Consider the following 72,089-nt stretch of genomic DNA (forward strand, 5'->3'; position numbering starts at 1 on the left):
GCTATAATGGGGGTGATCCAAACTCCGCCAAATGATTTGGTGAGGGACGGATGGCTTACCACGGATCATCTATGATAGCATGAGAATATGTAGCCACTCCACCCTCGCCCACTCTGTATCTAACAAGTGTGGGCCCCAACATGGACTGCCATACATCCCTGTTGGGTGGTGGGACCAGGGTGGTGGACCAAGGAGTCAAAAAGCAACCCTTTGGTCTGTTGATCTTAAAAGTGAGAGCGAAAGCATTGTCTCTCTAGTCTAGCCAATGAAGCATATCCTCTGCTCAGGGGGGTACCCATCAAATGTGAAATGCTCATCATGCATGATGACTTGAGATGTATTGAAGATCATAACCTTGGTTTTACCCAAGTTGACCTTCAAATCATGAGACTCACAAAAGGACCATAGTGCATCAAGGTGTCTCTAGAGCCCCTCTGCTGAGGAGGACAAGAGAGCCACGTCATCTGCATAAAGTAAAATCTGGATCAGCGTGCCTGCAAGAGAGCAACCTACCCCACCCTGTGCCTACATCACTATCTCAAGCTCATTAATGTAGAGGCTAGACAAGGTAGGTGATAATGGGCACCCTTTTTTGACCCCGATAGTGCTCATGATCTTGTCTGTCCATCCCGACCCTGTCTGAACACTCTGCCTGAAACTTGCTCATAAAGTGCCATGACAACCCAAATGATCTCCTGGTTGTAACCCAAATCTTGTAGGCATCGTATGAGGTGGGCTCTCAGAATGGTATCAAATGACTTGTGAAAATCCACAAAGCAACAGTAAACCCTCTACTTCCGTGCCCTCGCCTCCTCGATGATACATCTGAGTGCGAGAATATGGTCCATGGTCCCATGATCCCTTCTGAAACTAGCCTGTCCCGCTGCTCTGAGTCCTCGACACTCTGCAAATCTGTTGACCTCAGAATCAAGTACTGATGCATAGATTGACATGTCCAATCATAATGGTCCTGTACTTCTCCGGGTTCATGGGATCCCCTACCTTGTGGATGGGTGAGATAGTGTTGATGGTCCAAGTGTATGGAAACCCCAAGCAAACAGCTTCATTAAATAGCTTAGCTAAGATCACGGCTAGGAGGTTAATCTCATATGCAATGAACTCAGTGCATAGTCCCTCATGATCCTTCGCTCGGCCATTATGAAGTTTCATTACAGCATCCTTTACCCCCCCTAGTGAAGAGGGCATAGGATGTGGGGCATGGTATATGTGATAGGTTAGGGGTTGGCTAATTTGGGATATCATAGAGTGTGCGTGCATAATCAAACCACACTTGAGTGTCAGTGAGTGGTGGGGGGGACCATCCCTCTAGAAATCTTCACCAGAATTCCTTAGAGTTGTTACTAAACAGAACGTTCAGTAGTTCATCCTCATTCCAATGCATGAAATCAAGTTTCTTCCTGCGCACCAGACGATGATACTCACGTAGCATCTCTGGTTCACTCGGAAGGCTGTTTTTTGTTTTGAATCTGAGCTGACAGCGTAAAGCCTTACACTCATCATCATACCAGCTATTACAGGCACAGCCCCAGGTGGTGGTGGGTGGGTGGAGCGGTGGTGTGGGGGAAGGCATGAAGAGCAGCCTCGTGTAGTGAGCGAGTGACTAGGGCAACACAGTCCTCTAAATGGGGTATAAAGCCAATGTATGCAAGAAGTATGTACAGACGGCCAAAGTAAATAGGCGAGTGATTGCGATCAAAGTGTATATCATGGTAGGTGGAGTAAGAACTCAATGGGGTAGAAAGGGTTGTGCGGTGGGGGGTAGAATGCTAAAGAAAAGATAGGTATGGTCAACCCTTGGAGGGAGAGGTGCTACAGTAAAGTCAATGATGCAAGAAGTGAAGGCAGGGGATCCCATGATGTAGCCCACAACATAAAGCCTCCCCCATGTGGAAGCAAGTGAAGCCACCTGAAGCGGGCAATCTGTCAAGACCATTGTAGATAATAAGATCATGCATCCTGTCGAGGTCTAATAGGGCTTGCCCATAAGATGTGAGCAGTCACCGTCTGTCAGCCAAAACTCGTAGCATACCTACCTCCTCAAGATCAATGTCTGGTAGTAGAGTGGAGTCATCCCTGAAATCGAGGAGTGGTGCCTGATGAGCACCTGTCAACACATGTCCCTTTCGGTGTATTGTTTGCTATGTGGATGACATTTTTCTGACCTTCTAATGGCTTCATTTCTGTGAACCATTCCTGATGATTTGTCATGTGAGATGATGCACTGCTATCGATGTACCAAGGATCCTGTTCCACTTGGTCGACTTGATAGTTGTAATCCTCTTTAGGATTGAAATCAGTGTCTGAGTACACATGTCTGAGTACACACTGTATTAGTCTGATGCATTTCCTCACTTGCAAGAAACATATTACCATGTTCATTTGCAAAATGACTATGACTAGAATGCTCACCATGATGATTTCCTTTGCCTTAGGAATTCCCTCGATTACTGCTGTATTGACCGCCTTGGTCGTACTGCTTCTTGCGGCAATCTCTTTCATAGTGTCCAAACTTGTGACAGTAGTTGCACTGAATGTTTGACACATTGGTGGATGCATTCCCTCGTCCTTAAAATCTTCCTCGATTGGAATGATTTCCTCTTTGTTGATTCTGATGTTGATGAGGATGATGCTGATGCTGATGTTAATGGTGACTTTGATTTTGTTCCTGATGATTACCACTTTTCTTGTATGATCTACCTCTGCCTCTGCTTCTGTCTGAAGCTGTGAATGCCAGATCATTAGAATGACCTTTACATGCTTGGATGGCATGAGTCCTGAGTTCTTCACCAAGTAGGACTGGACTGAAGTTCTTCTAGTGTCAGAATTTGCCGTTGGTGAGAGTGCTCTCAATGGAAGCGGAACGGAAGAGGGAGAGAGAGAAACATAGAGCCACACAAGTTTTGGTGGGTGCAGAACACCCTAATCTTCTTTTTCATTCATTTATATATGTGTTTGAGTATTGTACATAACTGGGGTAAAGGCACAGTGACCTTTAACCCCCACAACCTCCCACTTAAAGGACAATGTGCCTTTAAGGGAGAACAACTAGGGAGCATACTATCCAATGCCCATCAATACATGACAATACTCAAACCGCTGACTAGGTAGACTCTTCGTTAGCATATCTACAGGGTTATCATCTATATGAACCTTGACAAGCTCTATGCGCTTGTCCTCAAGTACCTCCCTGATGAAATGGTACCTGACCTAAATGTGTTTGGTCTTTGCATGAAAGACTGGATTCCGTGCTAGCTGAATAGCACTCATAGAATCACTATGCAATGTCGATACACCTGTATGAATCCCCAAATCTCCCACTAGCCGATCAAGCCATATAGCCTCCTTGCAACCCTCTGTGGCTGCAACATACTCAGCCTCTGTGGTAAACAACGTAACACACTTCTGTGCATGAGACATCCACGACACTGCACCACCTGCAAAGATGAACACATAACCAGAAGTGGATCTCCTACTATCCACATGCCCTACATAGTCTGAATCTATGTACCCAAGTACACACATGTCTCCTCTAGCAAAGCAGATGCACATCTCCTTGGTACCCTTCATGTACCTCATGATGCACTTAACTACCTCCCAATGCCTCTTTCCTGGATTAGCCATATACCGGCTAACAACTCGCACTGCAAATGCAATGTCTGGTCTAGTAGCTATCATAGCATACATAAGACTCCCAACCGTTGATGCATAAGGAACCTTGGCCATCATGGCCCTCTCCTCATCTGATTTGGGACTATCTGTATGACTTAGTTTCACATATGGAGGCAATGGTACTTAAAGGACAATGTGCCTTTAAGGGAGAACAACCAGGGAGCATACTATCCAATGCCCATCAATACATGACAATACTCAAATCGCTGACTAGGTAGACTCTTCATCAACATATCTGCAGGGTTATCATCTATATGAACCTTGACAAGCTCTATGCGCTTGTCCTCAAGTACCTCCCTGATGAAATAGTACCTGACCTCAATGTGTTTGGTCTTTGCATGAAACTAATGCATCTAGCTCATAAGTATTCTTGCTAGCCAATAGCATATCATCCACATATAGTGCTAGGATTATCAGGCTATTATCCTTAGCCCTTTTAGTGTAGAGACAGCGATCAATTTCACTCCTTCTAAAACCGTGGGACCAAATGAAAGCATCAAACTTCTGATACCATTCTCTAGGTGCTTGCTTAAGACCATAGAGTCTCTTCTTTAGCTTACAAACTAAATGCTCTTTGCCCTTTTCTTCAAAGCCTTCCGACTGCACCATGTAAATTTCCTCATGCAGATCCCCATGCAAGAAAGCTATCTTGACATCCATCTGCATAAGCTCAATATCTTCTGCTGCCACTAGTCCAAGCATGCATCTAAGTGTGGTCATCTTCACAACTGGAGAGAATATCTCATCGAAGTCCACACCCTTCTCTTGCTTGAACCCTTCAGCGACCAAACGGTCCGTGTACCTAGGCACATCATCACCTGTGACCTTCATCTTGTAGACCCATTTACATGGCAATGCTTTCTTTCCATGTGGCAAAGAAACCAAGTCCCAAGTCTTATTCTTCATAAGTGAACTCATCTCTGATTGCATAGCATACTCCCACTTGCATTGATCCTCGCGCATCATAGCCTCTCTGTAGCAAGAAGGCTCCCCGCAATTAGTAAGCATCACATAGCCTACCCTTGGAACAAACCTATCAGGTGGTCTAGACACTCTAGATGATCTTCTCAAGGGCATTTTAGCTTGTTGTCCCACCTGCATATCAGCCACATTTGGCTCATCATTTCCACCAATAGATGATCCATCATCTACCCTTGATTGTATACCTGTGGGAGTACTTGGTGGTACCATTTCTTGCACATTTGGTGCTTGGACAGCTTGCTGTCTATCAACATATGCAGGTGGATTCACATCCTGGAAAGTGATTCTCCTCATTTCCACATCCCTCATGGGTGCCTTATGCATCTTCTTCTCATTGAAGACTACATCATGGCTGCGTATGATTTTCTTTGCTTCTGGATCCCAGAGACGATAGCCCATCTCTCCACTTTCACCGTAACCCAGAAAAATGCATTTCCTAGACTTAGGATCTAGCTTCTTTTGAAGCTCTTTTGGCACATGTTCATATGCCTCACACCCAAATATATGCAAATGAGAGTAAGAGGGCTTCTTGCCACTCCATGCCTCTTCAGGAATATGACCATCCAAACTCTTACAAGGTGATCTATTGATCACATGCACTGCAGTCTTCATTGCCTCAGCCCAAAAACCACCAGAAAGACTTGCATTGGAAAGCATGCATTGCAACCTTTGTTGAATGGTACGGTTCATCTTTTCTGCAACTGGATTTTGCTCTGGAGTACGAGGGGATGTGAGCTCCCTCTTAATCCCAGTGTATCATAGAAATGTTGAAAGTCATGAGAGAGACCCTCTCCACCATTGTCAATCCGTAGGCATTTAAGCGTTCTACCTGACTGATTCTCAACCAAGGCCAGCCATTTCTAAAAAACCTGGAACACATCACTCTTCTGAGCTATAGCATAAGCCCACACTTTCCTAGTTGCATCATGAATGAATGTCACATAGTATTCAACCCCACCTAATGACCGTGTAGGCATGGGACCACATACATCTGAATGCACCAAATCAATCTTTTCAAACTCTTTCTTTCCCCTTCTTTTATGGGCTGATTTAGTCTACTTCCCATAGAGATAGTGCTCACAAAATTCAAAATCAGAGAAACTCAAATGCGATACATAACCCAAATGGCATAAGAGTTTCATTCCATTCTAGCTCATGTGCCCCAACCTACAATGCCACAAAGAAGTACTTGGCTGCTGGGTGATTGCAACAACATGATCAAACACCCCTGATACATGTAAGGGATACAAAGTCCCACACTTGGCACCCCTGGCCAAAAGCACAGAGCCCTTTTGAATTTTCCAACTCCCAAAACCAAAGTTGGTCTAAAAACCAGCATTATCTAGCTGACCCGTTGAAATGAGACTCTTGGTCAGCTTAGGCACATGTCTTACATTTTTCAAAATAAATGCAGACCGAATTGCAAAAGAAAACTTTGTCACCTGCTCCCACTATGTCACATGCATAGTCATTTCCAAGAGGCACACAACCTGTCTTTCCACTGTCATAAGTGGAGAACCATTCCCTATGGGGAGTAACATGGAATGAAGCACCAGAATCCAAAATCCAATCCTAGGAATATTCATCATCTGAAGTGGTAAGCAAATCTGCAGATAAACTAGACATAAAGAGAATGTCATTGTTACTATCATGTGTGACTGCATTGATCTCCTCGATCTTCACTTTTCCTTTGTCCTCCCTTGGACTCTCTTCCTTTTGATTTGCACCCCAATTTGCATTCTTTTTCTTATCCTTTTGCTCTCTTTTTAGCTTGTAGCAATCCTTTTTCATATGGCCCTTCTTGCCACAGTGGTAACACTCAATGTTTCATGCCCTGGATTTGCTACGAGACTTCCCTCTTTCTTGGGACTTCCCCCTGAATTGTGATCTGCCCCTTTGCACATTTAAGGCTGCATCCTGCTTGTTGCCATCCATAGACTTCCGTCTAATCTCCTCAGCCAACAAGCTACCCACAACATCATCAAATTTTAGTACGCCGCCAGGTGCAGAGTTACTGACAGCTGTACAGAAGGTATCCCATGAGGATGGCAATGAACATAAGAGAAATATTGCCTTAGTCTCTACATCAAAATTCATCTTTTGAGCCTGAAGCTATCTGAAAATAATATTGAATTCATTGAAGTGAGAAGCAATGGAGACTCCTTCCTTCATTTGTAGCTCAAACAACCTCTTCATGAGGTAAACTTTATTAGAAGCAGTTTCCTTCTCATAAGTGGCACACAGTTTCTTCCACAAATCTTCCGTAGTCTGCTCATTTACTACTGTGAAATAAACTGACTCTGCAAGATGAAGTCTAATAGTAGACTTTGCTAATTCATCCATCTCACCTGCGTCCACCAGAACTGACAGATCTGCAAATGGTTGCTCCAAACTTGAGTTCCAACACTCGGGCAGAAAAACGTAAGAACCGACACAGTGAGTCAGAAATCCAATGAAATGATCCCAGATTCAAGATGAAGGTGTTTCCAAGCTCCTGAAGTGAAGTGGACACCAAAAGCAAGCAATAGTTGCCTCTACAAGTCAATACGGAGTCTCTGTCGTCGAATGAGACAAGGAAAAGCTTAAAAAACGACTTTTTCTTTGAAAACACTTAACAGGCTCTCAAAACCACTTCGCAAAACCAAAGTGACTTTCCGAAGGTTCCTTCAAGGTCTCTATGCACTTAGATGCAAGTAAAATCACCCACAAAGCTTCCTGCAGAGCTTCTCCTTCTTGCCACAGAGCTGTTGAGCTTCCAGGCATTCACACATGCTCAGCTAGATCACCCGAGCTCTAATACCAATTGAGAGTGCTCTCAACAGAAGTGGAACGGAAGAGGGAGTGAGAGAAACAGAGAGCCACACAAGTTTTGGTGGGTGCAGAACATCCTAATCTTCTTTTTCATTCATTTATATATGTGTTTGAGTATTGTACATAACCGGGGTAAAGGCATAGTGACCTTTAACCCCCACAGTTAGATGGTAATACTCTGGACTAGATTCTTGTATTCCTCTCCTAGTCCATTCAGAATGACTTGAACCATTTCTACGGGATTCATAGTCTCTCCTGCTGCTTCAAGTTGATTGTTGTAGTCTTTTATGTGGAGTATATAAGCATGACCAGTTTCACTGCTGTTGCGAAAACTCTGGTTGACCTGGTTTCTTAGGGTGAGAATCCTAGATGTGTTCTTGGACTCGTAGAGAGCTGCGAATATATCCCATGATTCTTTTGATGTCTTGACTATGTTGAGATGTCCTAGCATGACATCTTGCACATTCTACTTGATCAGATGATAGGCATACTTGTCTTTCTTATCCCATTCTGCCTGAGCTCAGGCAATGGCAGGATCTGCTACTAGTGCGAAAACTGTTTGTGTAGCTATAGATGCCATTGTAGATCCCGTTGCTGGTGCTGTGACAACAGATGGAGTAGAGCTACTGGTGGATGGATCAGCCAATGGTCTAGGTGTAGACCCATCGACATACTCCCATTTGTCATGAAGTACAAGAATGGTCTCCATTCAGTATTTCCATGTACCATAATTGGAGTTGTCTAACTTAAGCAGATGCCTCCAGATTGAGGTTGCTAGTTAACATGGTGCAAGAAATGTACTCAAAAGTGTCGTGAAAATCTTTGTATGAATCAACTGCAAATACACTGACTATGCCAAGTGAAATCTCCGAACCGTCGGTGAAGATAGAACTTCAATATATAAAATTTGATCTATATTACAAGGCTTGTGGCAATGATGTCGGGAATAGCCAAGATGCTTTACAAGGCTGAAATGATGTGCACGATGTCGTGAGATAGCCGAATAGGCTTTACAATGGTGGCATCTGTGTGTGAAATCAAGTGCTATCTGCCCACTGAACAATCTGCAATGCCTCTGTACTCTTTGAAGTCTACTCACCGAACTGATGAACGTAAGGTTTTAGGTAATGTAATGATGTAAAACCGTATGTGACTGTATGGACTGACTGTGAGTAGGTACTAGTCAGGAATTTCGGGCATGGCTTAGATTGGCAACTTGGGGAAATTCAAAGCGTCCCCTCTATGGCGATCTAGTCTACTTTGATCTAGATTTATACCAACTGTCGATCGATGAAAGAACATCAAATAATTTCTTTTCTTTTGTTCTTTTTAAGTGCTGGGTCAGATGCGTCGATGTAGAGGAAAATGTGCTTGAGGAAGTGGTTTTGTCAACGAGGCTCAAATGCGAGTGTAACTTGTGCCAAAATGTCTGTGTGATGTGACGAGCACATAGAGCACAAAAAAACGAGCGACTTTCTTTTTTGGAGCGCCCTCAAATTCTTCTTGGATCAAGAGATACGACTTGATCTAGGTGGAGGGGCTAGAGTGCAAATGGTGCTCAATGATGATGTGTCACTATGAGTCATATGTAGTGATGATGTGGCACTGTGCCTAGCAAGAGGTGTGCCAGTAAAGCCTATGTTGAGGTGGCAGGAGTGGTCACATGAAGTGACTATGGAGCACTGTGTGTGCCTGCAGAGGTTTGTGCTGACTAGACAATTGAGGTGGCATGCTGAGGTGGCACAGATGATGTCAGTAGATGATATGGCAATGATGATGTGGTAGCTGACGTAGATGTGCTAACGTGGAAACTGACATGGCTATCGGTGATGACATGGCTACCATCGTGGCAGATGATGTGGCTGATAAGGTGACGTGGTAGATAAGGATTGCCATGTGGCAGTGTCTTAACCATACCTTGGTGTGTGGTGAGCCTAACCTTGGGGATAAGACGAAGGCCATGTGTCCCTTGGATGGCATGCAACGTGTTGCAGTGAGGCTGATGAAATCTGTGGATACTGACAAAATCTGTGGGAGATTCTGGTAATTTTGTATGTCTGTGCAAGTCGTAGGCCCTTAGCAGCTTGTAGCAGAGGGGCTGGTGTTCGTTTGGTGATGGAGACGATTGAGTCGAGCTCTTGGAGCCGTCCTGTGAGCTAAAGGAGTCAATCGGAGTTGTTGTTGCATACTAGATGGCACCGTTGGAGTTTGAGGCTTCCATCGAGCTACTGGTGCGAGTCGTTGATCTGAGGCATTGGTGCTTGCAATCGCTACTAGTAGAGCGCTTGGGCGTTCATTGTAGCTACGGGCTCTTGGAGCAGGCTAGTCGACAGGTTGTGAGGCTAGCACGGTGGAGCAATGGGTCTGTAGATAGTAGGTGGCTGTTGACGATGCAAGGCTAAAGGGAATCCCGTGGCTGAGTATGTCAAGTCGTAGGCTATGGCACAGAAATAGTCTGAGCCTTTGTAGGAGCTTTGGTACGTCAGCTGGAGCCCTTTGTCAATGATGTAGCCTGTGGAGAGTGCGGGGTCAAGGCACCGATTGCCGTGATCATGGAGGCGGCTCCCAATGGCTAACTATTGAAGGCCTTGGAGGACTATAGAGCCGCTAAAGTGTCGACCAGAAGGTCATTGGCGAGGCTATGTAAGGAGCCTGTTGGAGCTAGAGTTGCAGCTATGGACTTAGTGTTGTCATACGAGAGGGAGTTTGGAGGCAGAAAAGCTCGCTGAAAAGGCCTACTATTGTTGCTTGGACGCCTTGTAGTATTGCCTTGAGGCCACTTGTTGAAGGCACTACAAGACTGATTCCTACGACTTGTCGGCTTCAGTTAGGGAGTCCGTTTCGGAGGAGCTTATGCACAGAGTGTTACTTTCAAAGGAGGTTATTTGGAGGCTCTCAAAGGAGTCTCATACTCTCCCTATCTCTATCTTTCAAAGTAGGATAGGCTCCTCTCTTTACACCTCTTTCTCTCATGGAAGAAAGAACTCTCAATGAATGGAAATGGATGGAATTTCTTTCAAAATGTACTGAATTTTTTTTCTCATAGAAGAGAAACTTGACCTCTCAATCTCTCAAACTATCACACTCTCTCAAACTCTTGCACACTAATCGCAGTGCCTCAACGGAAGGCAAGGGATCTCTGATACCATGACAAAATATGAAGAGGGGAGAGGAGAAGAGTGGAGATGAGGAGAGAGGGCACAACTACAGAGCACACCACAAATGACTAACTGTACACTAGATTTAGTTGAAAAAATAGAATATATACAAACCCATTTAGGGTTAGGGTTAGGGGATCTAACCTTTGCCTTTATAGCACTCTATAAGGTTAGTGCTATGCACACATGATAACGTGATGGTGCTATGCACACATGATCACATGATGTTGAGCATGAACTCTTAACATTAAGCACTATTCTAGATGACAATTCTATGCGAGCCATGGTTGATTACATGTTGTACAAGGTAGACTTGCACAAGCTAGAGATAGTCAATCCGACTAGAACATATGAAGAATAGTCAATCCAAGCTAAAGATAGTCAATCTGAAAAAGAGTGAAGGCTTAAAGAACAAAGCAAAGAAGAAAGATGCTAACAATGACACCGAGGAGACACCAACAAAGAAAGATAAGCTAAAAATCGAGCTAAGGAAGGCCTTAAAAGAATTGAACATTCGAGGAAAATCGGGCAACATTGAAAAAAGGTATAACAAGTGTTCTAGGGGTGGACACTTAGAAAAGGAATGAAAAACTAAGTATTGCAATACTTGTATCAAGTTTGGGCATGATGAATGTTGGTTCAATGGTAAAAACCACCAAGTGTCAGTAGTGAACCATTGATGACTAATGCCCTGCCAAAGCCACCATGTCAAGAGCAGAAGGACAAGGGTAAGAATGGCATACCTTTGGGGTCAACTAGTTGCTGGTCTACCATGCGCACTCAAAAATGTGATGGCTTATATTATTTGAACACAAGGTTATCTTATGTTCTAAGATTTACTTCCTTTGTTGGCTCTGGTACTAACTGTTTAGTAGTGATTCATGTAATAATCACTGGATTCTCAGCTAGCCCTGTTCTCCTTGAATGTCTTCAGTAAAGTTACTCAAAAAGAGATCATTTTGCGTGGCAATCTACTTGGCATTTGGCTTCTATTTGATATCTATAGCCACTTGGAAAATATCAAAATTGAAAGTTTGCATGCCCTAACAAAAATAGATGTTTGAAACATTCACCAGGATTTGAAACTTTCATGCAAAAAAATATTAAGGTTTGCCAGGATCTACAATTTTTTCCTTCAAAATTCAAAAGAAAACATGTAAAAAAGTACTATATTCTACCAATATCATGAAACTTTAAGAAATGAGGTTGAAAACTTTTGCCAAGATTTTATATTAACATATAATCATAGCTTCGATAAAAACATCCCTGACAGATTGTCTTGACAAGTAATCTACTAAACAATAAACATGAAACCTATGATGGCAAAGCTTGTAGCCCGTCATCTTGATGAGCCTCAAGTTATTCTATACATTAAATGACTCATTTCTCATGATTGAAATTATTCCTTACTAGTGTTAAGTAATGTATAGAGTACTTTAACAATTTAGTAAGCAGTCTATATGTAGGGGCTCTGCAATCCTTATTAATCCCTTCTTCTCCCCTGTGTCACCCCTTGTTCAACTCTTATTCACCCCTTGTTCACTCCTTGTTCACCCAGGGTTCACACCTTGTTCACCCCTTGTTCACCCCCCCTTGTTCATCCCACCCCTCTGTCACCTCTTGTTCAACTCTTGTTCACCCCTTGCAATTTTGCAAAGAAGGTTATTTCCTCTCATATATTGAAATGTTCAGTAGCCTTGTTCGCGTTTGGATTGTTATGTTAGGATGACCAAAAAATCCCCAATTTTAATCATGCCTTTATTTAGGGAGAGCAAAAGTTTTACAGTTCAAGAAAAAGGAAATTTCAATATCATAACAAGAAAAAGTCAAGTGAAGTAACGCATCTAGAACAACTCAAAAGATAAAGATGGAGATAAATCTAAGCTTAAAAAGCTAGAGGTAATTACTGTAAACAATTAGATCACTTCATTGGAGAATTCAAGAAGAATTGCAAATGAGAATAAGAAAAAGGATAAAACTAGTAGTAATTTGTTGCAACTATAGCTAAGGATGCAAGTTCTAAATCAAAACCTCATTTTGTGATGGATCTTAAAGACTATGTCTTTACAATAAATGACTATGTCTCTACCTCTAATGCTATTATCTATAGGGTAAATGCCCCATTTTGTGCTTTTATTCATATAGGATAGCACCTTATAATAAGCATGATCTAAACATGATTGGATGTAAATGGTTTTAAAATTTGGCCTTGCATTTCCTCTAGGAGTTGTGGAATAGATATAATATTCTAAAAAATCTCTTCCTCCATCAAACCTATGATATGTTGTAGCAAGGCAAGCTTACAAATGAGGATCTACATCAATTTAAGGGACCTAGCAAAAGAAAGAAGTGATAGTTGTAAAGCATGGATCATTCTAAGTACAACTGATGTGCAATGATCAAAATTTCACAACAAATTAACATAGTTTGCTACTTGTTTATATTCGGCAGTCGAACAACCCATCGAATATGATTTATGTCTTAATGCTCCAATTGTTCTAGGTTGAAAAACTCTGTGGATATAGCTAGACTAGCAGAGGTTCTCTAACTCTTAATCTTGAGGTCATATTGTGTGTTTTTGTGAAAAACATGGTGGCCAATTGAGTCATCAAATAAACATTGGCATATAGGACATAAACATGCATCTAGATGCTTCATGGGAAGCAGTTGATTGGCATATGGTTGGCTAGATGGGTGTCGACAGATAGCTAACCACACCTTTGCACCCATGTCACCAATCAATGCTACATGTGCATCATGGTTCTCTTATTGCAAGTGTGGGGTTAGATTTGTTGATGAAGAGGCTTGAAAATGTGCAATAAGTGGATTTGATGTTGAGGATAAAAAGTGTACGATGCAAGTATCAAAACCTATGTGTGATGTGATGAGCACATAGAGCATAAAAAGCAACTGGTTTTCCTTTTTAGAGCACCCTCAAATTCTTCTAGATCAAAAGATATGGCTTGATCAAGGTGGAGGGGAAAAAAAGATAAACAATGGTGCACTCATGGGGATCATAGGTTCCATGAGTGCTCTCAATTTTGAAGGAAGAGAATAGTTGTTATAGGTCTGATTCAGAACATTAGAACTCACTTGATGAAAATAAGGAGTCACCTCTCCTATTAGCTTAGTGTAGGCATGCCATCATGTGCCTATAGTGAGTCGTGGTTCTATTAGATCTATTCTGTATCTGATCATAGTCGTGTACTGTATTCATTTGTTGACTTATATTTGTATCCTAAAACATAATTTACATTCAAGCTTCAAATAGCAATCAGTGTGGATGGGAGCAAGGATGGGGAAGGAGATGGTGGGCTTGGGATGGGGGGCTTGGGATGGGGGGCTAGCGGGTTGGATATAGGTAGTTGTCTATAGTCTATCCTACCTTTTTGTTTTATATTATTGTAGGTAGGTGTCTATAGTCTATCCTATCTTTCCATTTTATATTATTGTAGGTAGGTGTGCAACCCTTTCATATTAAAAATACAATTTTAAACATCTTGCATAATGATGCAATTTTCTTATTAAAATTTTTTTGACCATGTGGCAATTATCGGTGGAGCCATGTAGTGGGGGTCAGCCATCTAGAAAGTCCAAGGACTTCAACCCCTTAAAAGTGGATCTAGGATATTGGAGGTCCTCTCCATCAAGGCTTCATATACTTTCAAATTGGGAAACCCACTTTCTATTTCAAATTAATCCCCTAGAACATTTGCCATGTGTAGATCTTAGGTGAGGTCCTAGTTGCCCTCTCCCTTCTCTTTGCACCTCATGCACTCACTCATGATTGCAACATTCCAACATCCCCCTAAATCATGAGTTAGCTTCTGGCATGCCATTGACTTCATCCTCGCATACTCTATGGGTTCAATTTCACCAAATTCTGGCTTCGATGTGTGAATCTCTTCCATTGCATGTTTATATTAATTCTAGATATCAAAAGGCAAAAGCTAAAGCCCCAAGTAAAGCTCCACAAAAACAAGGATAGATGGTGTAGGTGTTACAGCTTAAAGGCACTAAAAAGTAGTACACAAAAGAGGAGCTTTATCATGAGGATATCACCCATATGTGTTGCCTATCATCGACAATGTGGCAGCCCACTTTTGGTCATCATGATAATGAGGACACATGGAAATATAAAGAGGCAAAAAGTAGGGATAATGGTCAATGATTGTGCCACACATAATTTCTTAAACTACTTGCAAGCTAAGAAATTAAAGTTTCCTAAGAGTCCAAGTGCCCATAAATATGTGGTCTCTCTTGCAAAGGGTAGTAATAAGAAATGTAGATATGGACATTCAAGGCTATCAGGATGCCTTGGATTCCCAAATTATGCATCTTGATAGAATAGATGTTGTTCTGGGTCAAGCATGACTTTATAAGCTTGGAGAAAAGTTATTTAAATAACTCCATCATCCTTAAAAGAACATTACAGTCTTCTAGATCCAAAGGGAGCATGATGTACCTAATTGTCCAGTTATTTGTTTGATGGAAATTATACGACTTCTACACCAACAAGGAAGTGATGTATATATTTGTGAACTTATTTTATTGATGATTTTATTTCTTGTGCATTTGAAAGAAGTAAACTTTTACTTGATCTTGCTAAAATAAATCTTCTTTTAATGATTTAACAATTGAATTAAAATATAAATTTCCATCTAATTCGCCTAATGATTTTGAGAGAGAAGTAGATCATAAAATAGATGCATTTCTTGGATAATAAATGGATAGATCAATATTTAGCCATAGAGCCATGAATTGTTCCTCAAATTCAATTGGAGAGAGATGCTAAAAAACTACCCAACATTTTGAGCAATTTTTAAAGCATGGGCAGAACATGAATAGCGAATTTCCTAGAAAAGTTTGGTGAAAAGTATGACACTAAGCTTTGAGGCACAAAAGTTTTGATGAGCTTCTAGGAACCCCTTATAGTAGATGGAGCTATTATGTATCGACAACCCTTATAACAAAAGTCCTCTTGTTGTTGTTGTTAATTATGAGCATGATTAAGTTGTAGCCAAGCACCCGTACACACTATGATCATAAGTCCTCATAAGTGTTCTTAACTGCAAAGGAAGAGTATAGTGCTATAAAGGAAATGGTTAGATGCTCTAACCCTAACACTAAAAGGGTTTGTATATATTCTACATTTGTATATATTCTCATTATAGGCATGCCATCACATGCCTACATTGATTCCTGGGTTCATTAGATCTATTGTGCATCTCATGATAATCATGCAATGTATTCATTTGTTGACTTATATTTGTATCCTAAAATATCATTTATGTTTATAAGCTTCAAATAGCAAGATTTTAGGAGGAGGATTAGGAGGACTACAATAGCAGTACTAATGGAAGACGACGAGGACTATATTAGCAAGTTATTATGAGGAGTACTAGGAGGACTACAATAGCACTACTGATGGAGATGGCAATCAGTGTGGATGGGAGCACTAATGGAAGACGACGAGGACTATATTAGCAAGTTATTATGAGGAGTACTAGGAGGACTACAATAGCACTACTGATGGAGATGGCAATCAGTGTGGATGGGAGCAAGGATGGGGGAGGAGATGAAGGGCTAGGTGGGTTTGACATAGTTAGTTGTTTGTCCTCTATACTACATTTTTGTTGAATCCACTTGACAAGGGCCATCAATCTAGATGATTAGATATGATAACATCATGTATCTTGCCCATGTTCAAGAATGCATGCCCATATGATGTGACTGAGGCTCGCGTCTATTTGAAAAACTTGGGACATACCTACCTCATCTGGTAGTTTAGAATCATCACAAAATCCAAAAGTGATGCCTGACGTGTTTATCAATGATTTGGAAGAGTGGATGAGAATCCACAGCAAGGAATGTGTTTGGATTGCAAGATATTCTTTGCTATTGCTTATCTGCGTAGATGATGTGGTACTCTTTGTAAAGAGCAAGAAGAACTTGCAAGCACATTTGGATGCACATAGAGAATTTTGTAGACATTCGGGAATGCAAATCAATATAGATAAGACAAAACTAATGGGGAATGTCAAGGATGTCACCTTTGAAGGAGAACCCTTGAAAACAGTCAACACATATAGGACTGGAATTCACAAACAACTACAAGTGGAATGCATGTGTGGAAAGGAGAATCCCGGGAGGCTTGAAAGCTTTATATACTTTTCAAAATAAATGCAAGAGGATGCATCTGTGGAATTGGGCTTGTGCAGATAGAAATCCTTTATGTACCTAGCTTGGGCACCCCGACTCTCTAGGCCTAATGGGAAAGGGGATGAGCATTTTTTGAGCGAAATCTTTCGAGCACCTGAGAAAAGGAAAAATAAGCTTCCAACTATGTTAAAATGTGGGGAAATTGGATAAAAAGAAATTACTATTTTTCACACAAATCTTTACATAAATATGTGGATGGTTAATGGCATGGCTTTTGAAAAAACCCACATGTAGAGGGTATTTCTCTATGAAAATTCTCTTATAACCCTTCTTACAACTTTGGGGATAATATGAAAAATCATATTTCAACCTATCTTCATGAAAGGGTTTCTCTAAAGAAACTTCATTGAAGCATGCCATCCAGGGTAGTTGTTATTCCGGTATATCAGTAGTTGTTATTTCTCATGATTTCATCGACTTCTTTCCCTCCGTGTACCATCTTGTGATTTTCATTGCTTTCATCGCCTTGTGTGGTATCCTACTGGCATCTATTTTTAAACCTTTGTTGAGGTAAGCCATGAATTGACATAATGCTTCCCCTTCTAGAGGTACCATACCTATTTTAGCTAGTAGGAATGCGTATTTGTATAAGTAAAAACCTCTGAGCACATCCTATCCAAGCGTGTTTTTTAAGAGATTTCAAAAAATAGTATTTCTTTAGGAAACATGGTTTTGCTTTTTTATTTTCACTAGAACCAGATCCCTTTATCATAAAACATATAGAATAGTCACTCATTCATAGATATTATTTGTATACCTGTAATTACCTAACAAGAGAGTTGACAAATAATTTCTTTAAGAAACATTCCTCACAATATACAATATAACTAATTTTAAACTCATTTCTATCAATATGATAAGAGCTTCCTTGTATACTTTTGAGCATAAATAACAAGCTATTTATGGATATGTTTCTAAAGAAGTGAAAATTAAAATACATAAATATTAACTTGGGCTTTTATATCTACTCTCATCAAAATAAACGTAAGATTTAAGGCTATATATGCAAGATTTTGCAAAATATAACCCCAGAGATGCACTCAAGTGGCCTTTTTTTTGTCAATTTAACTGGTTTAATGACTATATTTGGACATTGGATGTGAAAGATATGTTACTTTAAAAGTGTTTTCCAAGGTAATTTTGCCAGCGAAACTACCTTGGAAGACCTTCTTCAAAGGGGTTTCATTGGCAAAACTACCAAGGGAGCTAGTAATGCAAAAACTGTTACAAAAACTATGATAAAACCCAAAGACAAAAGTGCAATTCTATAAACAAGAAATTAACTCAATGGACAGCTACAAAGTGCCAAAATACCTCGAGGAAGACATCATTATAAATGGCATCTAATCTACAAAATCAGAACTAATTCACATGATCTCAAGGTGAAAAGGGGAAGGCAAGCAAGACCAAGATCCCCAGAGAACAAAGGACTAGTAAAATCTACCCCACATGAGAGGTAGAAAATGAGCAACATGTACTCCACACATCACAAAGGGTTATGGAGATTGTAAAAATAATATAGAAAATATGTTGGATCAGCCAGCCAAAAAGCTAGGAAACTACTTGAAAGAGGTTTTGGAACACCACAACAAGACACTACAACTAGCACACTTGCTAGCCCGACAAGTCTTCAATACATAGCAAGTCTGTAATATTTTCTTTCACTAGATGTAAGGGATCGCCTAAAGATCTTGAAGCATCTCATACTAACTTTACTACAAGCATCTCTCTCTCTCTCTCTCTCTCTCTCTCTCTCTCTCTCTTTCACTAGATGTAAGGGATCGCCTAAAGATCTTGAAGCGTCTCATACTGGCTTTAATACAAGCATCTCTCTCTCTCTCTCTCTCTCTCTCTCTCTCTCTCTCTCTCTCTCTCTCTCTCTCTCTCTCTCTATCTATCTATCTATATATATATATATATATATATATATATATGTGTGTGTGTGTGTGTGTGTATGTGTGTGTGTGTGTGTGTGTGTGTGTGTGTGTGTGTGTGTGTGTGTGTGTGTGTGTGTGTGTGTGTGTGTGTGTACTTGCGGGCACGCATGTATGTATATGTGTGTGTGGAAGACAAGACAACCCCTTTTGCATAGTGAAAAGACAAAAGAGTCACGGTCAAGGATAGAAAGAGAATATTATAGAATTACGGAAGAGTTTGAGTATGTAGGTAAAGCACCTACGAAATTGCATAAAAAGTATATAAGAGCTTTGATAAGAAATGACAATAATGTTTTTGCAAAAACATTGGAGCTTGGTAAAGTCTTGATAAGGAGCTCTTTTATTGAAGAGGAGAGTCTGCATACCTGCCACCATCCAACAAGCAAACATGGTAGGAACCAGCTCAACTTAAATTGGGAAGACATGTGTCATAAACACCCCTCCCTTGTTATTAGGGTCACAATAAAATAATGGCTTAAACATAGACTTAAACAGCTCCAAGTGGACTTCAAGGGTGTAAAAAAAGGGGGCTAAAGAGAATTTGAAAAAAATGAAAAAGTATTTAAAAAGATAGTTTTAAAAATTTTAAAAAAAATTGGGGAAAAATCGAGTAAATTTAGGAAAAAATATAGGGAAGGAAGAGGAAAAAATAGGGAAGAAAATATGAGAAAATTGGTTAAAGATGCGGGGGGGGGGGGGGGGAGAGAGAGAGAGAGAGAGAGAGAGCTTTAAGAAAGAAATTGAAAAAAAATTAGGAGGAATCTGGAAAAATTATGGAGTTTTTATGAGAGAAGGAAAAGGAATTAGAAAAAATAGGAAACAAGAAAATTAAGAAATTAAGTGGATGCAAAAGAAAAAGGAAAATTGTAAGTATGTGTGTGTGTACCCACCTTTGCCCTAATAGGATACAACACACTAGGTGAGACAGTAGGTCATCACCTAGTGTGATGACCTACTATCTACCAAAAAAGGAATAGTAATGTTTTAGAAGTGTCAAATAAACAGTGGAAAAAGAGTAAGAGAAGTGCTTGACTAAGACATGCGATTTTAGAGCACTGGGACCTGTTGGTTTTGCAAGTAACCAGGGGAAAAAAGAGTTTATAAGATAGCCATAGCAGGAATGGAGTGGGCTAATCTGGGAATTGTTTGGGGTGGAAGACTTCTTAGAAAGAAGGAAAAAACAAAAGAAAGAGAATTTCTTGACGAGCAAACAATGAAGTAAGTCAAAAGGCAATGCCATGATGACTTAAATGTAATAAGTGCAACCATCTAAAGATGCTTGGGATGAGGGAGAAGGAGCCGGAAGAGGGTTGTTGAGAGCTTTTGATTGGAGCGAAACATCCCATGAATTTTTTTGAAAGGAAAATAGGACACAAGTTAGAGAAAGGAGTCAAGAAGCCAAAAAAGGCCTTAATGACTTAGTGTACTATGTGCAACTGTCCAGAGTTGCAGGGGAAAGGACATGTGTGTGGAAGACAAGACAACAACCCCTTTTGCATAGTGAAAGATAAAAGAGTCAGGGTAAAGGATAGAAAGAGAACATTATTGAATTAAGGAAGAGTGTGAGTATGTAGGTAAAGCACCTACGAAATTGCATAAGAGCTTTGATAAGAAATGACCATAATGATTTTGCAAAAAACGTTTTTGCAAAAAAATTAGAGCTTGGTGAAGTCTTGATAAGCATCTCTTTTATTGAAGAGGAGAGTTTGCATACCTACCACCATCCAATAAGCAAACATGGTAAGAACCAGCTTAACTTTAATTTGGAAGATAGGTGTCATAAACACCCCTTCCTTGTTATCAGGGTCACAATAAAATAGTGGCTTAAACACAGATTTAAACAGCTCAATGTGGACTTTAAAGGTGTAAAAAAAGGGGGCTAAAGAGAATTTGCAGGAATGGAGTGGGCTAATCTGGGAATTGTTTGGGGTGGAAGACTTCTTAGAAAGAAGGAAAAAACAAAAGAAAGAGAATTTCTTGACGAGCAAACAATGAAGTAAGTCAAAAGGCAATGCCATGATGACTTAAATGTAATAAGTGCAACCATCTAAAGATGCTTGGGATGAGGGAGAAGGAGCCGGAAGAGGGTTGTTGAGAGCTTTTGATTGGAGCGAAACATCCCATGAATTTTTTTGAAAGGAAAATAGGACACAAGTTAGAGAAAGGAGTCAAGAAGCCAAAAAAGGCCTTAATGACTTAGTGTACTATGTGCAACTGTCCAGAGTTGCAGGGGAAAGGACATGTGTGTGGAAGACAAGACAACAACCCCTTTTGCATAGTGAAAAGATAAAAGAGTCAGGGTAAAGGATAGAAAGAGAACATTATTGAATTAAGGAAGAGTGTGAGTATGTAGGTAAAGCACCTACGAAATTGCATAAGAGCTTTGATAAGAAATGACCATAATACTTTTGCAAAAAACGTTTTTGCAAAAAAATTAGAGCTTGGTGAAGTCTTGATAAGCATCTCTTTTATTGAAGAGGAGAGTTTGCATACCTACCACCATCCAATAAGCAAACATGGTAAGAACCAGCTTAACTTTAATTTGGAAGATAGGTGTCATAAACACCCCTTCCTTGTTATCAGGGTCACAATAAAATAGTGGCTTAAACACAGATTTAAACAGCTCAATGTGGACTTTAAAGGTGTAAAAAAAGGGGGCTAAAGAGAATTTGCAAAAAAGCTAAAAGGATTTTAAATTTTAGTTTTAAAAAATAAATAAAAATAATTGGGGGAAAATCAAGTGAATTTAGGAAAATTTATGGGGAAGGAAGAGGGAAAAATAGGGAAGAAAATAGGAGAAAATTGGTTAAAGCTACGAGGAGAGAGAGAGAGAGCGAGAGAGAGCGAGAGAGAGAGAGAGAGAGAGAGAGCTTTAAGAAAGAAATTGAAAAAAAAAGGGAGGAATCAAGAAAAATTAGGGAGTGTTTGTGAGATAGAAGAAAAGGAAATTAGAAAAAATAGGAAAATGAAATTAAGAAATTAAGTGAATGCAAAAGAAAAAGGAGAACTCTGTGTGTGTGTGTGTTTAGATTTAATAATCCCATCAATAAATGAACCATATAATTAATTCAATCATTTGGATAATTATAAAAAGATGCATATGAGAAAAGGATAGAAATTCTTTAAGAAAGCTAAATTGAAATAACTTTTGACGAAATTGTAATTAAAAAAATTGGTACGGAAAACAAGAGGAATGGCAATTCTTTATATTGAGTTTGCAAACCTAAGCAAAGAATCAGTACAATAGTGTAGAATCCATCAAGTAGTCCAAGCTCCAAGGTCAGGGTCTACTTACCTTGCAAAGTGTCATGGAAGAGAGAAAAGGCATGAAGGGGGAATGTTGCAAGAAGTCGAAGGAGCTGCGAAGATCTACAAGCTATAGCCATTGTGAAGAGAGGCGACACAGCAGCAAGTTGAAAGAGAGGCCAGCAGCCACAAAGAGCAGTTGGAAGCTTGTAGAGGCAAGGGAATCAAGCCAACCATCTCTGGCCAAATGGGGAGCGAGATAAGACGAGCAATGAATGAAGGGATGAGGGGTGGTCACGTGTGTGTGTGTGTGTGTGCACGCGCGCGCACGTGCGCATGGTGTGCATGTGCATGTGCATGTGCTATTGTCGACTAATGGAAAGGGAAAGGAAACATAAGGAAATACTCAAGGAGAGCAAGAGGGGATAGAAAGGACCAATCACTTGGATAATTTTAGATACAAAAATTTTACAGTTTTGATTTTTGCTCCTCATTAGAGATTTGACAAGAAAATTTTCAGCAACTCTGTGCAAAATTTTCTTGGCTATTGCAAAAATTATAGTTGTTGCTCGTTAGATACGTGCTCCATCCTCAAGACACCTACTATGATACAAATGTCACAACAACAAGACGATGGATTCTTTTTCTCACCACCCAGCCAACAAGTCCTTTGAGAGATCTCCTTATGTGAGTCTACCAATCGCTTCCTCTTTCTTCTGAGTTTCTTCTAGACTTGAGTTCTCTCTAAGTCCAATGCTCACATATGCATATGTCCTACAAAGGACCTTGTCACATTAGCCTCTCATGGACCTTCCTATGCACCCTTGTGATAGGTTTAATAAAGAAAGAATGGTAGAACACACTATAAAGGGTTGAGCCTTCCAAGTTTGTCATGGGAACAATTGTGCTCTCAATTATTTGTAGATGTTAGTGGTAATTTTTGATGAACTTTGAGGAAATTGAAGTTGAAGGTGGTGAAGTTGTTTGATATCTTAAGGGAATATTGTGAAGCTTCAAGGCCAGTGTGTAGCTTTGATTAGTCCTTTGCAGATAGACCTATGTATGGCTCTCGAGTGGGTAGCAAGGTTGTCGGTAAAATGGATTAAAAGAGGCAAAGCAATAAGATACATGGGGCTTCCTTGGGCTTCGGAGTCGCATCAAATCAAACGTTTTTCTAGTTTCATGATAAAATAAAGGAGAAATTGTGAGGGTGGTAGGGCATGTGTCTGGAATGCTCACATGTGAGAGCCCATATGAGGACAATGGGAGTGATACATGCAAGAACTTAGGGCTAAGGCTACCACTTAGATGGCCCACTATAGGGCACAAGGGCCACCATATGGAAAATGAATGGGATTGGTATATGGGTAGATTATAGATCTACAAGGACTACCACACAAGCAATCCATAAATAAGGGTAAAAGATTCCATGTGAGGCTATCATCTCTCCAAGTGGTTGTCATTATGTCACAAGTGCATTTTGGGGTTAAATCCATGAGCCCACATAGGAAAGTAATGGTCATCCTTCCACTCCTTGGCACCTAAGGAATGTGACCATAAACACCACCCTAAAATAGTGTCTTTTCCATTTTTCCTCAGCCTATGGAGAGCCACAAGTGGGTATTTGTTATCTTCATCATATGTCAAGCCACAAGTGGGTTATTTCTTGTCTTCTTTGCTTTTGTCTAAATTGACATAGTCAACTAGCGTCAAGAACCAACCAAACACTTCAAGCCATAAAAAATCGCTTTAATTAAAATAGACTCCTTGTCTCACCCTTGTCAATGTATCCTTAGAAAGAGTATGATTTTCATTTGACAAAGTTATAAAAATTGCCTTACGTATGTGTGTGTGTGGGAGGGGGGGCGTGCATGTACATGTGTTATTATCAACTAATGTCAAGGTTGCTAAATTGTATAAGGTTTCATTGCCTTCCCCTTAGATTTCAAATTGTGCTATATATAACTCAATGCAAGGTGGTGGCCAAAAAAGATAGCAAGCACCTATGGAATTGCAAATTGCCTCTTCGATAAAAAATTTGCTTTTGGCAGATTTATGCTTGGCATTATTCCATATAGAAAAAATACTAACACTAAAACTTTTCTCACTGTTGGGGTTTGGCTCTTGGTCCCTATTTTGGCATTGCCTTGACACTTGTTGACTTATATTTTCTAGGCACGTTTTCCCAATGCTTGCTTTGGCAAGCATTTCTAACTATTTGGGATACATTATTATGTCCCCCATAGACAATTATTGAACACTTTGGACACTATGGAAAGATAAAACCATAAGAATACTTAGTAAGATAAAACCATAAGAATACTTAGTGATCCACATCTAGCAAGTACCATTTCTTTAGAACATCTCTATGCAATCGATCTTTGATTGTCTGAGTGCTCATCATCTAAATTATCCTCTGTATTTGTTGTACAATGCTATCTTCTGATGTTGTAGTTGGATGTTCCATGCTTCTTGTAAAATAAATATAAATAGACTTCACCAAAAATATGTGTGTGGCGGGGGGGGTAAGCAAAGAAACACTTTCTCATTAGTAGCGAAGCTTAAGCTGCCATTTTGGACTAAAAAAAAGAAAATTGCTGACCTTCACCATTACAAAACCACCTCCAAAGGTAAATCGGACTATAACATACTCCAATAACTGTAACTTTGAATTTTGAAACCAAAAGGCAACAAAAAACAGCCCTTCAGATGCCTGCAGGGTTATGTGATATGGTATACTCAATTTTGTGAAGTCCTTGGAAGAAGAATGTCAGAGGACATCTTCAAATTGCTGGTTAGCCCTAAAATCCGCAAATAGGACAGTTACATGCCTTACATTCTGTCCTCTCTCTGTCTAGGAGCACATTTTATAATCTCATCGACTCTTAAAATCATTTCTGCAGCTTCTGTAGCAGAAAGTAAGACAGCCTGCTTCACTTTGAATGCTTCAAAGATACCAAGCTTTTCCATGTTACCAACCTGCATCAAATTTTTATAATACAACAATTTAGGGCATTACTCATTTCAAACCACGCTTTAAAATAGCATAATTGTAACCAAGGAAAAAAAAATTAATGATGACTTTTCAAGAAACTTACAGCTCCTGTAATTACGTCTATCCCCGCAGTGCTGTCCTCTTTATAATGCTCAGCTCTGAGCTGTGCAACAAGGTCAGCACTGTCAAGTCCAGCATTATCTGCAATAATTGTGGGTATGGCCCTGAGGGCTGCCGAGAAAGATTCAATGGCAAGGGATTTCTTTCCAGGAGTCTTCCTAGCCAGCTCATCCACTTGATGAGCCATAAGCATTTCAGGCCAACCTCCTCCTAAGAGAACACGGCTGTCTGCAACAGTTTGTGAAAGGACACACAAAGCATCATGCAATGATCGCTCTGCCTCATCCAACACGTGCGTACTGCAAACAAAAAAAGTACCACCAATATCTCAGAAACCCTCACCTGCCCACATCGGCATTCATGAAAGAGAGAATCTAAAACCAATCAAAATATCAGAAATAAGGACTCTATGCTTTAAATTCAAACATGCTGGCCAGGGAAAAAATGATGACGAGTCAATCTCCAAGTGTCTATGGTCTAAGACCTTAAGACCAGAGCTACAGACCTTTTAACAGCTCCTCAAATATGAATGTTCTATGAACATTAGACAGTTTTTAGACCTCAAATGATTTCCTAATTTATCCAAGAAGAGTCTTAAATCCCTCCAGTAGTCATTGCTAACTCATGCAGGCAAAGCAAATGGATTCCACGTAACATACAACCATAAAATTGGAAGATAGACAATCCCTCTAAATCATAGAATTCCATAAGGGCAGAATGAAAGAATATCATAAATAGACCTCATTTTGATCAAAAACTTGAAAATAGAATTCAAGAAAGCAAGCATCATACCATGCCATGCAATGGGAGAGAAAAGGAAGAATAGATAAGGTAAAATCCCTAAGATTTAAGACCTTGCCTTCTGAACCTCATTACAATGTACGTACTTGAGAATAGCATGAAGAAATAATCAGGACGCTAGTTCCCATGATACCAATTAACATTAAAACATTTCAACTGACTTTCAATAGACAGCTTCTAGTTTCTGGAATCATCAACATTTTCAAGACTTGTTCAGAAACCCATGGGAAAGGTCTGATACCATTATTGAATGAGACTACTTATTCTTACACGAGAAACAAGTAAGAAAATAAATTAAGCAAAAGATAAATCTATACCTGGGAGATTCAGACGAGTTTAAATGCATTTTAAAAGATAAAGTCAAGAGCTGCAAGCACATGCTTTCCTGCTTGAACATATAATACAAGTAGCCTACAAACAAAATAGTCGTGAGCTTGTAGCATACCTCGCTCCTCTCAGGACAATTGTGCAGGCCTGGCCTAATTCAACTCCTGAGAAATGTATCAATTTGTCTTCCCCAATCATTATCTCTTCAATCAGCTTGCAATGACCCAGCTTTACACTTTCAGGATTGTCAAAAGTGGATGCAATTTCACCGCCTGTGACTAAGGCTAGACGTTCTATGCCATCAAAGTCAGCATGCTCAATAGCTAAAATCCCTGCATCAGCAAAAAGCTCCTCTGGAAAATTATATATCAGCTGCCTATTCACAAAGCAGTTAATTCCATGGGCTATGATTTTCTGAACTTTGCTCCTCATTTTTTCCTTCTCTGCTGCTTCAATCTCTCCTATCTTGGACATTGAATCAACTCTCACACGAGCGCCATAGATCTTTATCTTGTCTGTGTCCATGGCTGTGTTAGCAACTAAAATATTTGCATTTTCTATACGCTTGGGCTGACCAATTCCTATCTTCTTGTCTAAAATAAACCTGCAAAAACATGTTTAAATATGGCCTCTCTGAGCTTGTTACAGAAATTAAAAAATTCCCCGTTGGGACACTAATAGAGTAAAAACACTATATATATAACCAAAAAGCTCTTACCCTTCGTCTAAAAAAGAGTCTTTAAGAGACCCCCCTGCCTTTTTTATTATCTGTATGGATTCCAGATTGCCAGTACCCTGTAGCAGCTATCACGACTATCAACACCATGTCATTTTAAAAGCCAAATGTAAAGCTCTATTGCACAATAATTACCTTGAGTCGAAGTACAGCATCAACTGCAAGGTTCGCAAAATGAATTTTATCTTGTGATAGAATCTTGGAGCTGAGTGTGGTCATTGCAATATTAAGCAAATCTGTTCGAAATTTTTCTGCAAAAACACAGATTATTAGCTCTACAGATATTGAAACAATTTTAGGAACAAAGTCACATAGGAAGTTTCCACCCCATAAAAATCAAATATGTTGCAATAAAACTTATCAGCAAAAGATGAGATAGAATAAAACTTCTGACACAAACTACCAATGATTTTGTGTGACTTGAGCTTGAAAGCTAAAACCTGTTACTTGGCACCCCAGCTATGTGTCACTACTTACATTACTATGGCAGAATGTGTTACATTTTCTAGCAGGGACGAACAAAAACAACAATGCCTGAATATGCAATGTAGCTAGACATAGGAAAGCTACCCCCCACATTAGATTGTTGCAATTGAAAAGAGTCCTGCAAAGTTTATCTGATTGGGAAGACCTTGACAGGGATGAACAAAAACAACTGGGTCTGAATGCTAGAACGCAAGAAAGCCCATCCCCCACACTCTATTGCTGCATTGTTTTTGCAGGTTTATTGCTGCATTGTTTTGGACAGAAATAACAGGAGTATTGTTATTTCTGTCCAAATAGACCACATGACAAGTATACGCCCTTTGGACAGAAATAACAGGAAGCACTAACATAAGACATCCCCCTCACTATATTGCTGCAAGGCCGAGTCCTCCCGGAAAGTATGTCTGGTTCCAAAGACTTACAAGAAGCTCTAGGAGAAATAACAGGAAGCACTAATAGGAGATCGCTTCTCAAATATTAGTACTTGTTGCTTGTAATTCTTTTAGAGGAGCAAGTTTGTGCATCTTGTAAATGACTGTCACTGGAATGTATATAGTACATGATCTCTCTCTCTCTCTCTCTCTCTCTCTCTCTCTCTCTCTCGCACAGAGGGGGAGCTGAGGAGCTGGTATACTCGACCACGCAAATGGTTTGCAACAAACTAGCCTTGAGGTTCCAGCCATTCCGCTCACCCACCATGAGGTGAACCAAGTCATCAGAGAGGATCTATTGCCGCTCCGCACATACATGACTTTGTTAGCACCTATTGAGCTTTTGGTTAAACTCGGTTGTAGAAAAGGGGGTAGGGCAGATTTGGAGGAAGGGGGATAGAATAGCAGAAGGGAGAGAGATGGGGGGAGGAGAGGGGAAAGGGGGAGAATAAGGAAGGATGAGGGGTAGAGAGAGATAGTGAGAGAGTAGGGAGGAGAGCGAGTAGGCAGCAGGAAGGAGGTGGGAGAGTAGATAGGATTAGATGTCAAACCAAAAGTGTACAAATAGGGGTGGATGGGGACTTATATAGTCCCTCCACATTTTCCACCTAAGAGGCCTCTAGAGGCCCTCTAAATTGCCCCTTTTTACCCTTCATTACAGCCATCCCTTCCCATAGAATTTTGCCCTCAAAATTTCACAGAGTGGCTGTCGAAAAGAATGCAGAAACAGCAACTACTAATCAGCTCGGTAGAAGATAGGGGTGGTCCTGGACAATGCTTTCTGGCTGCCATGAATTCTCATCCTCAGGGAGTCCCCGCCACTTGATAAGATACTCTATGTAGACCTTGTTGCAAAGTACATGGTCTCTGAAACCCACGATGCGCTTTGGAACATCAACAAAGACACATGGAAAACATCATGGATCTTGGAGATACTAGATAGCTCCAAATGATATGCTACCTCTCCAAACTTGCAGATGATCCTATAAGGACCGTAATACCTATGAACAAGCTTTGTGTTCGCATTACCTTTCAACGAGGCATAACGGTTCTTATGGAGACACAAATGCACATAATCTCCCTCTTTGAAAGACAAATATCTCCTACGTTCATCCGCATATTTCTTTTGCTTGGCTTGGGCATCCTGCATATTCTTTTTTGCCAACTACAGAAGGGCATCCATCCTCTCCAAGTCATTCCATGCTTGCTGATTTCTTAAAGCCATGTCAGCAATTGAAGAAGGCATCCCGACCTTGCATCCGTACATTGCCTCAAACGAGCTCATGCCAATGGAGAGATGCTTGGTGTTGTAGCAAAATTCAGCAAGTGCCAACCATTTATCCCAAGACTTTTAAGTATCATGACAAAAGTGCCTCAAATATTCCTCCATCCATTTGTTCACCCTTTTCGACTGTCCATCAGTTTCATGATCGTAAGCATTGCTAGGTGTGAGTAACATAGCCACTGCTGTAAATAACTCCTACCAAAAGTTACCTAACAATTTCCTGAGGGAAACCATGATGCTTAAAGACATGCTCAATGAATTGCCAAGCAACCTGTGAAGCTGAATACCGGGTCTTAGTGGGTATGAAACGGGCTCTATCCACCACAACAAAGATGCTGTCCCATCCCCTCTCTGTAGAACGCAATCCTGTGATGAAATCCATTGCTATGTGCGTCCATTGGCCCTCTAAAATTGGTAATGGCTGCAAGAGACCTACAGGTAATTCGTTGTCCGCCTTATTCTATTGGCAAGGCAAGCATTCAGCCGCATATTTAACCACATCCCTCCACAGGCCTTCTTGGGTAAAGCTATATACCTAGATGAATCCAAGAACATTCCCAAACTCATCCTCTAAAAACACAACATAGTGCAGTTTCAATCTCACGAGAGTCACTCATAAGATTGAAAACCATAAACTCCATCACGCATAGGAGGGACTAGCTACTATGACATCCCCACTGACGTCATCAGCGCCCAACAGTGGGTGTAGACTATAGTATAAAAGTATGCTCTCACACATACAAATCCACACCCACACATACTTGAGCATTCATTTATACAAAGTCTTCGTACTGAGTTTCTATCGGCACTCCGGAGGTGAAGGGCAAACTCAGCCATGATGAAGGCTAGCACTAAAGGAGAAGGCTAATCAAAAAGTAGTCCAAATCTCTTCATTCAAGCTACAACTACTTGTGAAGTCTAAACGATTTCATTTTAGTCTCTCCAAAACGAGCATCTAAATCTAAATCTAGCTGATAGGGCAACGCACCATTTAAGATAGAAAGAATTATCGCAATACCAACATGCCGCAACTTGGACGAAAACTTCACAAGGTGAAATTTGCATGTCCGCTAATACGACAGAAGCATATACCTAGATGAATCCAAGAACATTCCCAAACTCATCCTCTAAAAACACAACATAGTGTAGTTTCAATCTCACGAGAGTCACTCATAAGATTGAAAACCATAAACTCCATCACACATAGCAAGGACTAGCTACTATGACATCCCCACTGACGTCATCAGCGCCCAACAGTGGGTGTAGACTATAGTATAAAAGTGTGCTCTCACACATACAAATCCACACACCCACACATACTTGAGCATCCATTTATACAAAGTCTTCGTACTGAGTTTCTGTCAGCACTCCGGAGGTGAAGGGCAAAGCTATGCTTGATTCTTTCATATGTTTTAGTGACAACGGTATGTCCAATCATGGGAGAGGAGTGCATTTCTTGCAAAATCAGCTGTCTATATTTTGAGTCCAGCACTAAATAAATCCTATCCTGGCACCACAACCCATTATGCAATTTGAATTTCTGTGAAGACCCTGACTAGAAGGCTTCTGCAAATCTGAAATGCCATGAATCCACTCCTGATATATGGTAGAGATAGCAGACAAATTGCAACCCCACATCCTATATACGGCATTTGCAACCATATTTTCCTTTCCTTTTCTTTACTCAATGTCAAAATCATAGGATTGGACTGCAACCAACCAGGTCTTCTGCTTATCTAAGTATCCTATGATATGTTTTCACCATAATTTTACTCCCGTACAAATAGTGGTGCCATTTCTTGAAAGCATGCAAGATAGCCAACATCTCCTAATCGTAAAAATGGTAATTGAGTTCTTTGGCATCAAACTTCTTGCTTTCAAAGGCTATTGCCCCGTGTTCCTGCCTCAAAACAGCCCCCAATCCTTTGCCACTGGCATCTATCTCCACAATGAAAGAACAAACGCAAAAAATCAAGACATACCAACAAGTGGAAATTTTGTGGCTGTGGCCAATCTTTGATGCATTTCACCTTTGCAGGATCCACCTGAATGCCATGTTTGCTCACAATATGCCCCCGGTACTCAACCTCCTTTGCCATAAAAGTGCATTTGCTGGCTTCTGCATAAAGCTGATGCATCCTCAAAATTTCCAACATCTACTTCACATGCTTAATGTGCTCATGTCTATCCTTGCTGCAAATGAGGATATCATCAAAGAAAACCAACACGCATCCGAAAAGAAGTGGCTGCAATATCTTGTTCATCAACACCTGAAAGGTGGCAGGTGCATTAGTCAACCCATAAGGCATCTCTCCCTTTCCTCCCTCTTCTCCCCCCATCTCTCTATACTTTTTGCTACTCTATCCCCCTTCCTCCAAATCTGCCTTACCATTGGTATCAGGTTGCTATGCCTTTTCATGCGCGAGAGGATGCAAATGGAAATGCTCTCGTGGACGAGGAGGAGATCGATTGGGATGCACAACTAACAATTTATGCTATCTCTTTTCATGCCTTGAGGGGTGCCAAAAGTGTTAAAACTTATCAGATTGAAAGGGCAAATAATGGTAGGATTGTTCACATGCTTATGGACAGCAGTAGTGCTCATAGATTCATCAATTCTAAGACCTTACAGAAGGTATGATTGATTGCTACTGAGATTGATCATGGGCTGAGAGTAGAGGTGGCAAATGGACAACATTTGGTCAGTAATTTTGTTGCCAAGATGCAAGGATCAAGCTCTTTGAGGATTATGAATTTGCTGGTAGGGCCCAATAGATGTTGTCTTGGGCTGCGATTGGTTAAAAACTTTGGGTAAAATCAGCATGGATTTGAAGGCCTTATTACTCAGCTTTGTGGGATTGGTTAAAAACTTTGGGTAAAATCAGCATGGATTTGAAGGCCTTATTACTCAGCTTTGTCCACCAAGGTAGAACTGTAGCTTTGCATGGCATTGCCAAATTTAGAGAAAAGGCACTCTTACTTGTGCAAAAAGTAATCACTCCGTATTTATCCATATGAAAGATGTTTAAGTCATATGTGAGGCATTCATAGGATATTCGACACAGCATACTCTCAAGTTATTGTCATTTATTGATGCAAACAACTTCTAAACCTAAAGAAGATTTTTAAGCAACCTCTATGCATGCATTGGGTGAGAACATTGGCCACCTATCACCAAGAAATGAGGGCATCTTCCCATGAGGGAACCCTTCACCAAGTGCTACGATAATATACACCACTCTTTGATGAATCCTTACATATTACACCACTCTTTGATGAATCCTTACATATTCCAATACACCTTTCAGTTGAATTAGAAAAAACAATTACTCTCATACCACATGAGTGTCGGGAGAGTGCATGAGTATGTATACAAGTGCACATCTATCCTAAAGGGTGCATGTGTGCAAATTCAAATAGACACCATTGCACACAACTAAAACTTTTTAAGTCACACCTCCAACAATTGAGACAAAAGATGGAAAAGGGCAACCACAAACAAGATGCAATAGTAAAGCAACACATTTGCCCAAAGAAACTTTAAAGTCATTAACTCCTAGTAAACATGCAAAAGATACGAGTTGAACATAGCAATCAAGCATACGCAAAGACTAATGACATGTGCCCCAACCTTCACGGATTTTCACCTTCTCAAGTAACAAATTCATTATGCTTAGTATAGGATATTGTACATGCTCAAAAAGTATCACATGCACTACTATAAACTTGTGCAAGCTACCTTAAAGAAAAAGTTAAATGTAGCATGTGCACTATAGTAGACTTAACATGAAATTAATATTGATGGGTTTTCAATATTTTGGTGCAATTTTATTGATACGTAAAACAAACTTAGGATGAAAGGCTTGGTATGTAGGGATGTTACATATTCCACAATAAACATGAGGTTAAAACCTTTACAAATGCAATAAACCTCCATAATCAAAACATTAGATTCCCAATGAAATTGATCAAATGGAAAAAAGAAAGTGAGCACTTTGATGATTTGTAAACTTTACCTGAATCTGCCTTGTTATCTCGTACTCGTTGCTCAAGAACACCACGTGCACACTCAACAGCCATTCTGTACCCTACATGTGTCAATGGAGCTTCAAAGGTAAGTATATTGATAAGACTTTGCCCAAAGGCCCAAATATATGACAAGGATGGTTTTGACAACTTGTAGTTAAATGATTGGAATGAAAATGAGAGAAATGCATTGACATGACATGTAGCAATTCTACTTCACAAAAGAAAACCATGACCTTCCATGTAATCGATTATGCATACCTAGCATACAACAGAATTGTCATATTCTCTAGCATGATAGAGATTCCATGACCTTTTCACAAAGATGACAAAATTGATTGCCTGAGAGCTACTTTTCTCACTAGTACATAGGGACCATGCTACAAGTTTGCATGTGAATCAAGCTCTTGCTTTTGCACGAATTTGCAAAATCTACATGAGTCTTAAAAATCAATGCTTTACTGGTAGTGAACACGTGCATATTGATCCTTAATGTGTTGTGTTAGTCATTAAATGGCTTGTATATAAATCTCATAAAACTGCATTCCCTCATCCTGAACTAATTGTCAAGTGAGGTAAAACTTGTAAGATTTTGTGAAGACCTTAAAAGAGTTCTTTAAAAAGCTTTGGCTTGTGAGGTGAAAAGAAAGAAAGTTTACTAAAGTCTTGAAAAGACCAAAGGGTCTATGAGACCAAATACAATAAAGCTAAAGCAAGCATCCACTCCCAAGGCTGATGTATGAAGTGAGAAGAACAAGTAGAGGAGTATATTGCGATGTCTCTATGGCAGGGCATACATAGCTTAGCATAGTTGTCCTCATGAGAGCCATGGGCCATTAGGGATCCCTACAACGCAATCAATCGATCAACTACCCACCTAGGTAGCCAAACTTTGTATGCTATCTGGGGGACCAAATCCACTGACTAGATGAGAATAGACAAAATGATCTCAATTGACAATGGTCGCATCGTCAAGAGAGAAGTCAAAATCAAAAGAACGCTGCCTTCTTGGGTCCCGTTTTCCTCTTATATGGTCTTCAAGAGGTAGTTCACGATCTGACCAACACCACCATCACTCATGTCGTCAAGTCAATGTGGGTCAAACTATGACTTCTCATATCATGCTCTAGATCCCAATTGCACGGTGTTTCTTGAGACTTCTAGTGAGGATCTCCTAACTAGAAGAAAATTGTGATTGGCCTCTGACTTGGCTCCAATGGAGCACTCTTGGTCTCAACTCTGCGCTCGAAGAAGTAAATCCCTATGTCCTTGGGCCTCATGTAGGAAGGTCACCCAACGCATTGCTAATCAAAATGGGCCAAGAAAAGTGAGTGTGGTCCAAATGAGACTTCTGAACAAGTAATGACGGTGTCGTTGTATCTCACAATATACAAAGCATCTGAAATGCCAACTTCTTCCTTGACTCAATCTCTTGCATGTTGCACAAGATGCCCATCCGTCTCTCACATGAGATATCCTCTACTCATCTTTTTAAAATAAAAGAGTGATATATTCCATTCAAAACAAATCATACAACAGGCGGGAGAGAAAGTACTCTATCCCTAGCCTTAACAATGTGGCAGAAAAGCCATGGTGATAGACTAAAATGCCACGACATCCCAAAAGGGGTCAAATAAAAAAACAAGGAGCAGTCCCATGTCCTCACAAAGGATATAAGTCTCCCACGAGCTGCCAAAGAGGTGCCTGTACACCGCTCCCACTGACTCCTGAGAGTGAAAATAATCTCCGCCCAAATGGAAGCGCGAGTGTTAGCCTCCGTGCATAAATGGCTCCCAAGGACAAAAGAACATCGCAAACACCATATCCGCCATAGGGTAATGCTGAAAATGACCTCCCAAGCTGACCTTGCAGCTGAAGTAGGCAAGGAATCCTAAGCTGATACATGTACCAAAAGCAAATCTTGTGGCTCCATGATGCTGGCCTCTGTGGGACCCCGTCTCTGGCGACGCTGCATGAAGAAACCGTGGTCTCCTGGCTCTGACTCAAAGAAAGTAAAGGCTCCAGATCCTCTCCCCCAAAGGACAGTGCCCCATGTCATGAGAAAAGACTCGGATGTAACATATGAGAACAACCTGAAGATACCTGTCCAAACCACTCTAGAGCTGGGGCAGCTCCATAAACAATGCTTGCTAGATTCCTCTGCAAGCTGACAACGCATACACAAGGAGGGTCTACCGATCTGTCCTCTGCTGAAGCCTGTAACCTACCCTTGTCATGTACTGAAAAAAGGAAAGAGGACGATCGTCTGCCACCAAAGCACGCCATGCCCACTCACCTGAGTCCCAATCAAGCTCCGCAAGAGGTCGACCCTAAAAAATCCAAAGTCTCCATCTAGTATCCTCTGCAATGATCAACCTAGAAGGATCTGTGGCCCATTCCTTACCCAGGCAACCAATGACCCTGACTCTCTGCGAAAGGAGCTCCTACTGATCCAGGGGCTGAGTGGGATACAGTCTGTGAGAGGAGTCCGCCTCAAAATAGATAAACGGTGCCGGTCCTAAACGAACTCCGATGCATAGCCCAGCCTCACTAAAATAACCTGACCAAGTAGAGATGGGGTGAACATAGACAGGATCTGTGAGTATATTCCTCCACTACTGAGGAATAGCTCTCATGATCAATAATCTGATAACAACAATCTGTCGAAGTGGCCCGTATCTATCTCTGATCACCTCCTCTGACATCTCCACACCTTCCCTGAACCAATCTCCAACTGTCACAACCCCCTGAGCATGCCATCTGGCCAAGGGAGTCCTAAGTTCTGTACCAAGGAAAGATCCCTGATACCGAACCAGGGGGTTATGGTAAAGTGACTGTCAGGCAATTTCCTCTCTCAAGGAAAGAACTGCTTTGATGAGGTGCTGTCAAAAAAGATCCCAGATCTGAATAAGCCTTTTCACCAATGGTGAGGAAGGCTGAGAATGCTGGTCCGCCAGAAAGATCCAATTGACTCTACCTATCCACTGGCCTGTTGCTCTGAGGGTGCACTGATGAATCCCATGCAGTAGGAACTGCTTCCACGACTGATCTCCTGAAGTCAAACCTCTAACAAGAAGTTTGACTAAAAGGGCTCTGCTTTGCATCTCCGGATCAAGAACCCCAAGTCCTCCCTGCAAGAAGGGTAAATGATAGTATCCCATGAAACTCTGGCCCTAGTGTCCTCACAACCATCACCACCACTCCACAGAAAGTTCCGAAGCAATCTCCTCACCTGGCGAATCGAGTTAGCATGAAAGCACCAACATGACGCAACGTACCACATAGTCGCAAGTAGAACCTGGTTGAGTACCAGCGCTCTTCCGACCAAAGAAAGTCTAGCCATACTCCAGTAGGCTAGCTTCCTCCGAATACTCTCAAGAACTGGGTCAAATTGTTGCATCGGGGACACCTCAATGCCAACTTGAAAGCCTAGATATCTCGTGGAGGTACCTCTGGGTATCCACACAAAGCCTCTGTCTCCTCCCCATGCTGGGGTATCCTTCTGAGCTCCAGTCCAGATGCCTTTTGATTTGTTCCAATTGACAAGTCTCCCTGAGGCTAGGCAGAACTTGTCAATTGAGTCTGCAGCTGTAGCAAGACTATATGCATCTCCTTTGATTGTCAATGATGTGTCATCAACAAACTCAGTGTCCAGAAGCTCCTGCTCCTGCCGAATAGGCAGATGAAGGCCGAAAGTGCCATGACTGGTAGCCTGTATAAAGTATCCCATAGCCTCCGCTACGAAAAGAAAAAGGTAAGGTGCAAGCGGACATCCCTGTCGTACTGATCTGGATAGCTGAAAAGCCGGTCCTCTGCCTCCACAGACCACCATCCTGCTAGAAGAGTGAGAGTAAAGTGAGGAGACCCAAGAAATCCATCTATCACTGAAGCCTAGCCTCCTCATAGTGCCCTCCAAGAAACCCCAATCCACCCTGTCATAAGCCTTCTCAAAATCGAGAAGAAGAATTGCAATCTCCTACCGACTCTCTTGCACCCAATGAGTGGCCTCCCAAAAGGTAAAGATGTTATTCAAGATACTCCGATCTTGGACAAATCCTATCTGAGTAGCTCTGATGATATCTGGCAGCAAAGGCTTTAAGCGAAGAGCCAAGGCCTTCGCTAGGATCTTGTAGGCTGTCCCTAGAAGTATAATGGGTCTCCAATTACGTAGGACAATCTTGTCTCCCCCTTTCGAGATGAGACAAATCAAACCTGTGCATAATGTCTCGCCCAAAGATCTTGTATCGAGACCCTCTGAAAAGACAAAGAGTAGATGAGGCCCAATCGTATCCCAAAGAGCTCTGAAAAGAAGTGGCGACAAACCGTCCTCCCCCAAACATCTATCTATGGGCAGCTCATGTAACGCGTCCGTGATCTCGACGAGTGATATTAGGCTATCCAAAACATGACCCATCCTGTCTGAGACCATTTGGGGGACATGGCTCCAAATCTCCTCTCTGGCTCTGATCATCTCGGTGATTGGATCGGCACTGTAAAGAGTGGAGTAGAAATCGGAAGTGATCTCAACAAGACGGTGAGGGTCCGTCTGAAGATACCCGGCCTCATCCACAAGTCTACGAAGGCTGTCCAAAGAGTATCTCTAACCCACTGCCCTGAAAACTCTCTAGAGTATCTATCTCCCTTCTGGATCCAAAACGTCTGCTGGGAGTAAAACCTGAACTGGGCCCTCCTGCCCTGAATCTCCTCTAGTCTCTCCTGAGCCTCCGAAAGCTACCCTCTGATGAAAAGAGAATGAGAAAAACTCTGAATCAATCTCTGAAGTCTGGATACCTCCGCTCTTGCGTTCCAATCTCTGATTCTGAGCTTTTCCTTCTCCTCTTTTGCCCTCAACTGGCAGGCCATGCTGACTCTAGCCAAAGCTCTCTCTACCCACATCAACCAGCCCTGATCCACAAGAGTGTCCTCTGCCAACCAAGCCTCTCTCAACCGTTCCATGAACTCTGCATCTTGAAAAACAAAGTCCGGAACTCTCACAGAGCCTGTGCTCTCCAAACGAGAGATAGAAAGAATCTGCAATAGGACTGAAGCATGGTCAGATAAAACATAACCCGGGCGGATCCCAATCGGTCCTCCTCTAGCCTGGCCCCATTAGCCAACATAAAACCTGTCAAGTCTGACCAAAGAAAGAGAGCCATGGAAAACCCCGAACCAAGAGAACTGAAGACTATCAACTTAGTGACGAAAGTCGTCCAATCGAGCTGCATCTTGAAGTCCAGCGTGCAAAACAAAACTATCCCACTCCACTCTCTCCCTGTCAAAAAGACTACCCTCTATCTGGCCCGACTTGTCTTCAGAGAATTCAACCATGTTGAAATCTCCTCCAACAATCTAGGTGTCGGCCTAAGGAAGGGACTCTCTGAGCTGTCTCCAAAAAGCACGTCTGTGGGTTGGATCCGTGGGAGCGTACACATTGAGAACACCAACTGCTGTGCTCTCAATCTGAAGAATAACATAACATGCCCTGCTTTCCACTAGTGTACCCTCTTGGGTGATCTCTGAGGCCCACCTGGCTAAAACTGAAATGCAAACTCCTTTCCTCGTGCCATCCGCTGAGCTCCAATATGTCCGACTCTATCCTCTGAGTAAGGATCTGCATCTGTCAGTCCTGTCCTTGGAGAGCTTATGCTCCTCGATAAGCACAATGTCTGAAGGGGACCCTGAGGAAATAAACCGAAGGGAGTCCCAAAGCAACTGCAATCTAGGAACACCCGATCTACGACCATCTGCATCTGAGGTAAATCTGCGGCCGTTCAGTCCTCTCACATTTCATGAAATGATAGACAACCTAGACATCGGATGGAAGTGAGAGGGTGCCAGTGGCACCAACACAAATCTCTCTCTGACAACGCAATCCAAAGTCGGTCTCTAATCAAACTCCACATCTGCCCTAACTCCTGTAAAATGGCTCCATCCAAGGGAATAGTACTCTGGCGCGAACTGAGGAGCTGAAAGTCAAACCAACCAGCACTCCTAGGCACATCAAAATCTCCATGAACCTCAAAGCTAGGTCGGAGAGTGCTAGGGCATGAATGAATCTGCGAGCCGACAATACAATGAACCGGTGAGAACAGAGTCATGCTCATGAGCTGTCTATCAATCTCGTTGTCAAGTAACTTAGCTGACCAACTTTCGCTCCCCCGAGATCGGAAGCTGCCTGCAGAGAAACGAAGAATGCACCCCTCTCTAGAAAGAGTAACAGATCCCAAGTACTCCTCTACCTTCTTTGACCGTCGGCAAAACACCGGGAGAAGTTCCAATCGAGTGAGGGACTCTGTGGTAACCCCTCGAGCCAAGAAGGACCAAAACTCAACGGGCAGATCTTTGTCAACCATCATGGGGTCAAGTCTAGGAGCCGGAAGAGCTGAAAAGGACTGAGCCGTTCTAACTCTGCTCTTGGAATAGGTGAGAGGAAGAGAAAGAATCTGCGACAAGGTGCCTGTCAGCATGGGTGACTGATAATCTCGCTCGATCTCATCTGCTAGGACCTCCCAATCCTCACGCCTGTCTGGGTACTGAGCGAAATCTGTGACCGCCCTCGCAAAAGATCTAGATCAACCAAGAGTGAAAAGCTGCGAGAACGAGGCTGTACTGGGAGGGGTGTCTAAAAGGACGCTCCGCATAGCAACAAAGGAAGATACTGTGCGACGAGGAAGAGAGATCTCGAGGGAACCTCGTACAAGTGCATGAGATCCTAAAACGAGCTCTGACTCTGACCTGCGTCGTAAAATACCACTCTCTTAATCGACTGCTGGGAAGAGGCATCCATCACAATAACAGCAGCCTGAGCAATCTCCTGCTGGATAACTATCTCAGGAACAAATATCTGAACCTTCGGGATAGTAGTGTCAAGAGTCATCAAATCCTGAGCTACAGTCTCCTGCACAGTGTCATGACCTGCCTTCCGCATCTCCCCTTTCCAGGGTCTCCTGCACAAGTGTCTCAACTCCTTGGGCTACCATCTCCTGCACAGTGTCATGACCTGCCTGTGTATGGTCCTCTACATCTCCCCTTTCCGAGGTCTCCTGCACACGTGTCTCAACTCTCTGCCATCTCTAAGCTCGTACTTGGGGCTGCTCGTGTTGCTAACTCTCCCTCTGTCTCCATCTCCTCCGGGCTCTCCGTGAAAGTTGTACCACTCCAAGTCCTCTGAGTCCACTGGAGACTCTCCCGGAGAAGTCTCCTCTCGCTCTACAGAATGAGTCGAAGCAAGCTCAGGGACCCCTGAAGGCTGAACTGTAGGCTCTGGGTCACCCGTAGGATGAGATGGATCCGGAGTCCCTGAACGAGGCCGACGATTGGAGCAATCCCTAATAAAGTGACCTCTCTTCCGACAAAAAAGACACTGATCAAGAAGACCCTCGTACAAAACCCTCTGCTGAATATGGAAAAATCTCCTGTGAAGTACAAAATCAAAGTAGGCAAAGGTCGAGGAGGGGGGAACTTTGAAGTGAGTCTGACTCTCGTAACACCTGTACCAGCAAGTGACTAAGCATAGGAAAGTCTAGCACCTGATGGGATGACTGTACCTACCACACTAGCCATATGCTCCACAACTCTGCGACAAGAACTGACCTCATCAGGAAGTCCAAGGAAAAGCATCCAAAAAGAGACCTGTCGCGGTCCCGGTAAAGTAGTACTGAAGTGCTTCCGCCAAGGCCACAAATGGATGACACTGCTCTGAAATTGAATCGGAGAGCTCATAAGTACCCTTTGAGCCTGCTCTGTAGACTGAAGGCCAAAAGAAAAGTACCCTCTGCCAAGCAATCGAAAAACCGTAACTGAGACACCCATGAGGCCATATTGGTGTACACCCAATCACGTAACTATTGGCCTCTACCGGGTAGAAAGCCAATGATATGCGTCAAACGAAAACCTTCCTCTGCTGCCTCAATCATCTGCACAATGTCGGGAGGAAAAGAAACTGTGACTTCAATCTCCTCAGGTTCGGTGACGGGAGTGGCATTAGTGCCATCCATTGTCTCAGCTTGCGCTGTCCTGTGGGGAGGAGCTACCTCTGCAGAAAATACCCACCAAGAACTCGCAACCAACCACTAATCAATCCCCAAGAACTTGGTTGAATGCCCCAAACTTCAGCCTGCATGGGATAGCAAAATGAGGATCAAACCCAAGCCTGAAAACAGTCCGTTCAATGCTGAAGCAGAAACTCCGCCAATGCCCTGGAACCACGAGCAGCAACAGCCCCGGAGAGGGCCCTGATGCAGCCCAGCCTGAAGCGCAAAAGGAAAAGGGGGCGGACAGCAGCAACAGCCTGAATGGCGGCAACGGGCTGGCGGCCTGGCTGGTGGCCTGAAAGGCGGCCTGGCTGGCGACCTGAAGGCGGCGGCCTGGCTGGCAACCTGAAGGCCGCCTGGATGGCGGCCTGAAGGGCAAGGGGCGACCTGAAGGGCAAGGGGGGCACGGCCAGACGGGCTGGCTGATGGCGACAGGGTGGTGGCGGGCAGCTGCACATGAAGGAGCTCCTCCCGATCTTTTTTAGCTCATCTCTTTTTTGGCCTCTCCTCTACTCATCTTGTCTTAATACCTAGTCATTGAGAGGACACTTTGAATTGCCTAATCGAGATCCTCAAGGTAAAGTGGACGATGCAGGTAAAGCCAAAGGGATCAATAAAACCCTCTTCCGAGATCTACAAACAATGATCTTTGTAGAAGGTAAGTTTAACCGAAAGCTCATGGGACACTAGCCAACTCTTGTATGTGTGGAGCTCTAAGAGAACCTCTCTAATGACCTAGTTTACCTTATGATAGGCGAGCGCTATACAAAAACGATGGCAATCTATCCAATGATGCTAAGTTAGTGGGGCCAACATAAGGGAAACATCGAGAGAGAGAGAGAGAGAGAGAGAGAGAGAGAGATGTTTCCCTTATGTTGGCCCCACTAACTTAGCATCATTGGATAGATTGCCATCATTTTTGTATAGCGCTCGCCTATCATAAGGTGAGCTAGGTCATTAGAGAGGTTCTCTTAGAGCTCCACACATACAAGAGTTGGCTAGTGTCCCATGAGCTTTCGGTTAAACTTAGCTTCTACAAAGATCATTGTCTGTAGATCTCCTCGCGTGTTTTATGCTTGCGCATGTGCAACATTTGAAAATACTTGCCAAGAATGGACAGATGCATGACAGAAATACTGCAGAAAACAGTAGCCGAACTAGCAAGGCCTCTTTTAGATAGGTCAAGATCCAAGGAAAAGATGATCATAAGCAGCGGCATAGGATAAAGCAAGGCCGACCCCTCTCATGATCTCACTTCCATTTATTCGTTATTAAATGAGAAGAGCACACAAAGGAGAGAGAGTCCAAATTGTAGGTTATGCCTTAATCCTGCTCATCTATGTAGATGGCGTGGTTCTCTTTGCAAAAGACAAAAAGGGCATGCAGGGGCACATTCTCCAAACACTCGAGAATCAAGTAAACATTGCCAAAGGCAGTATTTGGGACACGAAACAAGCTGTCAATTGTTCTCAAACAACCTTTGGAAGAAGTTGCACCATACAAATAGCTAGGACTTGAATTTGTGCACAGCTACGAGTGCAATGAGTGCGTGGAAAGAAGAGTAGCAGTAGGGCTGAAAGCGTTACACAGCTTTCAAAACAAATGCAAAACCCCACATTTATGGAGAGAGCACACTCTCAAATCTCTCAGGATACTCAAGTAGGCACCCACCCAGTTGCTTAGCTAGTTGTTCAATCAGAGCTTTGAGAATTTGTAGCATTGTCGCTGTTATTTTTTCCTGATATGCTTGTATGCTCGGCAATGGAATGTGCTTTTCATTTTCTAGGGGCAGCTATTGCAAGCTCACACCCGTTGGAATTTTGAGCCTTGTCCATCTACCCCTTTCCACCTCTATATTGTGAGCTGGTCCTTATCCTGCATATTAAATACTGTTTGATATGTCCTCCTTGAGGTACTCTCGTGTTTCATATTTATCCATAGGATTGATTTTCCATTTGTAGAACTCCATTTTCGGACCTAGGTCTTGCCATAATTTATGTATAATTTTTTGCATATCCAGATTTTTGATATGTTCCATATCCTCAGGGATTTCTGCAGTCTGTATTCCCCACAGTTCTGTGTCATCCCGTGGTTTTTGTGGCCTCCATTGCCTTCATGGGATTAGCTTATTCAAGTAGACCATGTACCGGCACTTTGCTTCCCCTTCGAGAGGTATCGTCCCTGTCTCTACTGGCAGGATATGTAAGGGGTTTTGTACTTTGGTCCCTAACTCCCGATGAGAAATTGTTTGGGGATTGTCTCTATTCTTTTCCAATATGCCTTGGAGAGCCGGGTGCCCGTGCGGGGCATCCATAGAGAACCAACATTTATACGAGCATAGTGTAGAGATTAATAGCTTAGCTTAGTACTCAGCAAGGGCCTTAGCGAGCCCTTTGCTTCAACCCATGACGGCTTGTATGAGCTATTCTGTTAATTGTACTTTGTCTCATAGGCCCATGAGGCCTCCCAAAGATGGTAATCTCTCTCTCTCTCTCTCTCTCTTCCACTACTTCTCTCATTTTTCACTTTCTAGTCGTTTTGGTCAGGAATTAGTACATACTTGAAAACCAAGTGCAGCCTAGAATGGATCTGAATTGGGTGACCTCATGTGCAAAAAGTGTGGCATCTCTGATCAAGATAGTCAATGACTTTGTTCATACCCTTGCACCTATGAGTACAAAGAAAGTGATATCTCCCACGTATCTCATAATATTTAGGGGATAGCATCAAGGCATGCTCCTCTATCTCTAGCTCATGTATCAAAGAAAGTGTAGAGTCCCAAGCTTCTACAATGTCATGTCTGCAATCTTGTGTTCGGCCTCGATTTGGAATGTGTGGGATGAGATCCTGCGTTGGCCCATGGTGTGTTGGAATAGAGGATTCATTGTCCTTCCTGTAAGCCTTCAAAGAGCATAGCAACATGATATTTGTATAACAAAGGGAGTAACAAGAGAGGACACCACATGAGCATGAGAAATGCAGCTCAAGGGCTGCCATGTGGACAGCATTGTGGCTGACACAAGGGCAACAAACCCGGTAATATTTGGCAACAACAAGAGTTGCCACATGGGTAGCAAAGGCTATAGCAGACGATAGATAGATAGACACATTACTGTCTGCGAGAGGCTAAAAATACCTATGAGTCCCAAAACGAAGTATGAAGTACATCATGAGATCACCACTATATAATCGATAAATAGAATTGCCCCCTAGAGATGTAATCCTATCATATAGTGCATACTAAAATTTCACTTCACATACATCACTTTTAGGTAGATTGTATGTAGATATAACAACTTCAACTTTGACTTCATTGATAATTGCTCTCCCATCACGATAAACAACCCATTTCCCTTGTTTCTGCTTCAACTGAGCATGGGTAAGTTTGTTTGGCATCCAAACCTTTGTTCCTTCCAATTTATTGGCTAACGACCCTGCTCGTACAACAGCTACTTTGGCCATACAAATGCATACACTGTCTGTACAACAGTCTAAAACCAGCGTCTTTGTACATAAAGTCTTGAAAGTCAATAACATCTGGTACAAATAAATCATCTATACCATATTTGCTTTAAATGTGTTGCTCTTCTCAAAGCCAAAACGACTTGCAAAATGGTACTATGCAAAGTAAACTTTGGAACACGAATTAATATTACCTTCTATGATTGTCATGGGATGTATCGCTTTTGCTACTAGTTTCTCTGCTTCTCTGAGAAGTTCACCGGCTAAAACAACCACAGAAGTTGTTCCGTCACCAACTTCATCATCTTGAACTTTGGATATATCTGGGGCAAATCAAGGCTGGACTTTTTAAGCGATGGAAGATTGATCAACATTTAAACTCCTCTGATATATATTTGTGACCAATGAAAGATACAAACGATGCTTCGTTTGAAAATCTGACAGCGGTTACAGAACAAAGAAGAGTAGAGACCAACTAAAACCCTTGCTGCAGGGTTGTCCACGTGGAGAGCCTTCAGTATTGTTGCCCCGTCATTAGTTACGGTTACACTTTGGCCTCTTCCGGTGGATTGCAAAATCTTGTCCTGTTCACAGTTGCAAAGCATGTTCAAAAGACCACACGATCAAGAAAACCACAAAGGTGGCTCGCATTTGTAGCTAATGCAAAGACTTACACAACGAGGTTCCACAAAAGCTAGTCAGTCCCACAAGCAACTGAAAAGCCTCTAGAAAAGCGTGCACTCACCATTCCTTTCGGTCCCAAAGTTGTCTTCACGAGATCTGCAATGGCTATGGCACCAATAAAGGATGCCTGCCAGAGAGAAAAGTCGTCAAGACAGTGCATCGGGTTGCAAAGAAGCTTGCAAAGCAACGAAATGGACGGATCTTTGAGACAATGGCAAGAAAGATTTGTGACAGAGCGTACCATCCTTGCGCGATCGCCTTTTTCTTCGGTGGCTTCATCTTTAAACAACCTGTCTCCCTGCTATGAAAGAGCATTATTTAGGGCAGCGAACCTGAAGAAAACGTAGGCGAAATCTACAATCAAGAGGTGAAAACATTCGAAAAGAAAGGAAGACGATGACTGACCCCGACAGCCATGGCGAAAGGCGATTGCTGAGGGCGTCAAACCCTTCTATATTCAAGCCAAGAACAATAGGCGCCAAAAAACCTAGAGCATTCAACTATTTATACGTTTTTCCAACAACAAGAGGCAATGTTGAATGGATCATTCTTAGACTCGGTTTATTTATACGTTTTTCCAACAACAAGAGGCAATGTTGAATGGCCCATCCCTAACTTAAGGGGCTTATGTCATGGAGGGAAAAACAGTAAAATAAGGATGGCTATTTTGAATGTTTTTCCCTTGGAGGAGCCTAGTTTGGACGTTTTCCCCTTGATCCAAGGGAAATGGAGGGGAAATGAGAGAGAGCTATAACGAAATGTCACATCAATGGTTCTCAAGAGTGTGAGAGAAGCCAACCAGACTGGAGCCCTTTACATCGCCTTTTGATAGACGTGTGAACCCCGCCATAGACACCGTGTTGGAGAGTAACTGATGATATCCATAAATTGTGGTGGAGATTCGGGGTGATTACACACTGCCCAATGGCTGCCCAAGCCACAAGCTCCATGGGTGGTGTGTCATTACACACCAAGGGAACAATAAAAGATGAAGAGGACTATAACTTGTCTACGTTAGGAATGCCATCTTTGGAGGTATGTTGGCTGCCCATCTAGATTTTTGGTAAACTTTTAAAAGCTATCATCAAGAAGTATGGTGTGTGACTAATGGTAGAAAGAGTATTTCTCCCAAAAATACCGTAGGTGCTTGAATAAAACTGGCTTGCCACCCAAAAAAGTGAAATGGGTTTAGTTACAGTAGGCTTGGGCTTTGTAACCTATCCAACACAAAGCGAAGCACCATCTTAGGTTATCATTATGCTGCAAGCTCCATATGTACACGTCACGTGGCAAGTTTTGAGCTCTGGGGAGGGAGAGTGCATGCTCTTGGTTGGTCCTTTTTTTGTGTGCCAGATCGCATTGCACCAAGTGGCTACCATGCAAGCTTACACCCTTGGTTGGGCATGGGCGAGCACAAGCGTGTAGCCACCCTCAAGCTTCACTACTCAAGGATCCTTATGCTTGAGTCTCACAATAGTGTCAATCATCACATTGGGCTAGGGTTGGTGATGCAGGTTAGCTCGAGCAATAGTTCTCGATCACATGGTCATCCTGATCGGGTAGTTAGGGAAATTTTAGAAAAAGGTTGGACTGAGAAACAAAGAGAGAGGGGGAAGAAGAGAGAGAGCAAGGGGGTTTGAAAGAGAGGAAGAGAGGGGGGAGAGAGAGAGAGAGAGAGAGAGAGAGAGAGAGTAGAGAAAAACCTTGGTAAAACTTAAGAAAAATTTTTAGAAAAATATTTAGGAAAAAAGTAAAAATTAATTTCAAACGAAATTCATTGAATCCCCATTTTCATCTTTCACATTCTCCTCCTTTATACTTTTTCTTTATAAATTACGTATACAATGTTCCAAGTTAATTTGCTTTTATTCAACACTCTTCTCATAAGCACATGTTTACTCAAATTATTTTTTCACTTACTGGTTAGTACACTTAAGTCATTAAGGCCTTTTTGGCTTCTTGACTCCCTTCTATAACTTGTTCTTTGTTTATTTTTTCTATTAAACATCTTTCTAATCCTTCTCTTGTCCTTGCAGAATTATTTATGGGGTGTCACACTCCAAATCCAAAGCTCTCAATGGCTCGCCCCTGATTCTCACTCCCATGTCCCAAACAATACATTTAAGTCATCATGGCCCTTGGCCTTTTGACTCCTTTCATTTCTCTTATTACAATATTGTTTTATCACACTGACCTTTTAGTTTTTCCCTTTTCATGTAAACTCTTCTATCCTAGATTCTTGTCAAAAGTGTCCACTTGGGGGGGCATTCATGTGTCAAGAATGAAATGAAGGAAATAAGTGAATGAAGCAAAACAAAAACTAAAAAACTTGTGTGTCCATAAAGGCCGAGTCATCGGAGATGGTGATGATGCAACACAGCCCAAAAATAGAGAGGAAGGGATGACCTTTAGAAGAGAGCCGATGGAAAGGACAGTCAAGCTAATTGTGCAGGACAGTTGAGGACAGAATCCGAGGTGACCACGCGGGTTCATGGGATACGAGGCAGGAGGGAAGTGCAAGCGTTGGAGATAAAACAGGATAGACTAGGTGGATGAAATTGGTACTTGGAGAAGGGAGTAAAGTAGTAAGCCATAGGTGGCAGTACTCTTGCAGAGGGAACAATATATGTGGCACAAGGGCAGGGGAATCAGAATAGTGAGGGCAGGTGAAGAAGAAATGGGAGCAGGTGCAGTACGGGTGAGCACTGTATAGGGTGAGATCAAGGGTCGGGAAACATTACGTAAATCTAGGGTAAGTAGATGGAGTGACAATCTCGAGTGGATTTAGACAGTTAGGGTCGGGGGCGGGGAGAGGGTGGGGGGGTGCGTTAGGTCATGTGGGATTGGTAGAGCTATGTTTTAGGGGGAGCCATAGTGAAATTAAGGAAAAAAGTTTTTAAAAGTAAGAAATATTAATAAATTATTTTTACAAATTAGGAGAAATTAAGGCAAAAAATCCTTTTTAAGAAGATAAGGGAAATTGAGAAAATTAAGAAAGGAAATAAAAAGAAATAAATAAGGAATAAAGAATAAATGTTGTAATTAGGGGAAGAGGAGGGAAACGGTGGACAAGGAAGATTAAGATAAGAAAAAAGGGAAGTTTCAAAAATAAGAAAAAGAAGCGAGAAAAATAATAAGGGAAATTTAAGAAAATAAAAAGATTAAGAAGAAATTAATAAATAACAATTAAAAAATACGAAGAGAGTAAGAACCAATAAGGGTAGTTAGGGAAATTTTAGAAAAAGGTTAGAGTGAGAAACAAAGAGAGAGGGGGAAGAAGAGAGAGAGCAAGAGGGTTTGAAAGAGAGAGAGAGAGAGAGAGAGAGAGAGAGAGAGAGAGAGAGAGAGAGAGAGAGAGAGAGAGAGAGAGAATGTAGAGAAAAACCTAGGTAAAATTTAAGAACAATCTTTAGAAAAATATTTAGGACAAAAGTAAAAATTAAAGTAAAGAAAATTAGAAAAAATGGAAGTAATAGGGAGAATTAGGAAATAAATAGTGGAATATAAAAAATAGGGGAGAATAGAAAAAGTTAGGAGAAAACTATGAAAATTAAGAAAGGTGCTAGAGTGGGATAAATTGAGAGGTTTTAGGGGAATTTAGGAGAAAGTGGGGGGGGGGGGGTAGAGAAAGAGTGAGGGAAAAAACAAATTAGGAGAGAGAGAGAAAGGTAATTTAAAAGGTTTAACAAAGAATTATAAGGGAAAGAAAAGTAACAAGTGTGGTCAAAAGGGAAAAAGAGGATAGTATGTGTGTGTGTGTGTGTGTGTACCCACCTCTACCCTAGTAGGAGACAACACACTAGGTGAGACAATAGGTCATCACCTAGTGTGATGTCCTACTGTCTACCCGAAGAGAATAAGAAGTATTGAGAAGTGCAGTTTTAAGTAATGGAAAAGGAATGGAGGAGAAGTAGTTGAGTAAGGTAGGTTAGAATTTAGCAGTAATATTAGGCAATTTATCATTTATCATTTTTACTTTTTATTCATCTTTTTCGTTAAAGTGCTCTAACTTTAATGTAAGCTCTCACTAGGCTATTTACATTACTTTTGTTTCATCCTTTTTATTATTTTTTCTAGTACTATATTTTAAGCTCTCACTTAGGTTATTTTCCACACTCTCCCTTTTCTTTATTCATTACTAGTACTTTAATTTTAGCTCTCACTTGGGATAATTCTCACACTCTTCCCTTTCCTTTTTCCATTGCTAGTGCTTTTATTTAAATGCTCACTAGGTGGTTATTAAAGCATCCTATGATTAAACAATACCTCTTCCATGCTAGAATTTAACTTTAAGTCTCTTTCACGGTCTATAGATAATTTATTTGACTTCTATATCGTATTGGAAAAAACATCTTCGTATCATAGGTTGTTAGTAAAACCATTGTTGCTTCATATACTACCCTAGCAATTAATTTTCTAGTTAATGTTTAATTTTACTTAGATTTTTCAATTAGTATTTATTTTTTAAAAGCTTTTCTACGCTTTGTTTCAAAACATCTTTCACATTCTCCTCCTTTATACTTTTTCTTTATAAATTACTTGTACAATGTTCCAAGCTAATTTGCATTTATTCAACACTCTTCTCATAAGCACATGTTTACTCCAATTATTTTTTCACTTACTGGTTAGTACACTTAAGTCATTAAGGCCTTTTTGGCTTCTTGACTCCCTTCTATAACTTGTTCTTCATTTATTTTTTCTATCAAACATCTTTCTAATTCTTCTCTTGTACTTGCATAATTATTTATGGGATGTCACACTCCAAATCCAAAGCTCTCAACAGCTCGCCCCTGATTCCAACTCCCACCTCCCAAACAATACAATTAAGTCATCATGGCCCTTGGTCTTTTGACTCCTTTCATTTCTCTTATTAGCAATATTGTTTTGTTACATTTACCTTTTAGTTTTTCCCTTTTCATGTAAACTCTTCTATCCTAGATTCTTGTCAAATTTGTCCACTTGGGGGGGGGGGTAATGTGTAAAGAATGAAATGAAGGAAATAAGTGAATGAAGCAAAACAAAAACTAAAAAACCTGCGAGTCCATAAAGGCCGAGTCGTTGGAGACGGTGATGATGCAACACAGCTTGGAAGTAGAGAGGAAGGTTGTGTAGGACAGTTGAGGACGGAATCTGAGGTGACCATGCCGGTTCACGGGATATGAGGCAGGAGGGAAGTGCAGGCGTTGGAGATAAAATGGGATAGACTAGGTGGATGAAATGGGTACGAGGAGAAGGGAGTAGAGTAGTAAGCCATAGGTGGTAGTACTCTAGCAGAGGGAACAATATATGTGGCACAAGGGCGAGGGAATCAAAATAGTGAGGCCAGGCGAAGAAGAAATGGGAGCAGGGACAGTATGGGTGAGCACTTTATAGGGTGAGATCAAGGGTCAGGAACCCTTATGTAAATCCAGGGTAAGTAGATGGAGTGACAATCCCGAGCAGATTTAGACAGTTAGAGTCGGGGGGCGGGGAGAGGGTGGGGTGGTGGGTTAGGTCATGTGTGATTGGTAGAGTTATGTTTTAGGGGGAGCCATAGTGAAATTAAGGAAAAAAGTTTTTTAAAGTAAGAAATATTAATAAATTATTTTTACAAATTAGGAGAAATTAAGGCAAAAAAATCTTTTTAAGAAGATAAGGGAAATTAAGAAAATTAAGAAAGGAAATAAAAAGAAATAAATAAGGAAAATTTAAGTAATAAAGAATAAATGGAGTAATTAGGGGAAGAGGAGGAAAAAGGTAGAAAAGTAAGAAAAAGATAAGAAAAAAGGGAAGTTTAAAAAATAAGAAAAAGAAGAAAGAAAAATAATAAGGGAAATTTAAGAAAATAAAAAGATTAAGAAGAAATTAAAATAATAACAATTAAAAATGCAAAGAGAGTAAGAACTAATAAGGGTAGTTAGGGAAATTTTAGAAAAAGGTTGGAGTGAGAAACAAAGAGAGAGGGGGAAGAAGAGAGAGAGCAAGAGGGTTTGAAAGAGAGAGAGAGAGAGAGAGAGAGAGAGAGAGAGAGAGAATGTAGAGAAAAACCTAGGTAAAAATTAAGAACAATGTAGAGAAAAACCTAGGTAAAAATTAAGAACAATTTTAAGGAAAAAAGTAAAAATTAAAGTAAAGAAAATTAGAAAAAATGGAAGTAATTGGGAGAATTAGGAAATAAATAGCCAAATATAAAAAATAGGGGAGAATAGAAAAAGTTAGGAGAAAACTATGAAAATTAAGAAAGGTGCTAGAGTGGGATAAATTGAGAGGTTTTAGGGGAATTTAGGAGAAAGCGGGGGGGGGGGGGGGGGTAGAGAAAGAGTGAGGGAAAAAACAAATTAGGAGAGAGAGAGAGGTAATTTGAAAGGTTTTACAAAGGATTATAAGGGAAAGAAAAGTAACAAATGTGGTCAAAAGGGAAAAAGAGGATAGTATGTGTGTGTGTGTGTGTACCCACCTCTGCCCTAGTAGGATACAATACACTAGGTGAGATAGTAGGTCATCACCTAGTGTGATGACCTACTATCTAGCCAAAGAGAATAAGAAGTATTGTGAAGTGCAATTTTAAGTAATGGAAAAGGAATGGAAGAGAAGTTGTTGAGTAAGGTAGGTTAGAATTTAACAGTAATATTAGGCAATTTATCATTTAACATTTATGCTTTTTATTCATCTTTTTCGTTAAAGTGCTCTAACTTTAATGTAAGCTCTCACTAGGCTATTTACATTATTTCCCCCCTTTTGTTTCATCCTTTTTATTATTTTTTCTAGTACTATATTTTAAGCTCTCACTTAGGTCATTTTCCACACTCTCCCTTTTCTTTTTTCATTACTAGTACTTTAATTTTAGCTCTCACTTGGGATAATTCTCACACTCTTCCCTTTCCTTTTTCCATTGCTAGTGCCTTTATTTAAATGCTCACTAGGTGGTTATTAAAGCATCCTATGATTAAACAATACCTCTTCCATGCTAGAATTTAACTTTAAGTCTCTTTCACGGTCTATAGATAATTTATTTGACTTCTATATCGTATTGAAAAAAACATCTTTGTATCATAGGTTGTTAGTAAAACCATTGTTGCTTCATATACTACCCTAGCAATTAATTTTCTAGTTAATGTTTAATTTTACTTAGATTTTTCAATTAGTATTTAAAATTTAAAAGCTTTTCTACACTTTGTTTCAAAACGAATTCATTGAATCCCCATTTTCATCTTTCACATGCTCCTCCTTTATACCTTTCCTTTATAAATTACCTGTACAATGTTCCAAGTTAATTTGCTTTTATTCAACACTCTTCTCATAAGCACATGTTTACTCCAATTATTTTTTCACTTACTAGTCTACATCAAGCTTGATAAGTTCGTGCTTAAACTTTCATTTTTATTGTGACCCTAATAACAAGGGAGGGGTGTTTATGACACCTGTCTTCCCAAGTAAGGTTAAAGCTAGTTCTCACCAATTTTTTTGTTGGATGGTGGCAGGTATGCAGACTCCCCTCTTCAATAAAAGTAATGGTATGGCGACTAACGAGGATTAAGCCTTGATGGCTAATAGGCATTTGTGCTATTCAATGTAGGAAAAAGGATATCTTTTGCCCAAAAGTTCCTATAGAATAGTTGGCTCAATTGTGGCAAAAAGAGACCATGGGGAGGTAGAGAATAGAGCCACCTACTACAGTGAATTGTGGCACACAAGCTACCTTGAGCCCAAATATGTAGCGGTTTAGTAGCTTGTAGTGATAGCAAAGTCTTGATCTACCTCTCACAGTGCCAAGGTGCCTTCTACCCACCAAGCCTCCGCCTCATGTACCAAAGAGAATATCAAAAGCATAAAATCCATGCATATGCCTCTCCCAATCCTTGCTTACTGCTAAATCTATGCAAAATAGCCTCTTGACTTACCTATATGTCCTTGCATAGACTTTCTTCTCAAAATCCATGCAAAGCTCAAAACTCAACCCTTCTTTTCCATCTGCCTATACTCAACTGAAAGGCAAACAAAGTGCCAAAACTAAAATTGAATGCAGATACAGGGTCCCTGATCCGTTTCCAATACCCTTCACTAATAGAATCTCGGACCAACAAGTTGTAGTGGTTAAAATCAAATCACTATGTCTCTAGATCAATCTAAAACTGTCTTTATCACACAGAATGGGGTGCTTATGCAACTCGATTAATGCCCTTTGGATTTAGAAATGCCCCATCAACCTTCTAGAAGTTTATGGTAGAAACTTTTTAAGATTATCTCATTGAGTTCATTGTGTGCCTTACGCCAGCATAATATTTCCAAGGCTGAGTACTGGTTGATCACTACCCAGATTCTCCAGCTACCCAAACCAACAATGCTTAAGCTGCCTTCCTACTATTCCATGATTTTGCGGCAGCTTGAGAAACTAATCAAAAGTCATGTTACCGAGGTAGTGACTATGAGGAATAATGTTTGTGATTTATGTAAAGATATGTAGCTCACTGGTGGTAGGAGAGGGAGTGACCTCGGCTCACCGCTATACAAATTTTGAGACGGCACTGAATCACTGATCTAGATGAAGATCCAATGTGGGTTGTCGACTAGCTCACTGGCCCTGAGCGGCCTCCCATCAACATCAACTCATTTATCTATGGCATCCCCAAGGGCGATGAAGTTTGATATCGAGTCCCCAACCTCTCCTCCCCAAGCCTCACCTATAGATGAAGAAGTCCTTTCCAGCTAGCCACCATGACCCTGATGAAGATGCCACCTGTAGCACCCCCATGGTTTCAACCTAGGTGCCTCAGCGTTCAAGTAGTGGCTAGTTCTTGCCAATTTGTGAGGACACGGCTCAGTTATAGCCAAGGCAAAATGTTAGCCCTCGGTTAAGCTAACATGGGGGTAGGGGTTGAAGTGTAGTCATCGAGTGTCGACTTACTCGAAAGCGGTGGAACATTTTGGACCAAGCACCGTTTTGCAGCAAAGGTGTAGAAGATTATGGCAGATCCACCAATCACAAGTAGCGGCATGATGCATCGAGTGCCCTTAGAAGGCAGTTTTGCTTAGTTAGAAAATATGTCATTGTAACACGGATAGAAGAGAACAAGAGAGCAATGTGCCGACTTCTCTTCCTCTCACCTAAGCTTGCTAGGTTAGGAAGCTTACTAAGTGTCCATTGCAAGCCGATTCGGCTTGGTTGTAAGCGAATCAATATAGGTTGATTCCTTTTACTTATACTCTTGTCCTTTATCATGAATTGCACTTAGTATTATTTCTTTAAGTGTGTGCAGCTTAGTTTTATCCCATCATCATACAGTTCTTCTGTGAACTACTAACCCCCAAACTTTGAGTGTTAATGTTGTCATTTATTCTATCACTTGAGCACGTTGTACTTAAGATTGCAAGAGAGAGCATCTACACCGAGCACCGCATGGGGTCATGTTAACACCGTGCACCATTTAAGTTAGCCCGATGGGAGAGTGAACCGAAGCATCAACAAATATTATTTACGATTTCTCCTAGATCTAGGTGCAACATACTTTGAATTCCTTAGATCCTTTCAAGGTGATTTTCTATCTTGCATTGAAAGAAGCTTATGTTTCTAGAAGACTACTTCAACCGAATGAACAATAGTACTGATGCATGCGTGAAGCTTCCCAAGTGCAAACTAGGTGAAAAATGAGATTTCCCTTTGCAACAATATTCCTTTTGACATCAATGATCCAAATATTTTATGGATAGCAAATAGAGATGTTCTATTTAGATAATTTAAACATAAATAACCCTGAAAATAACACTAGTAAATCATTCATTAATATCACTATCGATGCAAAGTTTTGCTTAGTGGCCCCTTACTTTTAGTTTTTTGCATATTATGAGTGTAGGAGATGTGGGTTGATAATCCATGTAGACTTGGAGTTTACCGTTTTTCTTAGGCACAACCACAATAGGAAATACCCAATCATCGCGATCAACAGCATAGATAAAATTAACACACAAAAGTTGATCCCAACTCTGAAAGAAATCCCGACAATATGGAGCTATTCGTATTAACTCAACAAATGTCAAACTGATTTGCATGTTCTCTAATATTTCCCATGCTCGGGCTACCTTTACACTAGATTCTGTTGAAACACTCAATTCTGATGGATTTTCCTTAGATTTTGAGGATTCCCCTTGCTCGATAATGGATTGCTGAATTTGTTCTAGCATTTCCACTGCTAAAGCTTTACTCGTGAAATCTCTTGCAATTTTAGTATTAGCTAACTCCTTTTGAGCCTTCCAAATAATGTCATTATTTGAAGAATCCATGTCTGCAATAGTTGTAACTAATCCTTTTTGATCGAGTAACCACTTTGGCATCAATTGCATATGGTAGCTCGGCTACAACTGGTTGGCATTCTAGATCCACTTCCTTTCTTTCCATGTTAGTTTTTAGAAATTTCAAATGTTCAACCGATATTGGACAATTAGAACGTAGGTGATTTTCTCCACAACAAAAACACTTGATCTTACATGGATCTGTTTTCTCCTTATCCTTCTTACCTTTGTCCTTCTACTACTTAGCATGTGGTGGCTTACACATTTGGTGATCGAGACACTTGGTTCGCTACTGAAACTTGGAGATTTTCTATTGAACCAATAGTTTGAGTCATTGTGCCCAAACTTGATACGAGTATTACACTCAGCTAGATTTACACAAGCCAGAGATCATCAATCCAAAAGGATTTATGAAGAATTATTATAGAACGAGTTGTTGCTCTAGAAAAAAGTGAAGGCTGAAAGAGAAAAGCAAAGAAAGATGCTGACAGTGACACTGAGGAGACAGTAGCAAAGAAAGAGAAGTTCAAAATCGAGTTGAAGAAGGCCTTAAAAGAATTAGGCATTTGAGGGAAACCAGGTAACAATGAAAAATAGTGTTTTAGGGCTGGACGCTTAAAATAGGAATGCAAAACTAGGTATTGCAATACTTGTATCAAGTTTGGGCATGATGACTCAGACTATTGGTTCAATGGTAAAAATCGTCAAGTGTCAGCAAATAGGTGACGGTGCGATTGATGCTCGACCATCGAATGGTAAGCCACCACGTCTTGAGCAGAAGGACAATGGTAAGAATAAGGAGAAAATACGTCCATCTAATATCAAGTGTTTTTATTGTGAAAATCACCTACATTCTAACTATCCACTATGGGCTGAACATTTGAAATTTATCAAAACTAACATGGAAAGAAAGGAAGTGGATCCAGAATGCCAACCAATTGTAGCCAAGCTACCATATGTAGTTTGATACCCAAGTGGCTACTCGGTCAAAAGGAACAGCTACAACCACTGCAAACATGGATTCTTCAAATAAAGGCATTAATTGGAAGGCTCAAAGGGAGTTATAAAACTGCAAGAGATTTCATGGGTAAGGCTTTAGCGATGGAAATGCCGGAACAGATTCAACAATCCATTATTGAGCAAGAGGAATCATCAAAATCTAAGGCAAATGCATCAAAATCAAGTGTTTAAACATAATCTAACGTAGAGCTAGCCCAAGCATGGGAAATATTCAAGAACATGCAAGTCAGTTTGACATTTGCTGAGTTAACATGGATAGCTCCATACTGTTGGGATTGCTTTGCCCAACAGATTGAAGAGCCATCTGAGCAACCAAAAGAGGTAGATTCTTTAGCCATTAAACCTATTATTGACACTCGAGTAGTTGGTGAGGAAGTGCTAATGATCACCATCAAGGTTAAGAAACAAACTATACCAAGAGTGATAGTAGATGGTGGTTCTGGGGTGAGCATCATTTCTAAAGAAATTGCTAGAGGCTAAGTTTGAGTCCTACAAACCATCACCTTTCCACGTACGTATGGTCAACGTGACCAATTGACCCAAAAGGTGTCTTATAGGATGTTGTCATCTCTATAGGTGGAATCTATTAGACTATTAGTTTTATTCTGATTTTTGTGGAGCAACATGCCTATCCAATACTATTAGAATAACCTTGGCTTAAAAGTGCAAATGTACAACATGCTCGGGTGATAGAACAAATGACAACATTAACACTTAGAGTTCGGGGGTAGTTGTTCACAAGAGAACTATATGATGACGAGAGAATGGACACTCAGTAAGCTTCCTAACCTAGCAAGCTCAAGTGAGAGGAAGAGGACTTAGCACACTGCTCTCTTGTTCTCTTCTCTCCTTGTTACAACCGCATCTTTCCAACTAAGCAAAACTGCCTTTTAAGAGCAGAGCGCTCGGTGCGTTAGGCCACTACTTGTGATTGGTGGATTTGTCGCAATCTCCCGCACCTTTGTTACAAAATGATGCTTGATCTAGAACGTTCCACCGCTTTCAAGTAAGTCGGCACTTGGTGACTACACTTTGACCCCTGCCTATGTTAGCCTAACCTGAGGTCTAACAATAGCACTCTATGAAAAGATAAAAGGAAAAAAGTACATGCAAACCCATAAAGAATTTAAAGTAGATTGCACCTAGCATTTAGACAAAGGACAATTTATAAATAATAATGCCTTTGAGTAGATAAAAGGAAACAAAGTAAATGTGACCAATTGTATTATCCTTTTTTCTTTTTTTGTCTCACCTTTGAAGATTAGGATGGAACCTCAAGATTGGTCCAATGTCACAAGAGAACACTTTCCTTTGAGAGATATGCTATCTTTTAGGCTAACAAACTATTTTGATCCCAATTCTTCATTATCATCTAGAGCTCTATCTTAGAAGGATAATTGTTGTAAGTCAATTGTCACTATCGTTGATGAGGAAACTCCATGCAACTCAGTACCTTGGCTAAAAACACATGCAAAGCAAATTTTGATCCCTAATATATTGGGAATTTTGGATACAATGTTGATTTTCCTCTTCATGCATTGAATTACTACAAAAACCACACTGTGAGTGCTAGTTGTTTAGTTTCCTTTTTTTGAAAAACCAAATGATTTTTTTTTGCTTAAGTTGCAACAATACTCTAAAAAACGCTCTTATTTTGAACCATAACATTGGTTATAACAAAATATTATTTTCTTCACATGAAACTTGAATACTTTAAATGATGTAGCCCTCTTTTTTGAATCCTTTTCTCATTCTCATTTAAGATATCTCCATTTATTTCATTATCTCCATACTTATAGATAAAGACAACATGTCATGACATAATAATAGAAAAAGCATTTATTGCTCTCAGGAATATTCAATATTGAGTAATTTTACATCAAAATGTGCACTTAGAGCAAAAAATTATTTGATTACTAATGGACGGCCCATTTTTCTACTAGTTTGATGATCTTATATTCCAATAGGGAAAAATTGGTTAGTTTATTTCAAAGACTCTAGATTTATCCATTGTGCAATCCAATTCAATGTTCTTAGATTTTTTCATATATTTGAGACTAGTATTAGGTTTGATCGCTCCAATAATTTTGGTTCGCTCCTTATTTGGAATTTACAATGAGTAACATGAGGTAATATTTCATTGTAACTTTAGATATCTTTTATTTTACACAAATTTGGAATTCATTTTTCATTATTGATAACTCATCATTATTTATGTTTGATATGTCTTAACTATTGAGGTTTTCATCTTATAGTTTAGTTATTGGCAATATCAACCACCATAAATGTTTTGTATTCAAGAATGATCAACCACTATAGCCAATGTGCCTTTCCTTTGGGTTGTGTGATTGGATTGTTTGCTATTGAGTGGGATGAAAGATTAAGATATCAAAAATTTACAATTGCATGTCAAAGTAAGACAAGGAATGCATATTATCCCAGCAAGAAACCTAAGGCTTCTAAATATTCAAGAAAACTCAAAGGACAAAACTTTAAATGACCTTGAGGACAATACTCAAGATAATTTAAAGGAAAATATTCTAAATGAAGATAATATTCAATAACTTCAAGGATAATATTCTAAATAAATTAGAGGACATTTGCCATGGCATTTTCTTCATTTCATTATCCTTAAATTTTAACTTTATCAGAGCATAGCATGAGGGTCTAGATGTGTGAACCAAATAAATACTAGATTGTGATTTACCCCTCTATGGTATGGTACCATAATGTCCATTTTGGCTTTCCATGCCACACCTTTTTGGGAATTAAGATCTTCAAGGAAGAGACGAGGAGAAAATTTTGGTGCAAATGTATAATGGCCTATGTCTTTCCTCCTTTGTGGTGGGAGGGAGGTTTCAAGATGTTGCTTCATTGACTTTACATTCTTGGCCTTGTCCCTCAGCTAGATTTGGCTATTCAAATGCTTGTAGGGCTATGCACATCTTCTATTATAAGTGAAAAATACTCATTTTTGTTTTTAAAAATCAACACAAATGTAGTACTTTTATTTTACAATTTCAAATCACATATGACCACTCTATTTTCTCATACTCTTGGCAAGAAGAGATTTATTTAACATGAAATTCTATGGTTATGTGAATATAATGTATGATATATTTTTTGGAGTTTTGTCCAATCCTGAAAAGTGCTTTGGTCATAGTCCCCTATCTATTTCTTGGTTAGGCTCTCCATCATTATGATTTACTAACTCCTATTATCAATAAACCAATAATTTCTTCAATGACCCCTACTCTAAATCATTGTTTTATTGCATTCCTAACTAAAATCTTTACATCAAGTTAGATATAGAGTTGATCACTCATCATAGAACAAAAGCCAAGGAGCATATGAACCTCAACTTGAAGTGCATTAGAGCAAGACGAGCACTCACATTTGAGCATTTACATTCAATACGGTAACACTCATCATTGCATTCTTCTCAATTACAATCAAATCAAGAGCATAATACATATAATATTAGAAACAATTCAGTAGGACCACACCATCAAAAGTTGTGGAGCCATGCTCCTTACATTGAATGGCTTTCAATGAAACCATACCCAATCTTCAATGTCTTACATTGAATAGAGTTCAATGAAACCATACCGAATCTTCAATTGGGACATTGGCATACTAATAATGTGACTGAAATCTAAGTAGAAGCCTTAGCAAAAACACAACCATCAACAAAATTTGATAGCTACATGGCAATGCCCTTCAATGCCCGATGAAACTTGTAGAATGTCTTTGCACATAGCAGCCATTACTCTTTCTTCCTATGCAAGACTCCACTAGCTTCTATAATCAAGGAGTAGTATATCTTGGGTAAGTCAAATCCATAAGGAAAATGGAGAAGAAATAAAGTTTACTAGGCATTATATCTTTGTCCTATTTGGAGACAAGATATTGGATTGGAAAAGATTTGCTTACATTACTTGGAAATTCTCAATCTTTTCTTCTTCTCTTTGACATACAATTAACATGCCAATTTCATGGTTTTTGACATGCCTTCAGACTATTTCATATGTTATGCAAGCATATATTATAAGGAAACTTGCATGGTTGAATTATTATCCATGTTTGCAAGTCACATCACAATAATCGGTACCGTGAACACCTTTTTTCCATTCTAGCTACCTGACACTTACGCATGCCAAGCATGGCTCCTCTATTTGCATGAAAAGTCTACAACTACATAATTTACAAAACAATGACATGACTAACCTAGGCACCTTGCCATTAAGAAATGCCTTGTCTAAAGCACCCACATAGATATTGTATGCATGCTATTCAATGTTGTAATTGCAATAATCAAATATATGCGATTGACTCTCAACGTGCTTTGTAGGATTGAGAGGCCATAGATCACTAAAATTCACTTGGCTCCAAAACCTTGGTCTATTTTTGTGGAAGCACTATGCCAAACAAAGTAACTAAATTGGTTTTGTGAGTTTGCATTAAAGCTTTCTATGAACTTAGTAGAGGTGGAGTTGATCAATTCAAAGAAATAATAAGGTAACCTTTTGTGCTTGTGTGGTCTTTTCCAATGATTGAGTCATAAGTATATACTAGTCTATAATTTCATAATGTAACCCATTCTCAAGAAACAGATATAAATTATTCATGATGACTCTTCAAAACTCATACTATTCCCTTTTAATGTGGGTGATATCATGTCCGAGAGGATATTTTAAAGGTGGGATCACATATGCAACAAGCACATAAACATCAACCTATTACATCCATATAAACCACCCCAAGTGGAATTACTCATATGCAAGTGGCAAAATGTACTTGCTACCAGCTTCAAAGCAAACCTCTAGACCACTTAAGGTTGATTTTCTATACATGAGCAACACAATTGAAAACCTTGAAAGATGTGTACAAGTAGATTCCCTTTTCTTCATATGCACTATCAAGATGGCACCACATTACTACCATTTGTACCTTTACTGATGCTAGATTTTTAGGTTAATATTTTGGTATAGGCATGGAAATAATGATTAAAAACATATATATGTATATGTGTGTGCATGCATGTGCACGCACACACGCGCACACACTTTTTTTTTTTTGAGAATACACACGCGCACACACACACACACGATGCTAGAGAATGCCACAACCATAAACCCAAAAGAAACAAGCTCAAACAATTCAAAACTATGTCATGAGTGGGTTGTATGTATAATATGCTGAGATTACTAAGCTAAGCCCAAATCCTGGGAACCAAAGGAAATGATAAATGCTGTCATCCTAGCTAATGGACTTGCCATCACGTACACAAACGTGTCACGACTCACCAAACTAATCAGTAACTGGAAAACTGAACTTTTTCACCTCATTATAGTCACCCACCAGGCTAAAACCATGGAGTCCATCATGCATAGGCTACTAGGCATCCCAACCAATGTTATCAGTGGGAGCAATCAATTCTATAAACAGATCCCCCCACACACACACACACACACACACATTCACAAACAGACTATTTGTGACAGTTCTAGCATTTTAAGGGCCTGAAGACTCAGTCGTGAGAAAGAGGCTGATCAAACTATAGTCCACACTATGATACAACTGCTAAGACAATGTAAGCAAAAAGCTTCGGTAAATAAGCTCATAGGCACCGCACCACTGACATTAACAATATTCTGAAAGGCCCAAGTCCAATCCCATCATGATGTAAAAGCAAAATGAGCAGTTCCATTTCTATCCTCCTGATAGTCACCCGTTAAAGTAAAATGACTCCATCATGCATAGAAGGGACTAGCTATGCCCAACATTGGATGCAAACATTTGTAGTCAAATATTCTCCTACACATGTGCACCTTGCACCTACCCACACACATGGGCATTCACTTATGCAAAGGTCTTCGTGCTGAGTTCGTCTCATACTTGCTTGAAGGTTAGATCTTCTCAATGAAAGCTCACAATCTGTTTCTTTAGTGAGACATGGTATTTAATTTAATAAGCATGTCAGGAACACTTGAATTGTTAACCTTACAGCACCAAGGTTTGAAGGTTCAACCATCAATTCCATCATTCACACGATGGATTAGCTCACCAACTTGAAACAGCAAGAAACAGTGGGCCTAGAATCATCTTCCAATGAACCTCAACATTTTCAATGCTTCAAAATATGTTGTCCCCCACCATGTGCTCTTGGTGCTTAAATTGGATACAAATCTATAAAGTCACATCTGATGAAACAATAAGATGATTCTTTTGTCAAATATCTAATTTTGCATTTCAATTTGAATTCAGACTTTCTCTGCAGACCAAGACGATCTTATTCTATCTGTGAAACTCTGAGCTTCCTCGCCTATGCTGTAGAAATCAGCCAAGTACTGTAATGCCTCTTTATTGTTGTCACAAACTTTCCATATTCCCTCAATTTCGCCCTCAGCAATAGTACCCCACAACTTGCATTTATTTAGAAACTCGAGTAGGTTGGAATAAAACCCATCGTAGTTTATCAACAAAAAAGGAACAGGGTAAATAGAACCAATACGCTGAAGCTGAATCAATGCCAGTATCTCAAAAATCTCATCAAGAGTACCGATTCCACCAGGAAGTGCAATGAATGCAGTTCGATCACTTATACAGTTCCGAACAGCCGCATCCACCAGGCCATGCTTTCTAGCTGAAAAGAATCTGCACTAAGGAATTATCATCTCAGAGTAGCAATGCTGCCCAAAAATCAACTAAATCTATAGATGATTTCATCTATTCAAACACTGTAGTCTGAAAAGAAACTAAGCAATACCTGCACGTATAATAGAAATGCTCATCTAGGTAAGGATGTATCTTTGAGCTAGTCCATTCACCAGCCTCCTTGGAAATTTTAAAACCACCCACAGGTTTGTTTGCTTCCAGTGTTCCTTTCACAACAGCATCCATCAACCCTGGCCCTACACCAGTCCAGCAAGGGCAGTCTAACAGGAGAGAGACCTGCAAAATCTTCCATATTATTAGCAGGAATCAATTGTTGGCTGAAACAACCCACAAATAACTGCCATTTGACATTCTGCACATGTTGAAAGACTTGGCCAGGCAATAGATGTAACACCTCTCTTCCAAGCTCCTTGGCCTGCAAAAAGTGTAGGTGGTCTGGCTTTGTTCTTGACGAACCAAGATAAACTACACCTTTTCCAAGCCTTTGAATCAGCTCATAGCAACTAAGAATTTCTTTCCTCACCTGAAATGCAGAAGAGCAAGACATTTTGAAAGCCAGATGTTATACAAACCCGCTTCTATTTGCTCTATATAATGGTTAATAAGCTTGTCTTATACTTTTTTCAATAGATGGATAAAACTCACATTCATGCATACGTATAAATGTGCGCTCACATGCGTGTGTGTACCAGATGCGACAAAACACACTTAACAGTAAAACAGGACGGTGCGATTTTTAACATCATAAATGCACATGCCCACGAGGATTAAAATCAACAGCTCCACCATGCATATCAGAAACTAGCTGCATGACAACCCATTGAAGTGATATAGCTCCAAAAGAGTTTCAAAGAACATCAAATAACTCCCAAGACTTGGTTTCCAAACACATTAAAAACATTAAAAACGAGTCAACCAGCCTTGGAGGGGGGCAAGCGCTCAGCCCTTCCCTATACAAAGCACCCCTTGTGGGGGGACGGGGTTAAGGCATCAAGGGCAAGCAAGAAATGACTGTAGAGCAGAAAAATGCAGCATGAGTTCAGCAGAGCACTAGGACTCCCTCCCAGAGCATTTAATGCATAACACGAGTTGAATGGAGTCATAGATACCTCTACAATGAGGCACTCAGCAGGAGGAAGAAGCAGCAGTAAGGTTTGGCCTCAGGTTTGACCTCAGTGGAGCAGCACCCTGCTGTCAACATGATCCTCTGTGAGAAGCTCTTTTGTACTTCCTATTTGTACCTGATCACTACATGATTTTGTCTGTCTATTCCTACAAATCTTGGAGCAGGTTCTAGTCTATGTGTGTGAATCTTGGGAAACATAATCTTCCAGTGTTTATGGCTTGGCTGTAAAGGCAAGTCCCTTTCATAGATCTAGCATGATTACGGATCTAGGTTTGGTGTATGCCTAGTCCAACATGGTATCAGATCCCAAGGGATCGACATTAGTCATATGGGATGCCACATGGTCCACTGTTAGAGGTGGGCACAAGCTCAGGTAGAGGGCTAACCTGTGAGAAGCATGCAGCAAGAACAGTACATCTGGTACAGCAGAGGTTACATGCAGAACGGTGGCAGTTGCAGGTCTTCTTGAAGCATTCAGTATGGTCGTGGATTTGCTGCGAACAGGCGTGGCTCTGTGCAGAAATAGGCGCTAGCCAAGAGCTTTGGAAATGGAGAGAGTAATGGATTGTTCCAGAGCCGGAACGGCTACAGCAGGTTAGTCGCCAGATTAGCAGGGCACTGCAGCAGGAGCCAGCAGCCTGCACACAGACAAGGGACCAGGGCAGTCGCTGAAGAAGACAAGGCCTTGTGTAGGCCTAGAGCAGTTAAATTAGAAACAGACTGGATTGGCCCAGTCTGTGGCTAGTCAGTTGACCTACAGACTGGGTCGGCCAGTCTAGAGGGCCTAAAACCCTCTATAAAAGGATCGATTGTAGGTAGGTATTGCACAGTTGTAGAGTTCAGTCTCTACTCCACTCTACTCCAGTGTGCAGGTCAACAGCCTATTTGACAGCAGAGGAGTAGACGATCGCAGAAGAAGAGGTTCTCACACACAGTTCAGATTGGAAGCAGCCCTTACCTCTTGGTGCATACTACAGCCAGTAGGAGAGCACACTTCTGCGGGATGGTGCTGTCCAAGGAAGCAGCACTACACAAGGTCATTGGAGCAGCCCTGTTCCAGAATGCTAGACCGGTAGCTTTTCATGGTAAAAAGCTAATCGAGCCATAGTTAAGTGGCCAATGCATGAAAAGGAGCGGTATGCTATTATTCATGCATTGAAAAAGTGGAGACATTATTTGTATGGCTCTACTTTTGCAGTCTATGTTGATAACTGTTCCCTGAAGTATTTCTGCAACTCCACTGATCTAAGAGGGAGGAAGTCAGAGTTGATGTACGAGTTTGACTTCGAGATTCATTATCCGAAGGGATCTACCAACAAGGTAGCTGATGGCTTGAGCAGAATTGGTAGTGTGACTCTCTCACATCCGAAGATGAATTCTTCCAAGGTGTCTGGGATAAAGTACAAGCCGGGAGTGCCCCTCTTGGTAGTAAGCTTCGAGAGTACTCGACTTGGAGTGCCCCTCCTCGTAGTAAGCGTCAAGAGTACAAGCTGGGAGTGGCCCTCTTGGTAGTAAGCTTCGAGAGTACTCCATTCAGAATGGTCTGCTTTTCCGAAAGGGCAAGGTCTAGGTACTCGGGGTGAGAGATACGCGAGGTTGTACCTTGTTTGGATATCATGACAGCCCTAGTGATTGTCATCCGGGGGTACATCTAGTATAAAAGAACCTTCTTTTGGAAAGTTGAACTTTATGTTCGAAACTGTCAACAATGCCAAATTAATAAATTTGAACGTTTGACATGAGGTGGATTCTTGCATCCTTAGAAATACCTGGGAATTAATGGCAAAGTATTTCCATGGATTTTGTGGTAGGTTTACCACGACCCTTTCGTGGGCATGACACAATTTGGGTACTCGTTGAGATTGACTCACCAAATTGGCTAGATTCATACAAGAGATACTGTTACAACCACTCAACGAGCTCATTGTTTGTTGAGAAGCTATCTAGTTTGTATGACTTACTGGCTGAAAGAGTTAGTGATAGAGATGCTAAGTTTACTGGGTATTTCTGGCAGGCTGTATTCCCGAAATTGGATACTCAGCTCAGCATGAGTTCGGCTGATCATCTAGAATCCAACGGATAGACAGAGCGGGTCAATCAGCCTTTGGAAGACATGCTGAGAGCTTATGTATCCCCAAGGAAGTCTGACTGGGAAGCTAACCTTCCTTTGCTTGAGTTTGCTTACAACAGTGCTAAGCATTCAGCAACCTGAAACAGTCAATTCATGCTGATGTATGGATACCAGCCTAGAGCCCCTTGGGTAAAAATCTCTTGTTAACATGGTTGTGCCACTCCGACACGTCGACACCAAGAGACTAATGACAATTTCTCTGTTCCCAACGCTTCGAGTTTCATGGGGATCAGCTACTTCGACAATCTCCGATGATTCTAGGGGTATCCAAAATACGAACGGGATGGATGTTCGTTGTCCCAATCATTATTGGTATTCGTCATAGAAACACGACGCGCGGCTGAACCCAACCGTAACGAAGCTTTTGCGTTTGGCTTACAGAATGCAAGGTGAGCTTTGTTGCTGGAGCAGGTATATGCATAGCCAAATGACACAGCATTGGAATGTTTTCAGGTATTTGCAGGATTCTCAGTCTCTTGGTCTGTTTAATGCCGAGGGTGTGACTCTGACTTGCATGCTTTTAGTGACTTAGATTTGGTTGGAGATTCTGATACTCGACACTCCACCAGTAGTAATTGTCTCTATATTGGCAGTTCATGCATTCCTTTGTTGAGTAAGACATTACTCCACTGTGGCAACATCATTATGTGAAGATAAGTACCGGACAGCCTTAACAACTACAGTATAAAAAAACGGTTAGGAGATTGATGGCAGATCTTCATGGTGGTTTGCAGCCATCTACTCCCATATTCATTGACATACAGACTGCTATTGCCGTGGCAATGCACGCATGAAACACATTAAGATACATTATCATTAAGATAGAGAGAGATTGCATGCAGGAGAGATCAGTTTGACCTATCGTCTTACACATCATAATGTTGTAGATCTCTTTACCAAGACTCTATCCAAAGACAAGTTTCACACTTTCTGCAAGCTTTGGGCTTACTTCCATTTGGTAATTGAGATCACTCCTGTACACCAGGACATTGTCACTGCAACGGGGTGTTGGAAATATTACAATTTTTAAGGCAATGGCCAATGTAATAATTAGTTAGAAGTGCAAGAGAACTTTCTCCTTTTTAAAGGTCTTCTCTCGAACCATCGTTAGTGGTTGAGTTTATGTGTGGGTGGGCTCTACCTTAGTTTGGGTTCGCCCTAGGGTTTTCTCATGTTGACAACCCTTGTACTCTTTCACTCTTTTCATTCTTGCAATTTCAGATCTTCACAACTGTTCACTCCTTCTCAATCCTCCCCCCATTTCTCACACACTCTACAATAGAAGAATGCAAGCTTCCTTCAACAAATGATACGCAAAATACTGATGGTTCAGAAAAGACAATTGCTTCACAATCAAGTGTTGATACAAATTGTGGTTGGAATTATCCTAATGCTCATCCTAGCTCCAAAGCAAAGAGAAAGAACAAGCAGACGTGCATCAGGTCCAGGAAGCCTAACCTCCATGGTGATACAGACAACATCAACAGCATTGTTGAACCATCAATGACAACCATCTTCCAAAAATCAAAGGAGTCAAAATAAGCTTATATTCAATCAGAATCTACTTTGGAATTCTCTATATAGACAAGAGGCAGTTCAAGCAAAAAATCTTTTAAGATTGATTACTCTTGGATAGTTGTGACATGCTAGCGCATCCAACACTGTTGAACATCCATACCTTAGTAAGTGTATTGCAATCTCAAAATGAGATTTGGTCAAATGTCCTTTATACAACTCACAGCAGCTTGGACATCAAGGAAAGAGCATCTATGATACAAGCTGAAGACTCAAACAATGCCATCATCTTTCATGTGTCACTGCATTGCCTTTCTGCCAAATATTTCAGGCTTGGTTTTCTCACAAGGCAGCTTGAGCCAGTCATGCTAGATGCATAGTATATTTCTCAGATGCTGAATGCTCAATCAACAAATGTTAAAAGCCATGGGCAATCAAGTCATGTTAACAACCATAGTGCTTCTCAGATTTCAGATATGCTTCTTGAAGTAACCAAAATAGGCACTTCACACTTGGATCAAATTTCCGAAGTTGATGATTATGTAGTGTTCTTCACTCACTTTCGAAACAGTCCATAGTTGACCTTCTTCATCAACAGTGCAAGTTGAGTTATTAGAACATTCCTAACATAGTGTTCGAAGATGCACAGTCATTTCAACTTCTTACAGACTTGACACAAAGTCCAGAATCATGTCGGCTACCATCTCAACTCACAGTTTTATCCAAAAGCAATTCTGACTCAGCCACAGTACCACAAACATTGCCTCTTGTTTTGCCAATTTTTCTTTTTCTAATTGAATTTTACTCTGCATAAGAAAAATCAAATTAAAAAATGATTGCAACTCCACCCTCTTCTTATGGAGTGCAATTTAAGAGGGTGTGAGAGGATGTAAATTGCACTATGATCATGTAGTGTCCACAAAAGTGCGTCCCAAATGTATAGGCTGAGTGTGAAGAGACCATTAGAGATCAGTTCAGATTGTGTATCTTTTATCTTGTTCAAAAGAGTGTCCATATTGTATAGCATCGTAGCGTCTTGGAGGCCTCCTTCTCCCTCTATCCCAAGGAGAATGCTTACATATATATATCTAGATGAATCCAGGAACATGCCCAAACTCATCCTCACAAAATACACGACTTAGAGCAGTTTCAATCTCACGATAGTCACTCATAAGATTGAAAACCATAAACTCCATCACGCATAGCAGGGACTAGCTACTATGACATCCGCATTACCGTCATCAACGCCCAATAGTGGGTGTAGACTATAGTATAAACATATGCTCTCACACACACAAATCCACACACCCACACATACTTGAACATCCATTTATACATTTATACAATTGTCTTCGTACTCAGTTTCTATCAGCACTCTAGAGGTGAATGCTTAGGCCAGAGTAAGTCATCAATAGGTTTTCATTCAGATCAAGTCTCTCATTGATCAAAACTTCTTATGTGATGCCATATAATCCTAATTCCCATGCGAAAATATAGATTAGACCTTCCAACAAATCTTTGGATTCACCTAAAAATATCAACATATTTATTTCCTCTTGGGCATGGGGCGAAAAAGTAGACGAACTTCAAAAAACAAGAGGGAATTTGAATCCACAAGCCATAACACCATGTGTGATCAAAGACTAAAATCTAATTTAATTTCATGGGAAATATGTAAGAAATCCTAGATTTACTATATTTAGAAATGTGCTAAGGAACAGAAAGGAGACTGAAATAGCAGAGGACAAGGAATATTTGTATTGCTTGAGTGTCTATAGTGTGTCACCCATTCAGTTTAGCCTCTCTTATATAGAGAGTGAAGAGTCACACATGAAAAGGTGTGTACTCCAAAGTGTATGTGCATGAAGAGGTGTGTACCCCTTGTGAAGGGTGTGACCCTTGATGAGAGGGTACATTACAATGGGAGTGTCTCTTCCATAGAATGTCTCTTGTGAAGGGTTGTGCCTCATAGTAAGTGTCCCGTCGAAAGGGCATACCCTTCCACAAGTGTCCATTCATCAAACCATCCATAAGTCTAAGATATAGAGAAAGGAATATGTCACAAATCGTGACATCCCCTCCCACTCAAAATAAGACCCTGATGGAGATAATGAACTGATGTAGAAAATATCACGGTAAATTCTGAAAATACTGATGTAAAATGTCAGGGTACTGCTGTAAGTCTTCATTGGATTGCCAAGTAGCGTCGGAGTCGTCCAGATCGCGCCAAAGAACAAGGAATTTTGTGATAAGTCGATGTCGAGTCTATCATTGTCGATGGTCCACGATACGCTCAGGAATAAGGAGAACATAATCGTCTTCGATTTCTGGGACATAATCACTTGCAAGAGGAACTGGTTCATCGCCTGGGATATACGTCTTTAGCCAAGAAATATGAAATGTCGGATGGATTTTACCCCATGATGGTGGTAATTTCAATTTGTAACTTAAAGGTGAATTTTTCTTGACGATCCAGAAAGGTCCATAGTATCTTGGTCGCAACTTAGGAAACACAGACTTAACCATCTTATAGCGATGTGGGACTACAAATAATAGCACCATGTCACCAATGTCAAATTCCAGGTGACATCTATGTTTGTTGGCAGACCGTTGATACCGCTCTTGCGCTTTTCGCATATGATCCCTGACTTGGAGTAGAATGTCTTACATTTCTTGAACCAGTTGATCAGCTAGGGCCACTCGATGTTGAAGTACAAAATTTGTTGGTACAATCAAAGTGTGTCCATAAGCTGCTTGGAATGGAGTCATGCTGATGGCACTATGGAAAGAGTTATTATAAGCAAACTCAAGCATAGTAGATACTCTTCCCAAGCTGCTAGGCATGACTGAATATAATGTCGACGCATTTCTTTCAGAACTTGGTTGACTCTTTCAGTTTGGCCATCTGATTCTGGGTGGTAGGCTGAACTAAACAGGAGAGTTGTACCCAAAGATTCGAACAATGAAATCCAAAAGTGACTGGTAAACTTAGGATCTCTGTCGGATACGATATTCTTGGGCAATCCATGGTGTCGAAAGATGTGTTGTATGAAGAGTTTGGCGATGTTCGGAGCCTATGTACTTCTTTGGCAAGCAACAAAGTGTGCCATTTTGGACAATCGATCAACAATTACCATAATCTGAGTGTTACCTCGAGAGGATCGTGGTAGTGTGGTAATGAAATCCATGGAAATACTTTCCTACCTTTCAGTTGGAACTGGAAGAGGCTGAAGAAGTCCTGTTGGAAGTTGTCGGCTTGCTTTCATTTGTTGACAAGATAAGCAAGATGTAACCATTTTGATGACGTCGCTTTTCATCTATGGCCAGTAGTATGTTGCACTGAGTAACCTATAAGTCTTGTTGATGCCTGGATAGGCAGCATAAGGAACTACATGATGCTCTTTTAACAAAAGACGTCGAACATCCTTGTCATGTGGTACACAGACGCGATCTTGATAATACAGAAGGTCATCAGGATGAGAAAATCTTCTGTTCGGAAGTCGAAGGTTGATCTTTTGAAAGAACTTGTACTGCTATGCCGAAGTCTTTATCATTGAAATACTTCCCTTTGAATGAATTCGGAACATCCACAGATAATGTAGAGATTACCATAGCTGATGCTAGAGTTAACTTGCTTAGAGCACTGCAACTACATTGCGTAGTCCTGGAATGTACTCAATGGTCATGTGAAAGTTGGCCAGAAACTCAACCCAACGTGCTTGTCGAGCGTTCATGACTGGCTGAGTAAAGATATACTTTAGAGAGTGATGGTCTGTCTTGACCACCGAGTCGGCTCCCATGAGATAATGTTTCCAAGAGCGATAAGCATGTACAACGGCAAGAAACTCCTCATCATAAACCGGGTATCGGGTTTGGATATCGGAATGTTTATGGCTGTCAAAAGCAATAACTCTGCCTTCTC

At 40.8% G+C, this 72,089-nt stretch overlaps 2 protein-coding genes across 5 annotated transcripts in view; both read right to left on the reverse strand.

Moving 5' to 3' along the window:
* Positions 1-24,606: 24,606 nt before the first annotated feature.
* LOC147893490 (TCP-1/cpn60 chaperonin family protein) lies at positions 24,607-45,973 on the reverse strand. Its single transcript, XM_087386084.1, has 11 exons — positions 45,837-45,973; positions 45,673-45,729; positions 45,493-45,558; positions 45,220-45,331; positions 44,942-45,070; positions 33,243-33,314; positions 27,160-27,275; positions 27,007-27,083; positions 26,407-26,892; positions 25,144-25,459; positions 24,607-25,024 (listed from the first exon to the last, which is right to left on the reverse strand). The coding sequence occupies exons 1-11, from the start codon at positions 45,846-45,848 to the stop codon at positions 24,878-24,880; spliced, it is 1,590 nt and encodes a 529-aa protein (XP_087242210.1). The 5' UTR covers positions 45,849-45,973; the 3' UTR covers positions 24,607-24,877.
* Positions 45,974-62,385: 16,412 nt separating this feature from the next.
* The window catches only part of LOC147893491 (Putative lysine decarboxylase family protein), an 18,821-nt gene continuing 9,117 nt past the window's right edge, over positions 62,386-72,089 (reverse strand). For all 4 annotated transcript variants that reach the window (XM_087386642.1, XM_087386643.1, XM_087386645.1 and 1 more), the window contains 3 exons: positions 63,790-63,918; positions 63,487-63,671; positions 62,386-63,374 (listed from right to left, as the gene is read on the reverse strand). In XM_087386642.1, the coding sequence (XP_087242768.1) occupies positions 62,981-63,374; positions 63,487-63,671; positions 63,790-63,918 (708 nt within the window). In that variant the 3' untranslated portion in view covers positions 62,386-62,980. The remainder of the gene's footprint in view (positions 63,375-63,486; positions 63,672-63,789; positions 63,919-72,089) is intronic.

The sequence above is a fragment of the Dipteris shenzhenensis genome, chromosome 15 (genome assembly GCF_047967505.1).
Source record: "Dipteris shenzhenensis isolate YYH24624 ecotype China chromosome 15, Dip_SZ_1.0, whole genome shotgun sequence".
NCBI lineage: Eukaryota > Viridiplantae > Streptophyta > Polypodiopsida > Gleicheniales > Dipteridaceae > Dipteris > Dipteris shenzhenensis.

What these genes read in the sequence shown, in the direction of transcription:
- LOC147893490 (XM_087386084.1), bottom strand. An exon ending in CTTTGGGACCGAAAGGAATG is followed by an intron (nt 45,332 to 45,492) that starts GTGAGTGCACGC and finishes AACTGTGAACAG; the next exon opens with GACAAGATTTTGCAATCCAC. An exon ending in ATGCTGTACTTCGACTCAAG is followed by an intron (nt 27,084 to 27,159) that starts GTAATTATTGTG and finishes TAGCTGCTACAG; the next exon opens with GGTACTGGCAATCTGGAATC.